Source organism: Rhipicephalus microplus, chromosome 6, assembly GCF_043290135.1.
Source record: "Rhipicephalus microplus isolate Deutch F79 chromosome 6, USDA_Rmic, whole genome shotgun sequence".
Classification (NCBI taxonomy): Eukaryota; Metazoa; Arthropoda; class Arachnida; order Ixodida; family Ixodidae; genus Rhipicephalus; species Rhipicephalus microplus.
The window spans coordinates 122,558,283-122,630,371 of record NC_134705.1 but is presented as its reverse complement, the minus strand read 5'-3'; the positions used below and the strand labels follow the sequence as shown (position 1 = coordinate 122,630,371).

Below are 72,089 nucleotides of genomic sequence, written 5' to 3'. Positions count from 1 at the left end.
GATGGTATCAATTCCAAAATTCTAAAAAATGTTAAAGAGAGTGCTTCGCTCTTTCTTGCTCTAATATTTTCCCAGTCCCTTTCCTCAGGAATCATCCCATGTGACTGGAAGATAGGGAAGGTCGTTCCGGTCTTCAAATCAGGCGATAGAAACTCTCCACTTAACTATCGCCCCATCTCCCTAACAAGCGTCCCCTGCAAGATCATGGAGCATGTCATCTACTCCCACATAATGAATTTTCTCGACAGCAATAATTTTTTTCACCCTTCACAACACGGCTTCCGCAAGGGGTTGTCGTGTGAAACACAGCTGGCAGCCTTCTTGCATGACATTCATACTAACCTCGACGTTAACGTACAAACTGATGCCGTTTTTCTTGATTATGCTAAAGCATTCGATAAGGTGCCTCATCAACGATTGTTCGCTAAACTTTCCCAACTAAATTTACATCCCACCGTCATAAAATGGATAATAGAGTTCCTTACTAATCGATCACAACGCGTCGCTGTAAATAACCACCTGTCTACTGCCATCCCAGTAACATCAGGTGTCCCTCAAGGCTCCGTCCTTGGCCCGCTACTATTTTTAATCTATATTAACGACTTACCTTTGCATGTAACCAGTAATATACGTATGTTCGCAGATGACTGCGTTGTCTACCGCACAATACTAAACACCTCTGACCAGTTAACCTTAGAGAACGATCTTACTAACGTTTCGAAATGGTGTACCACTTGGTTAATGACACTAAACGTAAATAAATGCAAAACTATGTCATTTACGCGTAGCAATAATCCGCTCATGTTTCCGTACACAATCAACAGCTTACCCCTAGAACTGACTAACTCTTATAAATACCTAGGTGTCACCGTGACTAGCGATCTGATCTGGCGTACGCATGTCCAAAACATCATTTCATCGTCTAACAAAACCTTAGGCTTTTTAAAACGTCACCTCAAAAGTGCTCCAATGCAAGTAAGATTACTTGCCTACACATCACTAGTGCGACCGAAATTGGAATACGCATCCGCCATCTGGGACCCGCACCAAGCATACCTCATCTGCGCTCTAGAATCAGTTCAAAACCGTGCAGCTCGCTTCATTCATTCTTCGTATTCATACGACATCAGCGTCACATCACTAAAATTACTATCCAATCTTCCATCGCTCGCTCTTCGTCGGCGCATTTCTTCTCTCTGTCTTTACCATAAATTTTTTCACAGTTCAATCCTGCATCAACCATCTTACATCAAACCCGCAACACGCATATCAGCCAGGACAAGCCACACGCAGCAGGTTTCATTAATGCGCGCTCGAACATCAACATTTCTCGCGTCATTTTTTTCCCGCACAGCAAAAGACTGGAACGACCTCCCTTTTTCCATTGTCGACATAATATGTCCATCTTCTTTTGCACAACATGTCACTGACCATCTTCTAACAAATAACCTTTAAGTGCTTTTTTGAATTACATGTTGGTTACGTGTGTTATTTATTGTACATGCATATTTCCTTGTAATATGAAGAAATGTATATAGTTGAAACCCATGTATTGATTACGTTTGTTAAATATTATTCCCACCCCTTATGTAATACCCCCATTGGGGGTCTTTAAGGAAAATAAACTGACTGACTGACTGACTGACTGAAAGTTTCTGCTTTTCTTTTCACACCTTAAACGGCTTCATCACTTCTTAGCTCCGAGGCTTTGCCTCCGAGCAACATTTTATCAAACAGTAAACCTGCATCACAGTGCTCAAGGTCACGAGGCGCAGTAGCTTTTTTTTTGTCCTGCCACCACTCCCTGCTTAGCTTCCAGCGCTTTCGTCGGGACGAGACGTGAGATAATGCAACTGCTGCATGCGACAAATTTTTGTAACTCGACTCGCACGGGGCGGATTCTTGAAATTTTCGCGGCGTTGAATTCGTGAGGCAATAAGCCCTTCCAGTGATTTCATTTCATGGTTACTTGAAAAAGTGTTCCAGGCCCCTTTAACGCATTTTGTTCTCCAGGTGTCACGACGAAAACGAGCCCATTTAGCTATAATTGCGTGCGCTGGTCCAATCTACTGTATGCGTGTTTGTGTGCGTGCGTGTGTATGTGAAATAACATATGAATAAGTATGCACTTAGCGATTGAAGGGTGCACTAGGGGCCGGATTTCGCTATCGCGTTCAACTCTGAAAGAAGAAGGTTAAGGGCCAAACCTCATAAGCGCGAAAATGCACGCGACAGCGATGAGCGATGCGATGTAGATCATCTGCGCGCGATCAGTCGCTAGCGCAGGCAAACCTCATTCACGCGACGGCTTCGGCGAGTAAACTTCCCTATTGCTGGCATGAGGCCATCTACTTGCACCCAAACAAACCACGTGGTGAGCGGTACGCAATTTAAAAATAAGATATATTGTTGTGTAATGGAACGGAAAGTGTTTGAGTGCCTTGCAGCACTTTTTTTATATGCACATAGCGTTATTTCTTGTTGCGCATACGTGACTCGGGCGGGGTCACGTGCACCTTTGTAGTCTTTGTCTTTTTCGGTTTTTCGCTATTGGCTGCTTGAACCCAGCACTTCTGGGCGATGAGCGACGGTTTCCCAATCTGGAGAACTGAGCGATCACGCGAAAACAAGCACGCAACACGTCGCGCGAATGCCTTGTTTCGTCGCTCATAGCATCGCTCGTCGCTGTCGCGTGCATTTTCGCGCTTATGAGGTTTGCTCTTAACGGCCCCCAAATTTTTTTCCTTGATTTGTCAAGAGAAGAGACAGCTATTTTTAGCTGACTTTGATAATCGATTGTGAATTGCAGTCCGCGTGCTGCGCTATAATATTTGGCTCGCGTGCTGTCAGACGCCTCTACTACCGTTGGGATGCGTTTTCTCACCTTGCTCAAAAAGTGTTGCAAGGTTCCATTAATGCTTTCGGGGCTCACTTTATTACTTGAACTCTTCATGTTTGAGGCATGATATCTCCAGACTGCTTTCCGTCGGCTCCGTTGTTCAAATGTTTAGGCCAGCATGTAGTTATTGAGCCTCAAACTAAAGCTGATTGCTAGAGCCTGTATTTATACAAGTTAAAAAACCACAATTTAGGCGCAAAAAAAACGCGGGCCAAACACTGTTTTATGTCCATAAAATATTAGTTATAGGCACAATATACTCTTACAAAATTGAACTTTTAAAATACATAATTGTGAAATACGTGTTCACGAAAGGAAAGCAAACAGATATCTTTTAATTTACGGAGGTACAAAGGCGCCCATTGTTTAGCAAGCCATGACATTTTTTTCCTGCAGGGTTTCCACAATAAGGACTCTTCTTTCCTACTCCAGCAAGGTTATTCAAATGTACACTGTCGAATAAACAGGCTCCTGGGCATCTTTTTTTAGGCATGACTAGGAATGGCAACACAGGAGTAAATAGCCAGAGCGCTATTGTGCGTGAAGGGTGTTTTGCCTACCATGTTCGAGAATTCGGAGGAGGCAAACGGAATGCATGAACAGGGCCCTCATGAACTCATCTGACGAGATTTGCGATGCTCTGAGCCTCGAAAGAAGGTAAATGTTAGATTGAACGCCGCTTGACCTTCCTCACAAGCGCGCGCCTCTACATGGCGGAGGTGACGTCTAGAACAAGCTATAGTTCGGCGTACGTCAAAGTAGTACGTAGTCGAGATTTATTCCAGGCAATAAGTGTATTTTGTGCAATCTCTAGCCTCAATATAATATGAAGGTCGAGAGAAAGATTGAAAAAATGTCAATGGAATCTATGCATTTTATTTTTTAATGACGTATCGAGCGGTGTGCGAGCCTTTATTTTGTTGCGTTGGCGCTCTCGCCGTTCTCTCATCGTGCCGCTGGAAGCATTCAGAACGCTTCGCGTGGTTTCGGTGCATTGTCCTTAAGAGAGTACCAGCGTTGCGACGTTTTCTGTCGTAGTAACAATACATGATGCATGTCAGCCTCTTCAAGTATTCGCGCATTGTGGGATCCATCCAACAGAAACTGTAAAATACAGAGCACGTCGAAACTACACAATACTGCTTGCGTGTGTGCCCTAGTAAGGGCATGTCATGCGAATTTAACCTTGTTTGCGTGTGACGTATTCATGCGCGTGCACCGTGGGGTCTTCGAGGTCCGAGTTGCTCTGATACAGGACAGGGCAAATAAGGAATTAGGCTTGCGAATTCTGAAATGGAGGAATGCAAAAGTTCCATGCTCACCTCCTCGCATCATGTTTTCGGGGCTTGTGATGAACCAATCGAAGAATTCTAGCAATACAACTTTCCATTGGGCACGCAACAAGTTCCAGTGTCTAATTAAAATGTATTATGCAACCTAGTGAAGCAGTAAGTTACAAACAAAGCGAAACCACATGGCTATTTTTTACTTGCGTTCAACTTTCGCCTTGTGATAATCCACGGTTTCGCATCTATTCTTCATCATCCTGCGGCTGCACAGACGCACTTCCTGTTATGCGAGCTGGTGCCGGGAAGATGACGAGCACACTACACGACGCAGATACATGTGTAGAGGCTAATTGGAGTTCATATTGGCTAAGAGGCATTGTAGCCTTGACAGTGCTAAAAAGAACTGATGAGATGAAGTATATACGTTGCACCCCTTAGAGTTCCAATACTGAATCTTGCCTGATGACATGAATATCGGTCTTTAACTGTACTCGAAAGCAAATATTGAGGTTAAAACATTTCATATAGCACTGACTTTGAAAAGAAGCATTATTAGGCACTTATCAAAACTTGGGAACAAACTTCAAAACTAGGCAAACATTGGCACTATAAAACACTATTAACGCTCTTCTTAACTTCTAATGCATGCTCATATATCAAAGTCGCACAACAGGAACGCAAGCAACAAAGTACTACTGATCACAATCACAGAGAAAGCCATGCTCTTGTCGTACGCTTCTAGTTCGTGTTCTAGTTCACCTATTGTACGTGGCGCATACCCACTATAGGGATTTGGCCAAGAATTGAGTGGTTTTAAAATTTTTTGTTCAGATTTAGAATACTGGAGATATATTATTACGATTACCGATGACCTAGGCAAGAATGGTGCTTGATCTAGTGCTTAAAATTATCATAATAAAGAAACAAGTTTATTCCTAATATATAACAATATTTCGATTTTTACACGCACATATTTTTGTAGACAATTAGGATAATAAAACAGATTAGGTAGTGAACCTGTTAGCTATATCAATGTAGTCCCAGAGAGCCACGCATACTGTTGCATTAGGGAACCAATAAATGGAAGCTCAAAAGAAAAAATGACAGACACAGATAAATCCTCCGTAAAATTCGCCTTCTTGTTCGTCTTTGTCTCTGTCTTCTTCGTCGTATTGCCACGCTGTTTTTATTCGATAAATTTTATTACAGTGATCTCTGTCATCAATCTTACATCATTCACACTACGCGCATACCTCATCGCCATGGACATGATCTGCAAGTGTCACGCCCACGTGTTGGCACCTCACATTTTCCTGTTCATTTTCCCCCGAGCTTCAACTGAATGAAATGGCCTTTCCCACACCATTGCAGCCATTAGTAATCTATCAAACTTCTTGGACAATGTAAGAAACTGTCTTACCGAGTGCATTCATCTGGCTATACTGTATACTCACCCCTTATGTAATACTCCCTTGAGGAGTCTTTAAAGAAATAAAGTGAAGTCTTCCTCCGTTTCACTGCCTTAGCACGAGCACCAACTTCCCCGGTGCCTAATCGACTTCCCCGGCACTCGTGCCGGCAATGTTATTGGCGGCACGAGTACAGAGAGATATAAAAAAGAGAGAAAGTTATAACGTAGAACTAAAAATAATGATAACCCACTTAAAGCGGATTGATGATTGATTTATGGGGTTTAACGTCCCAAAACCACCATATGATTATGAGAGACGCCGTAGTGGAGGGCTCCGGAAATTTTGACCACCTGGGGTTCTTTAACGTGCACCCAAATCTGAGCACACGAGCCTACAACATTTCCGCCTCCATCGGAAATGCAGCCGCCACAGCCGGGATTTGATCCCGCAACCTGCGGTACCTTAGCCACTAGACCACCGCGGCGGGGCCACTTAAAGCGGAGGGAGAGTTTTTTTTTTTTTAATTGTGGATACGAGGGTTGGAATATAGCCTCACAAAAAAAAAACTTAAAGCGGAGGGAGAGCAATTTTTGTGAGGCTATATTCCAACCCTCGTACCCACAATTTAAAAACGGTTGTACTAACCACCCGGCTAGCCAGAAATTTCTTAATTACAGATTTTTTGCCACAGCACAAGCATCATGAGCGAACGATTTCTGCAAGAATAGAGACAACTGCAGCATTGTGAAGACACTAGAGAAAACAGTGCCTAGTTACGTTCCCCTAGGACAGCCAATAAAATTCAGTCTGAAACAATATTTTGTCTTTCAAGAAAACCTGTGTACTGAGGAAGAGTCTCCCAAAAAAGCTCGCGAGCAGGTTGTCTATCTGGATCACTGTAAAAAAACCTTGTTCCAGACCTGATTAGACAATGCAGGGGGAGCAACATTTTTCTATTGCTACAACGATGATTCCAAATGAAAGCGAAGGTTGTGCTTTTTTCGTGTCTCTTTGAAAACTTTCAAGGAACGAAGCCTCCCCAAATAGTGCAAAAATACAGTCTATTGTTTCAGGCTTTTTTCTTCGTAAAGAAAGTAAAGCAAACGGAATATAGTACCTTTGCTTCTCTAAAAATTCAAAACAGGCGAAATTGGGTGGTTTGGCTGAATGATCATTGGTGGGACATGTTTGGTTGTCATTAACAATTTCTGTAATGTGGACTAGAATCTCCCTCCGAACACATTTATGAACGTTTTATATTGGGTTGTATGTAATATCGTATTACCAAGTCTTTCCAGAGGTTCACGCATGGGTTACAGAACGTTGAGCAACAGGGCTCACCAAGCACGTCAGTTGGGCTTGATGATGATGATGATTATGAACCTGCAGCTTTGCTGGCACTCGCCCAAAAAGGGGGATCGGCCAAGAACCCGGCGCCAGGATCATCAAGCGTGCTAAGTCAGGCATTCAGGTAGTCTCGTAGCCGTTAATAATAACAATAGGCTAACAGGGTAATCTCTTTCTTGCCCTTATGTACTCGCACACAGCAGAGAAAACCTCCCTGTAGCTATAACCTAGTGTAATCCCTCCGAGGGATAAAATTAGTTCCACGTTTATTTTTAAACCTAGCTTCTCAATTGTTTCGATCAGGTGTCTTTCCCTTTGATAAGCATAACGTTGACAAGATAAAAAGCAATGATCTATTGATTCCGATTCCTTGCAAAAGAGACACAACGGAGATGCTGTTAGTCAAGCTTTATGTAGGTAGTAATTCAGATCGTAATCTGGTGATTGTAATTTCTAACTTCCCAGATACACACCACTGTTTGTTCCAGCAATACCTTAGATGTACGAAGTCTCTGACTTTATTCAATGGCAATTTTTCTGTTTCTTTGTGCAAACAAGCCTTTCTATATCTAAGTGCTGTTACGTAGGTGAAATCAAGTAAAGTAGGTAAGAGTGGTCCGCTTAAAGATGCTTTGCCTAATGAGTCTGCCATCTCATTTTAATAAATCCCGCACTGGCCAGGTATCCAAAGCAAGTGAAATTTTTTCAGGTGTTCTGGTAATAAACTGCTAATCATACTCAATAATGTCAAATTTTTCGCGGTAGATAGTGCAGTGCATACTGAGAGAGAATCGGTAAGTATGACCGCTTCTGATTCGCTTGCAGGAAGTTTACGAACGCTAGAATTATAGCAAATAATTCAGCGATTAATATAGGCGTGTAATTTGGTAATTGAACTGAGAAAGACCAGTCGAGACAAGTACAAAAGACGCCAATTTCAGCCTTTTTGTTCAATACGGATCCATCCGTCGCAAAAATGTTTATGGACAGATGAGTCAAGTAATCTTTTAACCGAATATTTAAATATTGAAGGGGCAGTTGTTTCGCATTAGAGGGAAAAATATCATCAAATTTATTTTCAAGTTTTGAATTAGGCGCCTTCGTTATGCCAATCTGATAAATATTTACATTGAGAGGCTCTAGCAACGCTCGGACAAACCTAATCTGTGGGGAGTGTAGTCTAGACCACTGTGTTCCGAAGAATGCGGTTGGTTCTTGAATAAAAACGTATGAAGCTTGTCGCAGAGGCGAATTGTATATTTTAAGAAAGTTTGAACTGTAAGTATTCTAAACCGAGTTAACAAAGGTGGAAGGCGCGCTTCCACATACAAAACATCATTTGCCACAAATTTGGGCAGTCCAAGACACAAGCGCAATGCTTCTCTTTCTAATTATAATAATAGTCTCATCTTGTGAGCCGCGCTACATGAAAATAATACACACCTGAATTCCATATTAGGCCGCACATACATCTTGTAAATCATTATCAATGTACTCCTACGCAAACTTATTTTTTTGTTTCCCAATTTGCGTAACCACCCCAAGGCACGTGACGCTTTAAAGCCAACCTCCTCTATATGGCTTTTCCAATTTAGCGTCCTATTATATACGATGCCTAGGTATTTCAAGAAATCGACCTGGGGAATGAGCTTGGTACGATACATCAGGGAAATGTTGACACGATTCTTAAAAGAGAATGGCAGAAGCGCACGTTTTTGACGTTCATTGATATATGCATATTGTCAAGCCATCCTTCTAGCATGTTCATGTAATTCTGTAATGCCTGATACAATGAGTGCAGAATACTGTTTGTTGCGAAGAAAGCAATATCATCTTCATATACGTAAATTTCGATATCCTGATGAGTTGGAATGGAACTTAGTAATATGTTGAATAACACCGGGGATAATATTGAGCCCTGAGGTACACCTCGTGTTTGCTTATATTTTTTTGAAGAGCATCCATCCAAGAAGCAATCAAATTCTCTGTCTTCCACAAACTTTGTAATCTATGCTGTTATATATTTTGGAAAGCGATAGTCTTGCATCTTCTGGATTAGGATAGGATATTCCACTAGTCTAGAGTGACTAGTGCACAGTATTCGCGGCGATGCCGAGCCAGCTGTTTGCGACTTTCCAAATCCACATGTGCACACCAAATGGAGTATCCCGATCTAAAGCCAATTTGTCTGGGGTTTAGTATTGTTATGTTCATTGATGTAGTTTATTATACGGGCATTTAAGACTCTCTCTACAAGCTTGACCAGGTCAGATGTCAATGAAATAGGCCTTGTGTTATCCAGAGTAAACTCCATTCCCTGTTTCTTAAGTATCGGAATTATTTTGGAAAGCTTCCAATCTGCCGGAATCCAAGAATTTTTCAGGGAATAATTAATTATAATACGGATTTCGTGTGGGGATATTTCGTATAGCACTTTAATCATTGTAGAGGTCATCCCATCAGGTCCGGGAGCCGCGGGCGGTAAGCTCTTCATCACATCCGCCAGTTCAGCTAAAGATACCTCCTGGCAATCATAATCCACCGTTAGTTTCACCATGGACTTTGGCCTAATTGTCGTAAACCAGGTTTGCAAGCATTTAGCAATATTTTCCAAGAAATCAAAGAGTTCGCGAGGAGACATATTGGTGGAATGACTGCTTTCTGTCTGTGGAATCATTTTTCTCGCACGTAAAAACCTGAAAAGCAATTTCTTATTTTTAAACTTAGACAGATAATTAAATTTATTCATATCTTAGTCTTCTTTTGCTTTGCGCACAAGACGCCTAAAATTGGCGGCCATGAATTTATAATCACTCCAATTTTCGAAGCATTGGTTAGTTAACAGCTTTTTCCAAGCCGCTGTTCGCTTTCTATACCTCCTGACACATTCTAGATTCCACCACGGGCTAAAAGATCCCGCTGTTTTCGAGTTTACAGTAAACGTTGAATTTTTTGATGATCTTTTCAACACCGCACATAGACTCATAGCCCTAAGGTCTCCCTGCATTTCCTCGCAAAAAGTTAACGTAGATTTTAAGTCTTTTTGTAATTTAGCATAATTTACGAATGAGCCAACTTTCCCTGCCAAACTAAGCCTCGGGAACTTAATTTCAAACGTAATGGGAAGGTGGTCGATGTTTGTAGCACAATCTAATATATTCCACGAGGATATGCTTAAACTGGAGCTGGAAAATGTTAAATCAATAGTCAATTTAGAGTTACCTCTTACAAATGTAGCAACGTGTGAGTTCAAGCAGGAAAAGTTATTATCAAGCGTTCATTCCCACTACCATCTGCCGCATACATCAGATTTGAAGCCCCAAGACACATGAATTGAATTGAAATCACCACACAGTACTATTGCTTTTCTGCATGAAGCTACCATATTATTGAGGCATCTCGTGTCTTGAACTACTGCAGGAAAGTATACATTTGCAAAAGAGAAAGGCGAGCAGTCTGGTAGTGTTATGTCTAACACCAGAATTTCGTAGTTCGTATCCATACACTGATACGATATCTTGGCCCTGTGACTAAATTTAGTTGATATTAAGAAAGCCAGACCGCCACCTCTACTCGGCCGATCCAGCCGGTTGGGCTTGCTCGCCAGAGCGCGCACCCCCGCACACTTCTTTCTTTAGCCACATGCGCGTTTGCCTATGCATATGACATGCTACTAAAGGCAGGTGTAAGATCTCTCCCTTCACAAAAAAAAATAAAAGCATTGTCTCGATGCCGCAAGGTTGTTGGTAGCAAAAAAAGAAAGCAGCTCAGGCAATGCGAGAGGACGTGAATAGTGAAATGGTACACGAGCACGCAAAGTTCCATAGCACTGAGGCAATGGTAACGCACAAACAAGAAGAAAAAATTAATATAAATTATATATATATATATATATATATATATATATATATATATATATATATATATATATATATATATATATATATATATATATATATATATATATATATATATATATATATATAGCGTCTGCTCCGTCTGCGAGAATACTCATTCATGGTCCACTACAAGTCGGGACGCCTCCACACAGACGCAGACCGTTTGTCACGTTATCCGGTTGAAACGCCTGACTTGACAGACCTTGATTCAGACCCCTGCGTTCTCTCCATCCACGCTTTGGGTGATATCTCCACCGAACAACGACGTGACCCGTCGTTACTCTCCATCATCGAGCGTCTGACCTCTGCTCCAACAGGCCCTTCCGTTCGCCTGTTCGAACTGCACGACAACATTCTGTATCGTCGCAGCTTCAACGCTGATGGCCCGGAATTACTACTCGTGCTTCCCCATCACCTGCGTACCAGCGTTCTCGAACAACTACATGACGTACCTACAGTCGGTCACCTAGGCGTCTCTCGTACCTACGATTGTGTGCGACGTCGCTTTTTCTGGCCCGGACTGTATCGTTCTGTGGTTCGCTACGTCACTGCTTGCGACAGCTGCCAACGCCGCAAGCGCCCCTCTGTGCTACCATCTGGCCTCCTACAGCCCATCGGCATACCGACGGAACCATTCTTCCGTGTTGGCCTTGACCTGTTGGGCCCGTTTCCTACGTCCACCTCCGGAAATAAATGGGTTGCAGTCGCCACAGACTACACCACACGCTTTGCCATCACTAAAGCACTGCCGACAAGCTGTTCCACTGACGTCGCTGACTTTCTCTTGTATGAAGTCATTCTTCATCACGGCGCTCCGTGGCAGCTGCTTACTGATCGAGGAAGGTACTTTCTTTCAGGTGTTGTGGATGACATTCTCCGCGCCTGCTTCACTGAGCACAAGCTTACCACCGCTTATCATCCACAGACAAATGGATTGACCGAGCGTCTGAACCGAACGCTGACGCTGATGCTGTCAATGTACGTTTCGCCAGATCACCGTGACTGGGACAAAGCACTCCCCTTTGTCACGTTCGCTACAATTCTTCAACGCACGACACAGCTAGTTATTCGCCGTTTTATTTGCTATTTGGCCGACATCCAGCATTACCATTTGATACGCTCCTTCCTTCGGCTGCCCCCTTGTCTACTGAGTACGCCAGCGATGTCGTTTCTCGAGCCCATGCAGCCCGTCAGCTTGCCCGTGATCGGCTGCACTTGTCACAAGCGCAGCAAAAAGATCGCTATGACAGTCGTCACCAAAGCGTGCACTTCTGGCCGGGGTCTCTGGTACAAGCGCAGCAAAAAGATCGCTATGACAGTCGTCACCAAAGCGTGCACTTCTGGCCGGGGTCTCTGGTACAAGCGCAGCAAAAAGATCGCTATGACAGTCGTCACCAAAGCGTGCACTTCTGGCCGGGGTCTCTGGTACTTCTCTGGACACCGAACCGCCAAGTCGGCTTATCAGAGAAGCTACTACCACACTGCCATGGCCCCTACAAAGTGTTACGACAACTTAGTGACGTGAGCTACGAGATCGCACCCCTAAACAATGCCTTTTCGACCACCTCACTCCAGACAGACGTTGTACACGTTTCCAGACTGAAACCGTATCACCCTTCTCGTTCGTCGCCGCCGTACTAAGCGCCGTGACGGCGCTTCCGCCGCAGGGGAGTGATGTTACGGTGCATCATCGACAGGAGCAAGCGTGGCACTTAGCGAAGATGAAGAAGACGCCTTTGCGTTAGGCGCTTGCGCGAGAGGCAACTCAGACATCTTGTTCGGCTGCCGATTCTCGGTGGACGCTGTCCTGTAAGCCAAGACCTCGCCCCGTCACATTATATATATATATATATATATATATATATACGATCAGGATAGAAGAAAAAGGTACATATTTCGTACCCGTCTAACTCAACACAAGAGCTTAAAGAAAACATTGGGAAGTTTTTTAACAGTACGCTATATAAAGCACCGAATGTAGTAACAGCAATCATTAACATGGAATAGAAATTCAGTGCTTTTATCAGGCTTACGCCATCAACTTTTTTTACCAGTTCAAGACAATATTCGCAGTACTGAATAATCCAACTAACCAAACTTTTTTATCCAGTTTCAGACAGTGAAACATATGCGGCATTTTCACACTCAGTAAGGACGTTGCCGCAGATATGAAAATATTCAAATGACATCTGTTTAATATTGTCGCGGTACAACACGAAGAAAACACAGGTACTCTTTGAGACAGTGAAAGCGAGGTGTTCTCAACAGCTGAGCGGCAACACCCTCTTCTTTATTCTCCAGTAAAGCCAGGGGCCCCCCACCATTGTGTCTGATAAATCCGCCCAATATAGTTTTCGTCCACATGTACACACGCGTCATTTGCCTTATTCTCAAAGTGTTATCACCCCGATGCGAAATCAATAATGCAGTTTTTTTTCAAGAAACGTCTCACGCAATCACTCGCTGACGTAAGGCTTCATGTGCACTACTTGAGAGTTGAGGATTGTGCTGGCGACGCCTCGTACTTTAGGAACCGTCGGGGATGACTTCGTAAGTGACATCTCTCAGTTGTCTGAGCACTCGGTACGCTTCATAATAACTTCTTGAGAGTTTTTAGGAAAGTCCTCGTTTTTGTACGGTCGTCTAAACGTATACTTTGTCGCCACTTTGATAGACGACTGTTTTGTGGTGAGCATTGTAGCTGCCCGCAGTGTACTCTTGCTGCTGGTGAATCAGTAAACGTGCAAGTTGCCTAGCTTCTTCCGCGCATTCCGTAAACGTGTCGGCGTCGAGGTCGATGTCATCTTCGTGCTGTAACATCGCATCTAACATGGTTCGTACTTTCCATCTATGAACGAGACTGAACGGAGTCATGCGGGTCGTTTCTTGCTTGGTCGTTTTATACGCAAACGTTATGTAAGGCAAGGCTTCATCCAAAGTTCTGTGTTCAACGTCTACGGGCATCGAAAGCATGTCTTTAATGATTTTAACGTGATAGCGTTAAAGTGCTCAGGTCGCAGAAAACCCACTGCCGGCATCAGCCCCGTTGGTTGTGAGCGAAAATCGGTTGTGCGTCTCTGACCGAAAAATCAAGTTACCGAGATAGCAGCAGAAGGCCGCTACAAGTCCATGCATGCACGCGCGATCACACTGGAAAAGCCACGCGTTCGAAGAAAAAAAAGTGCTCAAGGTCACAAGAAGTGGTAGTTTTTTCGCCCTGCCACCCCTTCCTGCTTAGCTTCCAGCGCTTTCGTCGGGACGAGAGACGATAGATTCATTTGTGGGGTTTAACGTCCCAAAACCACCATATTGATATGAGAGACACCTTAGTGTAGGTCTCCGGAAATTTTGACCACCTGGGGTTCTCTAACGTGCACCCAAATCTGAGCAAACGGGCCTACAGCATTTCAGCTTCCATCGAAAATGCAATCGCCGCAGCCGGGACTCCATTCCGTGACCTGCAGGTCCGCAGCCAAGTACCTTAGCCAATACACCACCGAGGCGGGGTGGGACGAGAGAAGAGATGATGCAATTGCAGCATGCGACAAACCTTACTAACTCCACTCGCAGAGGACGGATCCTTAAAATTTTCGCTGAATTGAAGTTGTGAGGGAGTAAGCTCTTCATGTAAATTCATTCCATGGTTACCTAAAGAAGTGTTTTAGGGCCCCTTTAACGTGTTTTGATCGACAGGTGTCACAACAAAACGAGCCCATTCGGCGATAAAAGTGCGCGCTGGTCCAATTTACTGTGTCGGTGTTTGTGTGCGTGCGTGTGTATGTAACAAAACATTTGAATACGTATGCACTTAGCGGTTGAAAGATGCACTAGGGGCCGAATTTCACTATCGCGTTCAACTCTTAAAGGCGAAGCTTCAGGGTCCCCCAATTTTTGATTAGACGCTCTGTCAGCTCTTTCGTTTGTGACTGGTAGGCGGTGGTCTTACGATGCATTGTTCCACTCAGCATCAAGATGCGATCCAAAACAGCTGCCGTAAATGCGGTTCCTGCGTTTTTGATCACGACGGTTGATGGACCATGCCTGTGTACAATATTCTCGATGAAAAATATTGCCACCTCCGCTGCTGTACCTGCCGAGCCTTTGTCTTGGCATAACTGGTCAGATAATCCGTCGCGACGGTAACCCAGTGGTTTCCTGTGGTAGAAGTAGGTAGTGGGCACAACGTGTCTATGCTCATCTGGTCGAGTAGAGTCATTGGGACCTGCACGGGTTGCAGGAGGTCAGCTGGTTTAGTCGGTGGTGACTTGCATCGCTAGCAGTCGAGCCAGGTACAAACGTGGTGCTTCGCGGCTGTGGTTTGTCTTGGACGGTAAACCATTTTCTGTCTCTGGCCAACGTTCTCGTGTAACCAAAGTGGCCAGAGGTCACCATGTCGTGGCATGCTTTGAGTACTTTGGTACGAAGGGCAGCTGGGATGACGAGCAGGTAAGCAGACCCGTTGACGAAAAGTTTCTTTTGTAGAGTACTCCGCCCCACAAAAAACAATGACAAGACCCTTGCGAAAACTCTTCGCGCCTTCTGAGAACTGCTATGTAAAGCGCTAACTAGCCCAAGCAACTGAGCGTCCTCACGTTGTGGCTGCGCAATGGCCATCGTGTCGAGGGCACCAAGAAATGCTGTTTCCTCCTCCTCGGAAAGGATTGCCGACTAAATGGGTGAACGGGACAGACAATCAGCGTCTATTTGTCACTTCCTTGACTTACGTGTGACTGCCATATCAAACGCCTCTGACATACGGTAGAGTTCTACACGCTCCAGTGAAATTACTGTCAGTCTCTCCCCCACCTTTTTTTTCTTTTCCCTCTCTTCCCTCTTTCTCGTCTTGTCCCTTTCCCTAATCTCCCAGTGTAGGGTAGCCAACCAGATGTCTTTCTGTTTAACCTCCCTGCCTTCTCTCTTTTGTTACTTTCTCCCCCCTGCCATATCAAACTCTTGTGGTGGTTTCATTCACATGACATGTGGCAAAACTGGTGTGGTATGACATGACCACATGGTGAACACAAGCGACAGACTCTAACATGAAAATCTTGACATGCGTGTCATGTAACAACATGACTACATGCCACACTCATTATGTGCTCGCGGCCGTTTCGCTAGCTTTGCATATACAAAATTTGGTATGACGGGACATGAAAGGATAACGAAGGTATGTGACTGGTGCGAACAAGATAATAATGAGATGCGTGTCATGTAATAACATGACTACATGCCACGCTCTTGATGCGCTCGCGGCCATTTCGCCAGCATAAATTGTACCAAACTTGGTATCACGGGACGTGAATGAATGACGAAGGCTTGTGACTGGTGCAAACATGGTAATAATGAGATGCCTGTCAAGTAAAAACTTGACTACGTCCCCCAATGATGATGCGTTCGTGGCCTATTCGCTAGCTTCACACATGCCAAGTTTCGTATTGCATCACATGAATGGATGACGAAGGTATGTGACTGGTGCAAACAGGATAATAATGAGATGTGTGTCATGTAAGAACATGACTATGCGCCCCACTCATAGCGCCTATACACTTCGGCGTGACCCGGTGTGCGTGCGCGCCAGCGTTTGTTTCATTACTTCACGCCGGCAATGTGATATCTCCCTGTGTGTATGATTTTGTGTGTGTGAAAATGTGTGTATGATTTTGTGGAGGAAAGAGACGAAAGAGTAGCGGATGAGACCAGGCCATGGTCACAGTTTCAATGATCTGCGGGAGAAGAGAGACCAAAGCAGTTGCGTCTGACGCATCCCGCAAGGGTCATTAGTCCGACCGTTCGAATCTCCATGAGGTTCGTGCATCACGACTCATTTACCACCGCCTCATCTCCTTCCACAATTACATAGCTTCCACAATTACACGCTCTTCAGATTCTTTAGTTTATTGACGACCCTATCAACAGGTAAATATCGAGTACCAGTGTTTATTATGTGCAAGTTGATGCTCTTTTTGCATTGAACTTAAGATACCTTGTGTATAGGTGTTCATTAACGACTTTAGCTACCATATCGATTAATAATCATCATAGACGTCTTTCGCGGTTATATAAGTGTGCCAGTAGGCGTTAATGAAGGTGCATAGAGCTCAGGTGTTGCTATAGATGTCAAACAACAACTAAGGCTGTAGAAGCTCTCGCGTATCATTTCACAGTAAGCATTGCCCATGAAGACACGTTTCTCTTACGTTTTATACCAATTTAACTGACAGAGAGGTCACGTATGTTGTTTATTGTTGTCCCACAAGACTGTCGTTTTTCTATTTCAAGGCCAGTTCGCCACAATGCGACGTTCATTGAAAGAAATTTCTAATGCTCAGGTTCTGCAGTATGTTTCTGCCTCTAAATTTCACCTAGGGCATACTATCACAACCTTCAAGGCTTTCTAAGACTTCAGGATCGCAGTATAATGATGTATTTGTCTACACCTATAGATAAAATTAAGCATGTTAAATTTACTCCTGTTAATTGTGCTTTACAGCCTGTTGTTCATGCAAGAACACCTACTAATACCAATTGCGAATGCCTGTTATTTTTTCTACTAAAGTAATAAAAAGATATTTTTTTACTAGGTCACTGGCAAGAAAACATCAATATCAGAGTTACAATTAAGTCACCAGAGACAAGATTTATTCAGAAAGACAACGAAGACAGCAAATGATATAGCACTCGTGTTGGTACCCTCCACTACGACCAAATACGGTGGAGGCAAAATGCAAGAAAAAGCAATATATTAACAAAATATGCACACTGTGATGGAATCAGTTGCTGCTAAGATGGCGAAACAGCAATAATGCGAGCGTCATACTATTCGTCGTCTTCATTGTCTTTCTGAAGCATTCTTGATCCTGAATGTCTTCAACATACTTTACTCTCACCCCGTGATTGGAGATATTGAATGTCTAGAACAACAATTACTTATTTCCAGGTAATATTCATGTCATCGCCATTCGGTGCACTTTTTTACTGACGTCTTTACCCTATTTCATTAGACAAAATTTTTTCTTCTAATAAAAAAACTTTGTGATACGTCAAGGAGTTTGTTTCTGAGCGTTGACAAACGAGCCATTACTCGTAATTGTTCCAAGCGTCTGAATTTGAGATGGCCCTACTTTACTGCCAATATATCTGATAGTGAAACGTATTATTTTAAATATTGCATTTATTTAGCAAAACTGTGATGCACGGTGAATGCCACTATGATGACTTCATGTAAACAGCATGCCGTTTTCAGTAGGAACACCCTTGAAACTCAGTTAGCTGTTTTCTTTTCCTTTTGAAGAGTGTAACAGACGACATGGTATGTGCATTTATCCTGCTGGTATGTGCCTCATTTTTATTATTAATTCTTCACGTCGAACGTCCCTATATGATAGTCGCTTACAATTATTCAAAATACCTTCATGACCGCTTAATCGAGCTTCTTTTTCAGTTCTAAAAAGTATCTAGAATAAAGATTTCTCATTTACATAAACCATTTTATGTTAAGAATCTACGTGTGCTGCTCCCCTCTAGGCAGCCTCTTTACACTATGTACACGTGACTGCTACATTGATGCAAGATACCTCCTTGGAGTAAAAATAAAAGAAAAACGTTGAAGAGGACCCAAAATTGAAGCAAGTAGTTTTCGTCAATGAAATAGACTTGACAACTTCAAGAACACCAACAATTGTTGTGGACATGCGCACTTGACAAATATTCCATTTGGACGAGAATACCCCAAATTTGTGGCGAGAACGGCCTCAAGTCTCTCAAAAATATACCCCACACCGTCGCGATAATACAATAACAACCAAATCTGGCGGTTCTATTATTCTCTCAATAAATCGCGTGCAATGTGCTCCTTAAGTCACTCCGCAATACTTTGGTGTTATACAAAAACCCCTTAAAACATTAGGAATGAGCTCTCATCTGTCAAGGGTCTCAGACAAAAAACCATTCCTGACATTACCAGTACAATTTAGATTGCTGACGCCTAAACAATTTACTGACATTCATTGAAACCTGTTTATAATGTCTCTAGGTTGTGCTCCATTAGAAGAGGAAGATAGCAGTACGTGGAAGCTTTGTTGGCCAAGTCAAGTTTCGTGTGCAAGTTTCATTTGACCACGTTTATTTTGTCACGAGCAAATTTTAATGTATACTGAAGATACCAATTTAGGACAGAACCAATAATTCTGGTGACCCCGTAAAATTTGTATCAATGGCGTTTACCTTTTATGGAATAGCTTGCATACCAGTAAGGTACGCTGGAGTTAGTACGAAAGCACGGTTTATTATTTAGGCGCGAGATTTACGGCGCACAGTATTCTAAAAAAATTTTTTACCGTGAAAAAATGTATTGCTGTAAAAGTGTACGTGCATACTCCCAGTTAATATTCGTGCCACTGCCGTTTAGCATGACAACAAAAAGGCATTGCGCTAAGCTTATATAAAATGCGGATGTTTTACCTGTAGATGGCTGGAATAACGTTGTGTGTCGTGGTGTCGGTGGTAACTGTGAGGTCTCGGTAAAACTTGCGTTGGCATAAATGGTGAAGAAGGATAGCTAAAAATAATGCTGTCGTGCTCTTTGAATATAATGGTGCAGTCATGGTGCAGTGAACCACCAGGCAGCTTCAATGATCACCCATCCCAGCAGTGTGCAGTCGATCTCCTCTTTGCCACTCGACCTTGTCGCCACGCGCAGTTTCAGTCAGAACATAGCTACTGCAGTTGTCGCAGAGAAATTTGTTCTTATTTATAACAAAAATTTTTACGCCTGCTTACTTGGAAATGGCTAAGCATGTATTTTGCTATTTTCGTTTCTATTTACACGTGTATGAGACGTGGGTATGTATTAAGGAGTTTTTTATTCTCTCCTTATTTTTTAGCGTGATACTGTGCCCCTCATCTAGTATTTGGACGATAGTCCCGAAACACCTATAACTACAACTCACGGTTGAATCGCTGTGTTATGGGCGGCTTTGACGGGAACTGCAACAGATTTCTTTCAAGGGCAATGTGCAAACTGAACTGCCTACACCTCTTGGGTTAGTTGCGCACTTCATATTGATTCGAATTAGCATGCGCGGCAACAAAACATATAATAAAATATGAGAAGTTGGTGTCTTTCTTTCCAGCGCCTTGGGGGTTCAATATCGCGTTAGATATTGTAACGATTCAATGGCGCATCTGGGCTACATAGCATTAAAATGGATGCACACTCTCGAGCGACGATAACATCAAGTCACGCTGTTATAGCAGTGGTGTAGACGACACCCTTGAATATATATTTTTCTTCTCCCAATGTTTATGTAAAAGCAGCTAGTGCCGTCTAGGGAACAGAGGGGGACCTTAGCTGTAGCAATAAACTACTGGGAGCCTTGATGCTCAATACAGAATAGTGGGATAACTAATCAGTTGATTGAACATGATAAATTTGTATAAGCATCCGTAGCGAGTATAAGGCTATACGCATTACCAGAACGAACATGGTGGACCACGCCTATAAAGAAACACTGCAGAGCAGGAGCGCAACTGGGCGGTGCAGCTCCTTTCATCGTCCATCTTAACAGAGCGAAATGTTGCTGGTTTGGATATCAGCCGACAGCCTATACTAGAGTGCACGCTGTTCGCATACTGCTTAGTATGACGTGATGGGTAACACTAAGGTTTGTTTTCTCGCTGCAAAAGCGTATTCTCTTAGGCCAGCTTCTTTAGCGATGCTAAATTGGTTTGTAATGAATTGAACAACGAGCCTTGCTTCCTACAACAATATTATATCTATGTATCTTGGACACGATGTCCGGACCTGCCAGGTGTGGTGCTAATAGAGGCAATCTTTGGTTATCAGACAGAAGATCTTCTGACACAGTGGAACTTACCTCCTTATACGCGTCTTGCGAGTAGATGCAACCGAAAAGAAATCTATCCATTTTTCGAAGCATCACTATATGATCATCACTTATTCCAACCAATTTCCTTCAGATAAACTTTTACAGCACACGCATGCAACTAAGCAATGTTGCGGCCGGCACTGAGTACCACTACTATGAACAGACGACCGCAATCATAGAGGTGACGACATCACAGATACGTGATAAACACCTTTTCTGTTCGCATCGACAAAAAGTAGTTTCATCAGGGTTACGATCATTTGAACAGAGCGAGCACAGAAGTTTGAACACTCGCCCGAACATCAAAGCAAAGTTTTTCTGTTAACGACATGCGGTGAGGAGTGGACCCTTTTTGCGGACTACAAGCGCGTAACACAAGGTTAATGGTCAGCAACTCCAGAATCAATGTAGAGAAATGAAAGATCAGCCCTCCGACCATATCCAGCTTCTATCTACTATGCCTTACGCTCCCATTTGTCGGGTATGCAATCCCTTTTCATCCGGATGCCAGCTCATATGGCAGATGAACTGTGCCGCATACAACAGAAATGATTCTCTCGAGAAGCTACGGTGCCATTACATGCTACCATGTTGTGATTGATACAAATGTAAAAGTTAGTGTTAAAGTATTTGGACATCCCTACTAGTATACCATTAAAATTTAAACAAAAGTAGAATGGTAGACTACGTCGTAGTAGTACAATACGACAGGAGAAACGGATGTTTTAGGCCACAGTCTCAAATAACGCTGGCACACTCTAGTCGTGGCGCACTACTGTAATGTTTCTTCCCAAAACACAAGCCTGCACTGTACTCAATAGGCCAGTCCAAGCTTCATGGACCACACCTGCTTTATCCTTCTGCGAGGGCGGGGCAGGATGTTGAAAACATAATAAACGCCACAAGCCAGTGGAGAACAAAAAAGAAGTAAAACACGTTTGATCATGGGATACGCTGCCATCACCACGGAGTGCGTGCGTGTTCGCGTCGGCTCCAGTTGTCTCGAATGTTTTCATGGTTTTGTCTGTGACCAGCTACTCAAACTTTTCACAAAAGAACTTTTGATGTTCTCCGGACTCACGGGACATCTTGTTTGCTGGTGAGACGTTTTATATACCAAAAGCCACCCTGTACTGCACACCCACCACGCCCCTGTCGTGTTGAGCCTAGGCATGCTCGCCGGTCGTCTCACCTAAGACTGCGCCGGCCGCGCCTCGGCGCGAGGCATCTGCATCTCTCACCAGCGTGAGCCCGCACCTTCGTCTTCACTATGGAGATACAGTTTGCTGGCCAGGATATTTCACCGGAAGACGTGACCACCGAGTCTGGCTGGCTCACTGCTTGATCGCGCCGCTCACCACGCGACGCTGACAACTTGACCCCAACCGACGAATCATCTCCAGCTCCAAGTAACAAGCCGCGGTCTCAAGCGAGACAGCGTGTGAAAGCTCAAGTTTTAAAGGCGGGCCGCATGCCATCGCTTCCAATGGACGACATCAAGATTGTTATTCGCCCCAATGGTGCCCTTGATATAGCCAAGGTAGGCAGTCCCGTGGTGACTGCAGCCATTCTCCAAGCAGCCGAACTCACCGATAAAGAAAAGATAAAAGATACCGTCTGCTCAAATATACAACAAAACATTGTTGTCGTCAGCACACATGACCTGGACCATGCAGACCGGTACGTCCACATTGGTTCCATCCAAGTGAATGGTGTCACCCACGACGTGAATGCCTACGAAACCGCATCTGAACACACGACCAAGGGGGCAACCGTGGGATCCCACTCACGGAGATCTCCGGGAAGATCCACAACAATGTCTTCACTGGTCGAAACCCGACGGCCCTAGCAGCCAGGCATATCGCCTCCACTACAAAGGAGGTTATCGCCTTTGACAGCCAGGACGTGCCTTATCAGGTCCGCTACGGGCCCACGTTACTCCCAAGTTCACTCTATCGGAAGCAGATTGACATTTTCTACCAGTGTGGGCGTCTAGGACAACGCATGGGCGTTCATCCCTACCCCAAAAACAAGATTTGCCGAGGCTGTGGTGCACGCAACCCTTCCATCGATCATGACTGTGATCCTAAATGCTCTCTCTGTGGCGGCCCTCATCTTACTGCTGAAAAAAAGTTGTCCTGCTCGTTATAAGACTGCATGTGTTATTCGTAAGCGCATTGGGGAGCGGCGGGCCAACAGCCAAGCTATCGATCAAGACGCCGGCCTTTCTACCCTCGACACCAGAGCCAGATCTCGTTGCCGCAACCTGGACAAAGAAAGGCGACCCCCTCCAGAACTCCAGCTCGGTCCATGCAACAACGCTCAAGATCCCGGTCCGCATCAGGATCAGGCAGGAAATCTACCAACAATACCAAGGTGAGCTTCGCAAAAATCCTCAAGGGCACCTCGCGAAAGGGTCGTAACGCAAACGACACACAAGCTACCGCCCATCCCCATTTGCCAGACAACCCAGAAATAGCTCAACTCAAGCGCGAGAACGCGTACCTACGCGACCTCTTAAGAAAACTGACGCAGGAGGTTAAAGCCATCAAACAAACTCAGACACCAACTCCCACACCTACCGCTATGGACACCCCTACCCACAGTCAGGAGGTCTCTTTGACCCCTGCCCCCAAAAGGAGAGCTCTGCTGAATGGAGCCATGGGCAAAGCCCGCTCTAAGGTTAAGTACATGGTCATCGTGCTGCAAACGACTATGAGTACTTTCCAACAGGCACTCGACAGCATCCAGCACGCTCTCACGGGCATTGTTCAACGAGTGACGAACTTAGAAAATCATATTCTTACGCCTTCTAGCCAAGCTGCGCCTGTCTGCGACCCTTCTGGGACGCCGATGGCGACATCCCCTGTTTCCTACATTGGCCAACACTAAACATGGCACCCTCGTTTGGCACTGGAACTGCCGAGGATTTAACCAGAAACGATTGGTCCTTAATCAATACCTACGTGAACGTAGCCGCCACCCGGAAGCTATTTTACTTCAAGAAACGAACAATGCCCCTATTACACTCCCCTATTATCAAACATTCCAAACAGCTCACCCACGTCGCCGAGTTTCCATCATAGTATGGCGTCGCATCCCCGTTAGTGAACATGATCTCCATAGCCCTCTGCACTGAACTCTTGTTCCTCGAAATAATTTCCGAACTGTAAAAGGAAAGAATGCATCTTTTTGTAAACGTTTACAATAGCCCCAAGAACAAAGCGAAGTGTCGATTCCTCACTCTTTTTAAGAAGGTCCTCCATGTTGTTCGAACGCACCCTCTCTTTATCGGCGGTGACTTTAACCTTGCCCATACTGGTTGGGGCTACGTTCGCACGGAAGCTGCAGCTCGCAACCTCTGGCAAGAATACCATGACTTAGGCCTCACCCTTATCACAGACCCATATTTTCCCACAAGCGTTGGTACCTCCACTACCCGGTACTCTACTCCAAACCTCACATTTACCTACCACATCAGCAATGCACACTGGACTAACACCCAACAGGACCTAGGGAGCGACCATTACCTCATCGCAATCTCTCTACCTCATCGCGTTGCTGCGCTTGCCCCCACCAAAGAGTTCACTATTGCCGACTGGAATGCATTTCGTAAGCTACGCAGGGGTGTCACATCAACGGAGCGCATCACTGATATTGACACTTGGACGCAAGCGCTACGCACTGACGTTCAGACAGCCACTTGGGTGATAACCACAGATTCCCCGGTTGAGCGCATGAGTAGCCACCTATCCCACCTTTTGGAGGCTAAGGCCTCTATCATAGCTCGGTGGAAGGGGCAGCGCCTAAACCGTCACCTTAGATACAAGATCTCTAAACTCAAGACAGCCATAAAGGAGCACTTTCAAACGTTCAGCCGGAAACAGTGGACTCAGCTGTGTAACACGATGAACAGGCACCTTCACTACCCATCCTCGTGGAAACTCTTGAAACAGCTACTCGATGCTACCAACACCCTAACTTCCCAACAGGATAGGCTGCAGAAACTCCTGTATACGGAGACCCTTAAGCAAGGCCAGCAAAATCTGCTTGATTATCTCTGCACTAGGTACATCTCTAGGGGACAAGCCAGTCTACACAGCAATTACGTTCATAACCGCAACCCCACACTAGACGCAGAATATAGCACATCCAAAATACATGCTGCCCTTTGTAAGCTCAATGAACGCTATGCTCCCGGCCCGGACGGGGTCACAAACAGAACACTTCGCAATCTAGATGACGAATCCGTGTTCCATCTGACTAACTACAGCAACGATTGCTGGCGCAATGGCACCCTTCCGCCTTCCTCGAAAACTGCGAAAGTCAATTTAATGCCGAATCCCGGCAAACCATCTAGCCCAACAACCTACGACCCATTTCCCTCACTTTATGTTTGGGCAAGGTTATGGAACATGCCTTCCTGGCACACGTAATCACTTACCTCAAAAACAGCTCTATCGATCCCAACACCAGCATTGGATTTCGACCTCACCTGTCGTCACAAGACGCTATGCTGCGACTTAAGCACCAAGATCTGAACGATCTCTCCCTTAACACCAAAGCTATTCTCGGACTTGATCTTAGTCAAGTTTTTGACAACATTTCCCATGCTGCTATTCTCGAACAAGTTTGTCTCCTCCACCTGAGAGTGCGAGCCTACAATTACATTCGTGACTTCCTCTCCAACAAAACAGCCACCCTTTCGCTCGGAGATTTACGATCAGCCCAGATTCCCCTTGGCAGTGTAGGCACCCCGCAAGGGACAATCATCGCTACCATGCTCTTTAACTTAGTCATGCTTGGCTTTGCACAGCAATGACAACAGGTCGACAACATCCACTATACTATCTAAGCCGACGATATCACCATCTGGGCGTGCCAAGGTAGTAGTGATGGTCAAGTGGAGACAGCCCTGCAGACGGCGATTGACACAGTTGAGGCCTATCTCCGAAGAACCAGACTGCTCTGTTCACCGAATAAATCGGATCTGCTTCTTTACAAGCCCATTCAGAGGGGACGTCCCTCCAAACACCTAATTGAGGAAAGACCCTGTGACACCATCAACCTTCACCTTCAAAATGGCAGCCTCATCCCGCACGTCCCTAGTATCCGGGTCCGCAGTCTCACTATAACAGCCAATGGCTCTAACGGCTTGGCTCTCAGCAAGATCTCCGCTCAATCTCACAACACCTTACGTCTTCTCAAACGTATATCCAACCGAAGAAGTGTTCTCAAATAAGAGAGCCTTCTCCATTTCGTGCAGTTTTTGTCCTGTGTCATATCATCTAAGTTGCTGCTTATCTGAACAGGTATCATAGAGAACAAAACAAGCTCAATACCCTCATACTAAAGGTCTACAAGCTAGCACTTGGACTCCCGCACTACACCAGCACTGAGCTTTTCAATCAACTGGGAGTTCACAACACCCTCTCAGAACTTATCGAAGCCGAACAACGCAGTCAACTAGAACGACTCACACGCACTGAAACGGGACGTTCTATTCTCTCCACGCTTGGTTTCACGTATCATCAGCAACATGGCCCGAAACAATCAATTCCGCATAACATTCGCAGCTGGATCCACGCGGATCCCATCCCTAGAAACATGCATCCTAAGTACAACAGAGCCCGGAGCCAAGCTCGCGCTAGAGCCATTACAAAACTCCTTTCCCATGAACCTGGCGCCACATTTGTGGACACACCTCAGTATCTTCAAGGCACACGTTTTGTAGCTTTCGCTACACGCAACGTAGTCCTACGCCATGAGACCAGCGTCACTACTTCCTCTGCCGAGACAGCTGAAGAGGTGGGCATCGCCCTGGCAACTCTAGATCCCACCTGTGACACCATCGAATGCGACTCTCGGTAAGCCGTCACTAACTACAGCAAAGGCCGCATTTCTCTTCAAGCGCTTCCAATCCTCTGCCAGGCACCACACTCCAAAGAAAACATGATCACCCTGACATGGATCCCCGCTAACGCGGGCCCAGTCCACCCACGCCTCCCCAACCTCAACGAGGTCACCCACTCCTTTGCGCGAGGCCTTGTCAACCGCGCGGGAGCTACTAGAGACGAGATGGACACCAGGGACAACCTCACTACCTACAATGATCTATTTAGGAACTTTTACCTCAGACGCCGAACCTTTCCCCCAGCTCACTCCAAGCTCAACCGGTACAGGCCACCACTTTCCGTCTTCTTCAAACAAACACGTATGCCTCACCTGCCCGCTTTCGCCTTATATTCCCGGACGTGTACACAACCTCCCACTGCCGGTGCGGCGGCACTCACCTGGCTACGCTTCCGCACAGGCTGTGTGATTGCCCGGCACAGTACAGACACATTAACGCCACGACCCTTTCGTCGAAGCTCCTTGAGGCTCTGCGGAGCCCCGCTCTTAACGACCAAACCTGGACGACCCAGCACGCCCGTGAGGCAGCGTCGAGGCAAATCCTTGACGTCGCCTTATGAGAGGCTTAGGCCCCGCCACCTACACCTGCTGGTTTCTTATAATAAAGTTTATTCCTTCTCCTCCTCCTCCCACGTCGATCATGACGTTACGATGTCTTCTGGCCGAGTTCTTTCACACCAGTTGTCTTCTTAGCGTCCAGAGCAATCTTCGACAAACAGCGAAAAAACGGACAAAGGACAAGAAATTAAGCAAGGACAAGCGCTGTCTTCGTAATAATCAGTGATGTAAAAAAATGCGCATACATATATTTCAACACAGTCCCTGACCTTAGCTCGTAGGAAAAATTGCGCAACAGTCCTTAATACATTAAACAGAAAGCGCTTTATGTCAGACATGACGAAGAACGTGGTAAAGTGATGTTCAAAATGCCCAAAAATTGCACAAGAAATGGTAAAAAGTAACGGAACCTTAGTCCGCCCCAGTGGTATAATTTTCTTTGTGGGAGGCCCGCTGAACTGCTCACTCAACCACCTTCTTCAATTCTTCACTGATAATTGAAGGCGGATCCCAAACAAGCCCAATCTCAAATTTTTGCTTACGGCAGCAATCGATGCACAGCGGCACCCTTTGTCGATGCGTTTGCAACTGATGTGTGAGACCTTTTATTGCGACAGCAATTATATGGACACTCTTGGCTACATCTCACCGCGGGCGTCGGCGCCAGCGTCGCTGTCATACACTGTGTGTATAAATATATATATATATATATATATATATATATATATATATTTATATATATATATATATATATATATATCATCAGCAACAACCGAGTCGTCATAATATATATATATATATATATATATATATATATTACCTCGTTACACCCGAGTCGTCATAATATATATATATATATATATATATATATATATATATATATATATATATATATATATATATATTATGACGACTCGGTTGTAACGAGGTTTATTGGTCGTGAACTCGGGAACGAACAAGCGCAACGGACCCGAAAAAGAAATGCACGTTCCAATAAGATGATGATTATCAGCCAGAACATATGATGATGATTGACTGCTGTTCACATGAGGATGAAGCGCATAATAGATGCCTACACTGATCCCCCCCGCCCCCGTGTGAGCGGCCAGCCTGGCCGCTGTGGGTGGGTAGTCAGGGTTATGAGGAACGTCGTGTGAAAAACTTCATGCGGTAAACGTGTACAATTTCGGTGCTGCGGTAACGGCGGTCAGTTGGCACGACAAGAGGCGTCACACGATAGTTGACAGGTGAAGTCTGCTCTAAAACAACATATGGTCCGATGAATCGAGGCTGGAACTTGTCGCAGAGACCAGGTGTGCGAATTGGTGTCAATAGCAGCACCTCGTCACCCGGTCGGAATGATACCACACGATGACAGGTGTCGTAAACGGCCTTCCTTGCTTGTTGCGTAGCTTCCGTGTTCATACGAGCGCGCTGGCGGCACTGGGCGAGGCGAGAAATATATTCTTCGCAAGAAGATGGTGATGGAGGGCCATTGCTGGTGAAGAAGGAAACATTGATAAAGAAAGTAGGTGAACGTCCGTAAACGAGATAAAACGGTGAGTGGCCGGTTGTGCGCTGAACAGCGGTGTTGTAGGCGAAAGTGAGGAACGGTAGAAGTTTATCCCAGTTTCTGTGATCCGGTTGAATGTATACGGCGATCATGTCGGCAAGGGTTCGATGAAATATCTCGGTCAGACCGTTTGTTTGAGGATGGTAGCTAGACGCCATCTTGTGTGTGGTACCAGAAACGCGAAGAACTTCACCTAAAAGCTGTGATAAGAACACCTTTCCACGGTCACTTAGAAGTACACGAGGAGCACCATGACGTAGTATTATGGTCTTAAGGACGAAGTCAGAAACTTCCGACGCTGAACCAGTAGCTACTGAAGTTGTCTTGGCGTAGCGTGTCATGTGGTCTACGGCGGTGACTATCCATCTATTTCCAGCACCAATAACAGGAAGGGGCCCATAAAGATCAACACCGACGACCTCGAAAGGTGTCGTAGGGCACGTCATTGGCTGCAACTGACCAGCCGGGGGAGATGTCGGAAGTTTGCGAAGTTGGCACGGAGAGCAGGAATTCACGTACTTTGCTACGCTGGTAGAAATCCCAGGCCAATAAAAGCGGCTTCGAATGCGGTCGTAGGTTTTCTGAAAGCCTAGGGGGCCAGCAGTCAAATCGTCATGAAAGGCGTTAAGTACATGATGTTGAAGAGCGCGTGGCAGAACAGGTAACCAGCGTTGGCCGTCAGGATGATATATGTGACGATACAGCACACCGTCCTGAAATTTGAAGTGCTCGAGTTGTCGACGAAGGCGTGCATTGGGTGGACGCGTAGCTCCTGAGAGGTGGTCTATAATGCGCCGACAATACGGGTCAGCCTGCTGGCGAGAACTGAAGGGTTGTTCATCGTCGATTGGCGGTTGGTACAGCGAGGCGAGCAAGGCAACAGAAGTGGCAGTCACGTCCGCACTGGTGTCGTTGGAGGTGATAGCTGGAGTGTCGAACGACGCCGTAGGTAGTGGGCAACGAGAAAGAGCGTCGGCGTCTTGATGTTTTTTGCCCGAATTATAAATAATCTCAAACTGATACTCCTGTAGGCGTAAAATCGAACAACCCAAGCGTCCGGACAAGTTCTTCATTGTAGAAAGCCAGCATAAGGCGTGGTGGTCCGTTACGATGGTGAATTGGCGGCCGTACAGGTAAGGACGGAACTTTTGTATGGACCAAACCACAGCGAGGCACTCCTGCTCAGTGATGGTATAGTTTTTTTCGGTAAGCACTCGGCTAGCATATGCGATGGCCCTTTCCCGTCCAGAGTTAACGCGTTGGAGGAGAACAGCACCTATACCGCAACCGCTGGCGTCGGTATGCAGGAGTGTTGGGGCGGTGTCATCAAAATGGCAGAGTACAGGCTCTGACGTCAAAGCTTTCTTCAATAGGTGAAACGCCGACTGACATTCCTCGGACCACACAAAGGGTGCATTAGATGCAAGTAGTTTGTGAAGTGGCGCAGCTATTGAAGCAAAATTTTGTATGAAGCGACGAAAATATGATGCGAGGCCAAGAAAACTTCGCAAATCCTTAAGTCTTGTGGGGCATGGAAATCGAAGGACGGCAGCGATCTTTTCGGGGTCAGGGCGAATACCATCCTTGCTGACGACATGACCGAGAACCTTGATGGATTTGGTGGCGAAACGGCACTTCTTAGTGTTGAGCTGCAGACCCGCACCGGCGAGGCATGTTAGGACGTCATCCATGTGCCTCAGGTGCTGAGAAAACGTTGATGAAAAGATGATAATGTCATCAAGGTAGCATAGACATGTCTTCCATTTCAGACCACGCAGGACGGTGTCGATCATGCGTTCAAACGTCGCGGGCGCATTGCAGAGCCCGAAAGGCATCACGTTAAATTCGTATAGGCTATCGGGGGTTGCAAATGCCGTTTTTTCTTTGTCGTCATCGTGCATGGGAATTTACAATACCCCGAACGCAAATCAAGCCTTGAAAAGTATCCGGCGCCTTGCAGTGAATCAAGGGCGTCGTCGATGCGTGGCATCGGGTATACGTCCTTGCGCGTGATGTTGTTAAGTGCACGGTAATCAACGCAAAAGCGCAAGGAGCCATCTTTTTTCGTACCAAAACAACAGGGGATGACCAAGGGCTAGTTGATGGACGATTTAATTCTCGTTGGAGCATGTCAGCGACGTTTTCCTCGATGATTTTTCGCTCAGCGAGAGACACGCGGTACGGGCGGCGATGTACAATAGATGTTCCCTCCGTCTGAATGCGATGCGCTGCAGGGGTAGTTCGGCCCAACGTTGAGGAGCAGGTGTCGAAAGAATCGGCGTGTTTCGTTAATAACGCAAGCAACTGCTGCGCCTGGATAGCTGTTAAGTCGTCACTGATAAGAGCTGTGATGGGAGAGGATAAGGCAGGCTTACTCGTAGAACGGTCGTTGGTAGAGGCAGGTTTAAGTGGCGTGACGCTGACACGCTCAGCATCCACAGCACAGGCTACTGCAGTGCCCTCTGGCAGGAGAACTTTCTCTGGCGTTTCATTCGTAGAAATGACGAGCGCGGAGCCATGGTGAAAGCGTACGACACCTGATGCCTTTTGCGACGCAAGTCGACGAATGGGACACCAAGACGTCACCGTGGTCGATGTCCTCAGAGATCAGAGTCACAATTCGTTCTTGATGTGGCGGTAGTTCGAGATCTTCGCGAGCGAACAGGCGTAGTGGCTTGAACGGCGTGGGCTTGAACGGTAAGTGTTCCGCGTCTCAGTCGACGCGGGCGGAGATGGAGACCGCTGCTGTCCAGATGAATAACGCCGAGCGTAAGAATCCCCGCTGGAGAAGTCCCGTTCGTGCATGTCGTACTCGCGACGCTCGTCCTGCTGGCGCTTGCGGCAGAAGCGCGATATATGGCCACGATATCCACAGTAAAAGCATAGAGAGAGAGAGAGGAAACTTTATTAGAACTTGACCGGCAGCTTGATGTTGGTGGCCTCAGATGGCGGCGCTGAGTCCCTGAACTCGGGCGGCATCTTCGGCCTGCCGGACAGCCCAGAGCTGGTGGTTGAGCTCCGAGCTTCTGAGCGCCGCCTCCCAGCGGCGGCGTCGCCGACGGAGAAGGTCCCCCGGGGCTCCCGCAGACGGGACGGCGGCGGGAACGAGTGAGCTCGAGGCTTCCTGTTGCCTGGTATTGGCAGCCGCCATAGGGGCATCGCGAACGGCGGCCGTTTCTCGACCATTGTTATCGGCGCATTCCCAGAGCATGTGGCGCAGCGTTGCTCTGTGCCCGCATGCTTTACATAGATTGGTAATGTGTAAGTGCGGGTAGCAGTGGCCTAAGACGACAGGGCTGGGGTAAGAGTGGGTTTGTAGTAAGCGATAGCTTACGGCATCGTGTCTGTTTAATTTGTCATGCGGTGGCGGGAACTTTCGCCTTTCCAGTCTGTAGTGTTGCGTAATATCTCGGAACGTGATGAGACGATCACCCCACGACCATTGTGGTCTGTGTTGTCGCTGCGTGTCTGTCAAAGTGTCTCGATCCGGCACATCAGAAGCCCCGTTCTCGGGAGCGGAGGCGGCGGCCACGGAATGTGCCGCGGCTCGGCGAGTGAGACCTCGAGCCGCGGCGTGGGCCGCCTCGTTGCCTGGAAGCGGGACATCGGTGTGTGCCGGGGTCCAAAGGAGGAAGACTGTTAAATTTTGTTGTGGCGATCGCGACGCTGAGTCACCATCACCGCACATCTTAAGGATGCGGGCCGCTTCCCGCGAGACGCGGCCGCGCGCGAAGCCGCGGATTGCTGCCTGCGAGTCGCTGATTACGATCGTAGCGTTCGGCACCGTGGCGATTGCTAGGGCTATCGCGGCTTCTTCGGCCGCCTCCGTATGTCCCGTGGTCACCGTGGCACTCGCGAGGCATTTGCCCGCACGGTCAACGACCGCAGCGGCGTGTGCGTGTCTCCCGTCCCCATATCTCGCGGCATCTACGTACACAACTTCGTCGCTAGTGCCGTACTTCTTTTGAAGGTCACTAGCTCGCTGGTTACGGTGCCCGACGTGGTGCGTCGGGTGCATATTCTTAGGAAGCGGCGGAACAATTAGGCGGTCGAAAACCGAGGCAGGAACATCCGCTTTTTCTCCCTGCTGAGTGTGGTACCGGATGCCAAGTGACTCGAGGATGTGTCGACCCGTCTTAGACCCCGACAAGCGTTCGTTTTGCGAAACGACATGGGCCTCAATTAACTCGTCGAGTGAGTTGTGCAGTCCAAGTTCTAGTAACTTTTCAGTGCTCGCATTCAGTGGAACTCCAATTGCTCTCTTGAAAGCCTTTCGTATTATACATTCGATCTTGTTTTTTTCTGAGCCTAGCAATTTGAGGTAGGGGGCAACGTATGTTATACGGCTTATTGCGTACGCCTGCACTTGACGGATCGCGCAGTGTTCGCGCATACCAGTACGTCTGTTCGTGATACGACGTAGGAGTCGGATCGTGTCGTCTACCGAACGACGTAGTCTTCGCACCGTCTCACCATTATGGCCGTTTGCCTGCAGGTGTAACCCCAGAATTCTAATTTTGTCTACGTGTGGAATGGGAGTGCCATCTGCCAATAGAACGCTTATTTTGTAGCACTCCCTTTCCTCGTCGCGCGGGGTTTTGCGACCTCTACTTGTAGGTTTGTAGATTGGAAGTTCCGACTCGGTTGCCGAGCATTCGAGGCCCGTTCCTCGCAAGTACTCCTGAACTTCGTCTACACCTGCCTGGAGCGTACGCTCGACGTGACCATCACAACCTCCGCCGGGAACCCAGAGGGTGATGTCATCCGCGTAGATACTGTGATACAATCCTTGTATGCCTAATAATTTCTCGGGTAGCCCCAATAGAACTCAATTAAAGAGTAATGGCGAAATTACGGAGCCTTGTGGCGTGCCCCTCGAGCCCATCTCAAATTCTTGCAGTTCCACATCTCCAACGACGACGCGTACGCGTCTGCCGGCAAGGAAGTCACGTATGTAATTATATGTTTTTTGTCCTAGTCCTAATGTTTGAACACTGTTTAAAATTGCTTCGTGTTTAACGCTGTCGAAGGCCTTTTTAATATCTAGGCCAAGGATCGCCTTGGTTGAGCTGGTAATGTCATCAACAATGTGGTGCTTCAGCTGAAGCAACGCGTCTTGTGTGGAGAGATTGCGGCGGAATCCTAGCATGGTGTGCGGAAATACATCGCGGACTTCGAGAAAATCAGTCAGGCGTTTGAGGACTGCGTGCTCCAGAACTTTTCCTACACAAGACGTGAGCGAAATTGGCCTTAGATTATCAAGCGCAACCTGCTTGCCCGGTTTAGGAATCATGATAACTCGAGCTCTTTTCCACGCTTCAGGAAGGTAACCGCGTTGCCAGCACTTGTTGATATAAGTCACAAATCGGGAGATTGACTCGTCATCTAAGTTGCGGAGAGCCTTGTTCGAAACCCGGTCCAGGCCGGGCGCCGATCGGGTGTTTAGTTCAAAAAGGACTGCCCGAATTTCCGCTTCGCTAAATTCGGCGTCTAGTTGCTCATTAGCAACGCCGTCATAATCTGGGTGTTGGACGCTCTCTGCCGACTTAAAGTAACGGTCACGTATTGCACCGAGCAGGTCATCGCCTTTATGATCGTTCACAAGTCTCCGAGTTTTATAGCCTTGTGCGGCACGAGTATCTTCCGGATCCAATAGGTGCCGGAAAAGGCGCCAAGCACTCGCCCTGCGCATCTGTCGCTCGAGGCCGTTGCACAGGTCTTCCCATTGTGACCTACAGACTTGGAACGCATGTTCCTCCATTTCTCTGTCTAACCGTGCTATGCGTTTCCTCAACGCCCGGTTATGTCTTTGGCGTTTCCACCTCTTGAGTAGGGCTTGCTTTGTTTCCCACATGTGTAGGAGCCTGCTGTCGATTACTTCGAGCTTCGCTTCGGGCGGGATGTGGCACGTTACCGCGTCTACGTCCCGATTGAGCGTCGCGGTCCACTCGTCTATATCCGTGATCGGCTCGTCGCCCCGCCCGCCTTCTGCTCTCTTTTTGCGGAACGCGTCCCACTGCACTAATTTGAGTTTACGACCTGTGCTTTCAGAGTATGTTCTACGAACGCTCGGGCCCGTGTCTATCGTAATCTCTATCAGAGAGTGGTCACTCCCTAAGTCCTCCTGCGTGTTTTGCCAAGACGCCGCTGTGGCATTCGACACGAACGCGAGGTCCGGTAGCGTGTCTGCGCTCACGCTGTTACCCCGGCGCGTCGGATCGGCGGGGTTCGCGATCAGTTCAAGCCGTTGGTCTTGCGAGTCTTCCCAAAGGTGTTTGCCCTTGAGCGTTTCACGCGTGTATCCCCAGGCCCCATGGGGCGCTTAAAATCACCCGCAACTAGCAGAGGTGCGCCGTTGGCGGCCGTGCTTGCTCTCCGGAGCATCTCCCCAAATCGGTGCTGTAGCGTGGGTTTACTGTAGACGTTAAGTACAAACAGGCCTCGGCCGCGCTTAGGAATTAATTCTACAAAAACATGCGGTATCCTTACGCACTCAAGTTCGCGCTGAGCCACCGGGATGTTACGTCTAACTAGCACGGCGGCGACCGGCGCCGGACGCGGCGGGGGCGACGGCAGCGACCGCGGTCGCGCCGACGACGAGAGCGGATCGCCCCGCCCTCGGCGACCCGCGGCCGCCCCCGGCGCCCCACCACGCACCGAGCGCTGTGTAGCACGTTTTTCTTTCCGCCTGTTGTCCGCCGCGGCCGCATTTATGGCTTTGTAACCAGCTAGTTTTGCCGGATAATTTGTTTCCTGCAAAGGGATAATGTCCGGTTTCGTCTCACGGCTTCGAATAAATTGCTCGAGATTTCCCCGCTTCCTCCTATATCCCCGGCAGTTCCACTGCCAGATCGTGTACTGTTGTTTGTGAGTGTTAGTGTGAGTGTGCGCGTGTCTAGCCATGGTGATGCTTGTGTTTAATTCAGCCCATCGCCGTCGAGGCGACTGGGGTGCGGCTGAATCTGCAGCACGGCGTCTGGCAGCGCGTTCTGCTGCTGCTGACTCTGTTGCTGTCTAGCGTAGGGCTTACTCACCGTTCTAATCGGTCTGCCCACAGATGGCGGGAGTCGCGCTTCAATGTTTTCTATGCACGCCGTGTGCGCGGTGAGCATTTGTGTCATTTGTTCAGAGAGCTTAGCTATCGCACTATTGAACATGTCATTCATCTGTGCCACCTGTTTAGCAAAACGTTCATCGAGGCTGGTCTCGATAGTATCGATTTGTTTCTGTAGCTTATCATAACGGCCAAATCGCTGTGTGGATTCGTGCCTGGCAGGATCTAGTGCTATCCTTTTCGCGATACACGGGCGGTCTTCGCGTCCGCCTGCCCTCTCTCCCGAACTGCTCTCGTCATCCGTGTCCATCCCCGCCGCCTCGGGTCTCGACGGAGTCGAAGACCGAGGCGTCGGTGGTGGCGGCGCCGTCGACTGTTGCTGCGGTTGTTGCATTCGTGGAGCCTCTCCTTTCAATTTAGAATTTTCCGCTCTAAGGGCGGCGTTCTCGCGTTTCAGCTCTGAAATTATCGATTGTAATGGTCCTAGGCGTTGTTCTAGCGCTCGCTCTACCGCTAGCTTGAGCTCGTTCCCACCGCCGCCACCGACGGCGGGACCGCCAGGACGTCCCGCCGAAACAACGCCGCCGGCGCGAAAGGCGGCTACATCCGCTCATCTCACCTGCTGCCATGTGCCCATGGGTCCTTGTTGTTGCGGCTGCCGCCACGTCTGATGCTGCTGACTTTGTTGGGTGCTTTGGTTGACAGCTGCGGCGCCCGAAACGGCGCCAACGCGCGTCTTCGGCATGCTTCTCGGCCTTGGCGTCCGGCTGCGAGAGCGGGACCGGGATTTACCGCCGCCGCCTCTCGCGTCTCGGCTTGTCGAGCGTCCTCTTCGGGTGGCGTTGGATGAATGACTGTCAAACGCCGGATAATGAATGTAGTAACCTCCGTTGCCTTCGGTGCTAATGCCGCTGTTGTAGATGCTGTCGGACGCTGCGGCCGCTTGCTCTTCTTCACGCCGCTTTCGCTCTAGGCGGCGACGCTTGACTATGTAAGGAGTCTTGTATCTCGCCTTGCAGACGCGGTCACCCGTGAGATGATCCTTGCCACACAGTTGACACCGCGGCTCGCAGCGATGGTCAGACGGTGGGTTACTGCTTCTGCAGCCACGGCAAATCTTGTCGGCAGGGTTGGGACACACGTCGGAGCGATGGTTCAGCCTCCCGCACGCGTAGCACACGTCGATGTGCTTTCTGTAGAGGGAGCATCTCACAAGCATAGGTCCATAGTATACGTGTCTGGGAACATGGAAACCGTCGAACAATACGATGATGTTGTCCGTGGTGCCCATTCGCTTGGCATGCAGCACGCCGGGGTTGCGCTGCGTCACTAGGTTGTTAACGATGTCCTCCGGGCTCTTGTCTTTGGAAATGTTCCTAATCAGGCCCTTGGAAGTGTTCTCCAGGGCGGCCTGATAGGCGTTCGCCTCGAACTCTCGGTTCCCGATGCAAAGCTTGCTGATGGCTCCGTAGCGTTTGGCTCTGTCCGCGGACGGAGTGCTGAGCACCACGACGTTCTGTTTAACGTTGAGGCAGATGCTGTCCTCTCTAGCCGCTTCTCTGCCGATACCTGCCGCGTTACGAAGGCAGCAGTAAATGCGATCTATCTTGTATTCAGCCCCGTTGAATCCGCCGCGGGGGCGCACAATGATCCTGTAGTCATCGGGCGGTAGCTCTGGCATTCGGCTCGCCTTAGCGAGGTGCTGCAAGTAACGAGCACACTTCTTTTTATTCTGCGCCGCTGTGGCAGTATCCGGGGCAATCCCTGTAGTCTCCGCGGCAGCCGCCTGTTGCTGCGTCTCCGTCGTCTGGTCTTGCGCTGACTCGGACGCGCCGTCGGCCTGTTTCGTTCTCTTTACGCTGCACCATCCTGCTCCCTCGCCGAAATCTTCCGGCCGAATGTCCTCTCCTTCTACCTCTACGAAATCCATTTAGCCCTGGCAAAGGCCTTGTACGCTGCCGTCGGGGATCGGGAGCTCCGAGAAGGTCCGGCGACACGTTAGGCTAGCAGGCCCCACCGCCGAAGCGGCCGGCCTATGGCGTCGTGCGCAGAGACGCTGGACTTGGCGTTCTTGCTTTCGTGGTGGAATAAAAGGCGCCAATAAGTGGCTAAAAAGTGGTCCCACCTGGCAAAACTTGGTGTCAGGGAAGTCCTTGAAACTGCCGCCGATCGATGGTGAGAAGCGTTTTCCACGATAAATTCGACAATCCACCAAAACATAGGAAAGTTGCGGAGCCGACGCGCAACACGTCCGCACTCCGTGGCCCCCTAGCGGTGTCCTCAAAAGCATAGAGAAATACAAAAAAGGTTAAGAGTGGACACTCCCGTAGACCCCAGCGGCCCAATCGACCCTAGCACACCTGGTGTTTGGTGAGAGCAAGTGGCGTGCGCTTCCTGTTTCGGTTTCACTGGCGCAAATTTTGAATTACTTTGCGTAACCGACGTTTGGCTATGACAAAAGTTCATGATTTCAGACCACTTTTCATCGCCCAAATGGATAGTTTTTGTAGGTCGTTTTGATTTAGCGAATCCGTTTTGTTTTGTTCAGTGGTTCGTGCGAATTGGTCGTGACGTGATTTTTATTTCGATTAAGTTATAATAAAAAGAGATGCAGGTAATGATAATTCACTACGGTGTTATTCATCGTGCTTGTGTTTTTCTTTTGGAACAAGTGATCAATGTATATATCAGTCAAAGAGACAGAGTATCCGCAATGTTTTATTCAAAAGCAAGGTAGAGTCTGAGAATATAAAAAGCACAATATGACACAGGTAGACAACAAATGCATCTCGCCTTACAAATAAATTCTAACAAATACAGAGAGAACACAGACAACGCACACATCGCTAGAGTTGGCAGAAGCCGAGAAGCTGGTGAAGTATGACCCACCGGGCCAGTGGGTAAGTAAGGATCTATGGCAAAAACACAGCGCACAATGCTGATGAAGAAGGAAGAAGTTGCGAATCACGCCTGGGGTTAACCGAAATAATGCATAGAAAAAAAGAGCGCACAGAAACCACGCGACACAATATAGCAGAAAGGCAAAGGTGCAGTGTGCTGGCTGTGCTTAAGAACAGCTAGTCCAAAATGAAAAAAAGCAGCCTTGATGCCTGCTTGTCCTCAGAAAGGTAGGGCATTTCAGCTTGCTCAATACGTGAAAGACAAACTTTATGCTACAACACTGGCAGGTCTTGTGGCTCTTCTTATGGGTCGCCTTCATCAAAAACTTAAGATCCCAAGTGATTTGCGTCTGGTTGTTGCTGTGACGCTCGCGAGCTAAAATTGATTGTAGTCATCACTTATCAAGAATTGTGGACCTTAATTGGTGCTATGTGAGCGGTATTACAGGGCTAATAAATAGCAGAAGGAAACCATTTTGGCTCATTATTTTTACAAAGGCTCTACATCGTACGTTATCACTCAGAAGTTATATAAAAATAAAATGGCAGCGTCCGCAGCACCATCAAACGCTACAAGTTTGGATATTCTTTTGAAAATTTTGATGGGCGAGATGAGGAGGTTGATGAGAAGCTAAAATACGAAAAGCGTGATAACGTGAACTGTGCCCACTTCATACTGTGTTCCTTACCCGCTAGAAGACATTTCAACAAGCGGTTTTGTTATCGATATATTACTTGAGCTGGAGAGATAAAGCATACACAGTGACCAAGCAAACCACAATAAAGGGTAAGTTCGCCCGTATTTGCTACAAAAATATAGACAGGATACCCAACATTCTCTTTAAGGTTATGCAAATCACTTCGAGCGAATACACAGTGTCTCTACTCCTCATAGCGGGTAACCTAAACAATGTATGCAACGAAGGAGTGGTAAGTCCAGTTGAACTGAATATAAGCATATAAGACCATAATGAGGTCTGCTGTAACGAAGTAATAACATAACAAAGCTATCGCAAGATTCGGCTCAACTCTAATACTTTAGTGTAAGCCCGCCGCTAATTGCTAACCTTTGAACTTGTCAAGCTGTATGCCTGAGATTGAAGACTGGAACCTAACCATATCTAATTTTTGGTTCACAAAACGCACATGCCAACATAAACGAACCCGGCAAAACATTTTCAGAAACTTCGCGCGACACCCAGCAGAGCAGAAATGAAAATCGCCAACACATGACAGATGGTGATACAAAACATAGCATACTTTCAGGTGATGTGCAGTGGCCTCAATCATGGCAAGAAAGTGAGATTGAAGTTGTTGTACGTATGCAAAAGCTGCTTCTGATGGCACAGTGAGATTCCCAAAAAGTTTGCTTGGGACGTGGTATGCTTTGAGCATTGTGAAATACTGGTGGGTCCGCTGTGCTGCTACTTTGGCTTGCAGATGTTTAATGGTTTGCTTGTACTTCATTGGGGGAGACATTGTCGCTGGCACACAGGAACGCACTGCAATAAACAAAAAATAAATGTAAAAGCGAAGAACAACTAATCCCATACGAGCACTTTCCTCGCTCTTTGAGACCCAAGGTGCAAACGTTCTGTGGTGCAAAGTTTTCGATTCCACTACCTAAAAACAAACCATTCACAATGTTGACAATGCACAAAAAAATGAAAATCACTGAGAGCCCATCCTTACATTTTGTAAGTGCACACGTGGTGTCCTTTTGAGGATAGTTTCCCCAGAATGTCCTAAACATAATATAGCACATTAAAAACAGCTGCAATAAAAGCATAGTCACCATTTTCTCTAGGGCACTCAGGCGTGGAGCTGTTGGCGGAGACATCTTCTGGAGGGTCTTGTGAAGCTTGTTCAGTGCCTCGGACAGTGCTGTCGGAACAATCTTGCGAGCGGCCTGCGGAAGTCTCTATATCAATCCACTCTGGTGTTGAAGTGAACATACAACTTACCGGTCACACAAGTTCCTTTTGTGACAGCTGAACGACTTGTTAAGGTTTTATCCGGCAAGACGAAGTCAGCAGAAATTCTTTCACTAGCTACAAGGGAGCTGCCACCTTCAGAGGTTAAAAAAAGAAATCGCGACACTGAACGCACCCTTCTCATCGGGGCACCTCAATGTGTGGAAGCCGCTTTTTGAAGCCTCTAACGCAGGTCCTGAAGAAATGAAATTACGACAATGTGTCAGTAAGAGGCTTAAAATAACACAAACTGAAGCTCATCCGCACCTTGCAGTGCAGCTTCTGCAGTCATGTCACAGTCACTATTTGAAGCGACGCTCGGAGAACGTGCATATATGTGCAGTTGGTACAAGTTACAAAGCTTGTAGCATGGGGAAACTTAAACAGCTCTTTCAAACGCATAAATTGGTCGAACGTGGAAGAAAAGAGAAGGCACCAACTAGGAAACAAGTAATTTGTGATTTTTGGAATTATTAACAATGCCAGCTTTCACCGAATAAAGGTATATGTACATGTGCACTCAGGCTTGAAGATAACGTGAAATAGCCCTTTAAAGTCTTTCAAAACAAGTTGCGCAGGTCAAGAGCATCAAAAAATGGCAGAAATGTAAAGCTGCTGTTAGGAAGGTAATAGCCCACAATTTCCAAAATTTAAGACTTTCCAAGTGTTACTTCTATAGTGAGGTTTCTCCATCGGCTAGAAAGATCTTCGCGGTTAACTGTCGCCACTGATTCAATACAAGTGGCTGCTATTGCACATATTTCAGTTTCAGTCAATCACTTACATGGTGCAGCTGGTTGCACACTGGGAACAGTCATTCTTGTAAGCCTTGTGTTCCCAGGGTCCATGAAACTTTGAGCAGTAAAATGGTCGCTACAAACCCTGTACGTTGCGTACAATAGGCTGACCGGCTTACTCAGAAGATCATCGCATCCAGCATACTGCATCCATGCTTTCATCCTGCATTGGCCATGAACTATCAGCTGAAAGGGGAAGTGCTTGAATAGTGATTTTTTATTGTTACCCTCACTGAGCAAGTACGAACAGTGCGCCTAAAGACATCCAAACCATACAAAAGCTTTAACACACCTGCCGTACCGTGGTATGCGGAAGAAACTCGTCCCAGGCTTCTTGTGGATTCTGGCATTGTTGAAGCACCACGATACACAGCAGTAGCTGCCGTAGTTTGGACCGCCGGACGGCATGGCATCAGCGCGGTCTGAAAATGTTAGTAAGTGGATGCTTCGCTCTCAAATTACGAAAAAAATATGTGCACGTCATAAGTGTACCAACAAACCCCTTTGAATGATTAGCTAATCGATGCACAATACAAAACCAGTGATACATCTCTGACCCATAAAGTTCTGACTTACAAAGATATACGTCAAGACCACGTACAAAGATCTTCAGAAGTTTCCAGGCCGCTATCCCTTGTAATGCAATGGTATCGCGGCCTGGGAACTTTGGAACACCTTCGTGCGTACGCAATATCAGCAGTACATTGGGAAGAAAAATGTAGTTGAAATTTGTGTGGTAAAATTATATTGGAAACGTCAAAAAAATTTGTGAGCAGCTTGCACTAGTGGCACAAGGCTAGCGAAGAAACGAAGATGATGTCCACTTGGCTAGTCCAGATTTGCCTCCGGCACACCAAGAATTATTCGTGTTCCGAGCTTTCGGGAAACGCGTCGTGAAGCATGCGAGGCCCAGCAAACGCTTCTCAATATTTTGCACCGAGCCACCGAGCCTAAGACCTAGCTGCCCAGCTACGCTCAGCGCACAGACGCTCGCGTCCGTGGCAGACGCAGCACGCGTCGCCTCGGCTCGACGCCATGCCGCCTTTGCTATACTGCATACGCTGCACAATGTTCCCGTCTAGCCGCCGCATAGAGCCACAAACTTTCTTTTTAGCGAACCTCCCCGTCCTTACAAGCTTCATTCAGAAAAAGGTTACAACTGCATGAATGAGACGCCACGTAAGAAACAAACTCGCACACACGAAGCGCAACGTGTGTGTGTGCATCTTTTTATGATTGTTGCATGGTGTCTTATTCGCGCAGGTGTAACCGTTTTCTGAAAAAATTACCCAACAAGCCCAACAACATGTCATTCAACAAGCTCGCTTGAAAACGTGCCTCACCTGTTATCTCACGCACGAAAACGCCGACGCAGCCGACGTTGACGAAAGCGACGAAAGCTTCCCGCTGTCAGTCATGCATGGGCTTGTCCCTGGGTAGATGTTGTTTATGACAGTACGGCTGAAGAAAAATAATCGCGGAAGGTGTGTTGAATAAATCGTTTTTATGTGTAAAGAACATACCAAATTTGGGCGTATAATTATTATTTTGTGAAAACAATTCTGTTGGATTGATTATAACTGTTTTTTTGCGCTTGCGCCCTCTGACGTTTGGTGAGAGCACTAGTTCGTTACGTAGTCGTGATGCACTTCCTGAGGCCAGGTTTCGCGGAGTGTTGTTTTGTTTTGTTTTGTTTCCCTGGGAGGTTGGCTCATACCCACTTAGGGGGATTGGCCAAGAAAGTGTAGTGCAGTTTATCTATAATCATTTTAACTATGTGTAATGAATTGGTATTATAATAAGACTAATGTAAAAATAAAAACAACATAAAAAGAGCAAACGAAAAAAAATCAAGTTGAGCAATTTTGAGATTTGAGGTGTTATGTTTACCACTTAGCTGCGTTTACTTCACTCTGCCCTTGGGAGTAATAAATAATTTTTTTTTGTTTTTGATTGAAGATCACAAAGTTATACGCTTAGTTGCCTGAATATAATCGCAAACGGCATTGAAAGCATCCCTGTGGCAATGTCCCAAAGCTGAGGCGCCAAAGCTTAGCGCCGTTTCCGCCGTCAATGTAAGACCTATTTTCCGAAATGGCATAACTAGTAACCTTTTTCTAAGTATTTCGTAGCGGCGACAATACAAAAAATAATGATCTTGTGATTCCATTTCTCCGCAGAATGCGCAGAGGGGTGATGTTGTCTGACCAGCTCTGTGTAGATATAGGTTTAGGGGGGGGACACGACATCGAAATTTAGTGATTAAGACTTCGATCTTTCTGGACTGACTCCAGTGGGGTTGCCATGGAAACATGAGGTGGTTATAGTCTGTCCATGTAATTACTTTTTCTATCGTATCAGTGGAGATTGCCGATTTTCGATATCTTATGGCCGTGATATATTCTACATCTGGCAGTATGGACAAAACTGGCCCATCAAGTGCGGCTCGAGCTAAGGAATCGGCCAATTCATTTAATCTTAATCCACAGTGACCCGGAACCCATAGTAATCTCAGGAGTCTCAACTGCGGTGGTACTAATGTTTTGAATGTGCTTAGAATTCGAGAGTTCTCTGAAGCTGTCAGAGCTGCACAAACTGAAAGAGAATCCGTCATTATTACTGCATTGTTTTGATTTGATGGAAGTTTTCGAAGAGCTAAAATAATCGCCAAGAGCTCCGCTTCAAAAACTGGAGTAAAATCAGGCAGTCTCACTGAAAAGGACCAGTCAAGCAAATCAGAGGCAATGCCTACACCTGCCTTTTGATTATTTACGGAAGCATCTGTGGCTATTATATTTTTAGTTTTTGCATGCTCTAAGTAATCTAATAATATGCTATTTAAAAATTTGAGGGATTGTAATTTGGCGTTTTGCGGGAATATATCATCATACTCAATAATAACATGACAATTCGAGTCATTAGTCTCAATTACATTTCTAATGTTCACATTTATACTTTGTAGATTTTTTTGTACAAACATTATCTGAGGTGTGTGAAACCGTGGCCAATGAGCAAGGAAGAAGGCGTCTGGGTTTGCGATAAAAGCATATTGAGATCTTCTTGCCGGTAAGCTATAAAATTTTAAAAATGCTTGTACGGTCAAAATTCGAAATCGACAAAGCAGTGTAGGCAGGCGCGCTTCCTGGTACAGTACGTTGATAGCCACAAATCTAGGGAGTCCCAGACACATTCGCAGTGCTTCTCGCTCCAAGACAACTAGAGGTTTCGTTTTATAAGCAGGGCCACCCGAGAATAATATGCAGCCGAATTCCATGATGGGGCGCATGTACATCTTGTACAACGTTATCAAGGTGTGCCTCCGTAACCCATATTTCCGGTTACTTAGCTTGTGTAGTAAGCCTGAAGCCCGCTGTGCTTTGGTAGTTATATACTCTATGTGTGGCCTCCAGTTAAGTTTGTCATTATAAATGATTCCCAAATATTTTATAGAGTCTACTTGCTGGATGGGTTCCTGTTTATATAGAATTGAAATTGAAATTGGTTCTGCAAGCGGAAACGCCATGAGCGCGCTTTTGTTGACATTTAACGATAACGAAATCGACTGCAACCAAATTTCCAACATATTAATATATCTTTGTAATTTAAGTTGTAATGAGTAAATACCACAGTCAGCAGCAAAGAGTGCGATGTCATCAGCATAAATGTAGACAGTAACTTCTTGATCTGTTGGAATTGTGCTCATTAAAGCATTAAATAATACTGGAGATAAGACTGCTCCTTGGGGAACTCCGCGCGTTTGTTTAAATCTAGATGAGGAACATCCATCCTTGACGCAGTAGAATTCTCTTGATTTTAAGAATTCTGCCACCCACTCAATAAAATATTGTGGGAAGTTCAATCTCTCTAGCGTATTTAACAATATGAAGTGCTCCACACTGTCATACGCCTTGGCTATGTCAAGCGTTACTAAAGCAGCGTATTGCCTTCTTTTACGCGCGAGCTGTATTCGGCTCTCTAAATCAGCATGGGCACACCAAATTGAGAAATCACTACGAAAGCCGATTTGGTTCGGTTTTATTACTAAATTGTCTGCCATCCAGATACTTACTCGGCTATGTAGGACCCTCTCTACTAGTTTGACCATGTTAGATGTTAAAGAGATTGGCCTGATATTATCGACTGTTAATCCTCCACCCGGCTTTTTTAGTATAGGAATCACCTTTGCTATCCTCCAATCCTGCGGCACCCATGAGTTTTTTACGGAGTAGTTAATAACATTGGCGACGTCTCGAGGCGATAAATTGAACAGAATTTTAATCATGGGTACTGTGATTCCATCTGGGCCAGGAGATGCACCGGGTAAATGTTTAATCACGTTGGATACCTCAGTCTGTGTCACTTCTTCAAAGTCAGACTTTGTCGTAGACTTGTGCCAGTTGTTTGGCACTACTGAAGTGAATCTGCTTTCCAGACCTTTACCGATAGCCTCTAAGGTAGTGGTCATTTCTTGTGCCGACAGATTATCAAAAGCTACATTAACTGGTGATGGCAAGATTTTCCGAGCTCTCATATATCGGAACAGTGCTTTCATATGTTTAGGCTTCGACAGGTATTCATAATGTCTTCTGTCATAATCTTGTTTAGCCTGAGCTACCGTTCTTTTAAAGCCCGCAGCAATGAATTTATAATCGGCCCAGTTTTGTGGGGATTGATTATGTAAGAGCTGCTTCCAAGCTGCCTGACGTCTTCGGTGCTCTCTTGTACATTCATCATTCCACCAACGGCTATATACTCTCTGGTCCTCTCTGGTCTTCTTCTTTCTCTATGGTAAAAGCATGTTGGGCGAGACGGGCGCCAAGGCGGGTAGTAGAGGGCGTTCGGCGCACCGGGAGATAGCGCACTCAAGTGGACAGACGGAGGGTCGGGTGGAATTGGCCGGAAGTGGACCGGTGGTGCAGCAGCAACCGGGGTGAAATGGCAGCGGCGAAGTAGAGTTTACGTTGCGAGGAGGCGCGGCCGCAACTTGCGCGTACGTTAGAGGGCTAGACGGAGGTGGCTGTACGTAGGCTGGACTGGTGAATGATGTTAGTTCCTACCTTACGATGTCACGGAGGGCCATGCTTGAAGGCTGTGTGACAGATGGAGAAGGTTGTGAGATCCCCATTGATTGAAGTTCTTCTCGTATGATCTCCCGTATCATGTCACGCAGGTCCCGGTCTGCTGTACGGTGTTCACTATTGCCCGACTAAAGGCGAACAGAATCAAGTTCGTCGAGACGCTGCCACGTAGAGACGACGTCAGTGACAGTAGAAGGATTCTGGGCAACAAGGGCATTGTAGGCAATGCTTCCGATGCCCTTCAGGATGTGGCGCAGTTTGTCCGACTCGGACATCGAAGATTTGACGCGCCGGCAAAGCGCAAGGACATCCTCGATGTAAGATATGTATGACTCGCCGCGATGTTGTTGGCGAGTATCTAGGGCCCTCCTCGCTAGAGTGGATCGAACGGCTGGCGTGCCAAATACTTAGCGAAGCTGCTGCTTGAAGGCCGGCCAGTCGGTGAGGTCGATCTCATGGTTCAAGAACCATGTCTTGGCAACGCCCGTGAGATAAAGCGATACTCGGCGGAGCTTGTTAGAGTCGTCCCAGTGATTAGTTGCGCTTACTCGCTCGTAGTTATCAAGCCAGTCCTCCACATCTTCGCCGCGGAGACCAGCGAAGATCGGAGGGTCACGCTGGTGGTTTACGATGTAAAGAGGAGGGGCTTACGGCACAGTGACGGCTTGCGGCGCAGAGACGGGAGCAGAAAGGGCATCCACCCACTCACTCTGAGACATGTTGGCGGTCTGAGGGTCCAAGCGGCGGCCTGAACGGAGCTCCAGCGAGTAGGCATTGTAAGGAGAGGTACTGGGAACGTCAATCCACCTCCACTACGTATGACGACTCGGTTGTAACAAGGTTTATTGGTCGTGAACTCGGGAACGAACAAGCGCAACGGACCCGAAAAAGAAGCGCACGTTCCAAGAAGATGATGATTGTCAGCCAGAACATATGATGATGATTTACTGCTGTTCGGATGAGGCGCATAATAGATGCCTACAATATATATATATATATATATATATATATATATATATATATATATAGATATATATATATATATATATATATATATATATATATATATATGGGATATGGCACAACGGGAGCGTTGTCAACAAGGATAAATATATTTATTTCCCAACAGTTTCGGGAGGGGACCTCCCTTCATCAGGGGATATATATATATATATACATATATATATATATATATATATATATATATATATATATATATATATATATATATATATATATATATATATATATCGTCCGTGTGAACCCCAACCGAGGCTCACATGGACGCCAGTGGACACGGCATAGGAGCTGTGCTATTGCAGCAACAACGCGGACACGACCGTGTTATAGCCTACGCAAGTCGACTGCTATCTCCAGCCGAGCGCAAGTATTCCATCACGGAGCGCGAGTGCCTCGCCCTTGTATGGGCAGTCGCCAAGTTTCGCCCATACCTGTACGGGCGCTCATTCCGTGTTGTCACGGATCATCACGCGCTCTGCTGGCTAGCCTCCCTGAAGGACCCCACGGGACGTCTCGCACGCTGGGCTCTACGCCTTCAAGAGTTCACGTTCTCTGCAATGTACAAAACAGGGCGATTACATCAGGATGCGGATTGTTTATCCCGCTACCCTGTTGACGAAGCAACCGATATTGACGCTAACACGGACGTTTTTTTTCCGTGTCGCAGCTGTTAACATTGGCGAAGAGCAACGTCGGGATGCTTCTTTACGAGCCATCATTGACAAACTGGAGTCAACGCCTCACGACCCGTCCCTACGAATGTTTTTGGTGAAAGACGGGATCCTATATCGCCGTAACCTTGATTCGTTCGGATCAGACTTGCTTCCTGTAATCCCAGCGCACCTGCGTTCCACTGTCCTGCATCAACTTCATGACGCTCCCATGATGGGCCGTTTGGGCGTTTCTCGCACATACGATCGGGTACGACGTCGGTTTTTTTGGCCTGCACTTGCCCGCTCTGTTCGACGCTATGTCGCCGCTTGTGAGCCCTGTCAGCGTCGCAAAACGCCGTCTGCCCTCCCAGCCGGCTACCTTCAGCCGATTGACGTTCCCAACGAGCCTTTCTTTCGAGTTGGTCTCGACCTTTTGGGCCCTTTTCCACTCTCCACAGCCGGAAATAAATGGATTGCTGTTGACACGGACTACGCGACGCGGTACGCAATCACACGAGCACTCCCGACCAGCTGCGCTACCGACGTTGCGGACTTTCTGCTGTACGACATAATATTAGTGCACGGTGCTCCCCGTCAAGTTCTCACCGACCGTGGCCGCACGTTCTTATCAGCTGTCGTTCATGAAATCCTGAGGTCTTGCCATACCAAGCACAAATTTACTACTTCGTACCATCCCCAGTCAAATGGCCTCACGGAGCGCCTTAACAGGACCCTAACCGATATGCTTGCCAAATACGTTGCGCCAGACCACCATGATTGGGACATTCATTTGCCGTATGTGACGTTCGCCTACAATTCATCTCGTGACAACACTGCCGGCTATTCGCCCTTCTATCTACTATATGGCCGGGACCCAATTCTACCCTTAGACACTTTACTACCTGCGGCCACTGAATATGCTGGGGAAGCCATTGCCCGCGCCGACCACGCGCGCCAAGTCGCCCGTAACCGTCTACAGGCTTCACAGGCGCACCAACAACAGCTCTACAATTCTCACCATAGGGACGTGCACTTTTCTCCGGGTTCTCTTGTGCTCCTCTGGTCACCTACTCGACGTGTGGGACTGTCTGAAAAACTGTTGTCGCCCTACATTGGACCATTCGGTATTGTTCGCCAAGTGACAGACGTCAAGTACGAGATTGTTCTAACCGATCCAACAAAGTCATCGTCAGCGCCGAGCGACACCATTCACGTAGCTCGGCTAAAGCCCTATTACCCCCCTTCCACATCATCTGCGTAAATTTAGCACCGGGACGGTGCTTCTACCACCGGGGGTTATGATACAAAACAGCCGCTAAACACGGCTGCATGAAAGAGGAGGACGAAGTGAGTTTTCGTTGGATGCTGGTCTTCTGGCGCCCTTTTGCTCGTCGAGTTCTGTGCGCTGTATATAGATCATTAAACAAGTTACTCGTAACCATATATATATATATATATCTTGTAACATGGCGTCCAGTACCCTCGAGACTCTTCTTTATTGTCTTGAATATGTGCCCCACAACCTAAGCTTGACTAGTGATGATGAGCATGTACAGATGAAAAGATGGGACGCATAAACAATGCTCACAATTCTTTTCCCTTGCACTTGAGCGGCCGGCCCGGCCGAAACTTAAGCGGGAAATGTACGGCGAACAAAGGGTTTAAGACGTGAAACGTGGACTATCTCGGAGGCACGGTAACGACGATCCGAGGAACCCTCGATGGGAGTGAAAAGGTAATTGACAGGAGATGTCCGTTCAGAAATAACGTAAGGTCCGAGAAAGCGTGACTGAAACTTTTCACACAATCCTGGAGTGCGAATAGGCGTCCAAAGTAATACTTCATCTCCAGGACGGAAAGTGACGTCACGACGGAAGCTGTCATAGCGTTGCTTGCAGTCTTGTTGAATTGCCTCCGTGTTGAGTTGAGCACGTTGCCGTGCCTCAGTGAGCCTAGAAACGAAATGTTCTGGCGTAGTCGTGAACGTTTTTGTCGTTACATTGAAGAAAGAGCCGTCAATGGTGAATGTCGGCGCACGACCATAGACGAGGAAGAAAGGTAAATACCCGGTGATTTGTATGTTTATATGTTTTCTTTTGAAGGTTTTTTAAAGAAATTTAACACCTTTTTATTATTACCTATAATACCTAATCAATGCTTTCTCTCTTCCAAGAAGTGAATTAAAATAAAAGCAAGGCACCGTCCCATTCATGGCCTATCCCCCTAGGTGGTTTGCGCCAAGGTGTTGAGGAAGCAACCAACCAACCAACTTGGTGGTTCGTTGAACAGCGGTGTTGTGTGCAAATGTTACGAACGGAAAGATTTTGTCCCAGTTATTGTGGTTCGGTCCGATGTACATGGATATCATATCGATTAGAGTCCGGTGGAATTGCTCTGTCAGGCCATTTGTCTGCGGGTGGTAAGCGGATGTGGTCTTAAGAACTGTGCTACATGTTTTTAGGATTTCATCGAGAATTGTGGACAGGAAGGCCTTGCCTCGGTCACTCAACAACGCGTGAGGTGCACTATGACGCAACACAATGGCTTATAAAAAGAAGGCGGCAACGTCTAATGCAGAGCTAGTGCGTAGAGGAGCAGTCTCCGCGTATCGTGTGAGGTGGTCGACAGCTGTGACAATCCAGCGGTGGCCCGCTGGCGTTACGGGAAGTGGCCCGACAAGGTCTATTCCGACAACGACAAAAGCTGTATCGGGACATGGAATGGGTTGTAATAAGCCAGCAGGAGCTGAAGTTGGTCGTTTCCGGCGTTGACAAAGTGTGCAAGAAGCGACATAACTAGCCACTGTTAAGGGTGTCTTTTGACCGCCGCCGTCAGCAGGTTGTGCTCGTAACTTGCATCAGGACCGACGAGAAGGGAAGTACCGGCGAGACGGCGCAGAACAGCAAATCAAAAGAGTTTAATACTACATAGTTAGACCAAAGTGGACATTCAAGTTTACAAACAAAGGTAAGAAGCCGAGGAGCAGAGTTCCGGCAGAGTCTCAATCCAGACTGCTTTTCCCATTCTCTCCCTGCGCGTTTTTAAAGGGTTCCAGACGCTTGTGTGACGTCAGGCGCCTCAGACATGACCAAATATGGATCACCTTGTGTTCGCACCACCACCACGCCACTTGGTCACGCCACCGATCACGCGACTGATCGCGCCACGGATCACACCACCGGCGTTCCCACACTCAAGAGCCAGGTGCGAATGAGCCATGAGCTCACCGCGTTCTCGCGCACAGCACATGACGACCTTCGCGGCAGCAGCGTCTCAGATTCCTCGGCGTCTGGGCATACACTTCTGCGCCTCTACCCCCGATACGTTTACAGACCCGGGAGCGTTCGCACGCTGTCCGTGGTCTTGATTTGGGCCCAAAGGGGTTCGCGTAAAATGAAGCGTAATAGACTGCCCCCTCGCGGATGGAGATCCCAAATGGCAGGGGACAGCATCCACTGTCAACAGGGATCAGTCGTCGAAGCTCGTAGCCTTCTTAACCTGGAGCACGGTACGTGATACCTGGCTCTAGGCCCTGTTCCGTCTCGTAAAGTAGTTCCGCCAGATTTCCCTGATGTTGTGGAGGTTCGCCGGAGGCTGGAGGCGAACGATACAATGGAATCCAGCAAACGGCGAGAGTCAAAAGTGGCCAAAGACAATGGTATGAGCTCCTTTCCGGGGCGACCCCGCAGGGGCTCGTCGGTGGGGCTGGTTGCCAGGCAGCTCCGGGTGGTGAGATCATCACACCCCACCACTTCAGGTCTTTCATCAGCAAGAAGGGAAACCACAGGTTCTTCCGGCGTTCCTGCCAAGAGTTTGGAACCGACGTGGTGTCCGAAGAGATGCCAGATGACAACGAAGTCCTCTCTCTGGGAGGGCAAGATCCTCGCCATGGTAGAGCCGGTTGACTGAATAAACAATCCACGGGAAAACACAGGATAACAAAACACTGAAGAAGCAAGCGCGAGACACGTATCCACTGAGCCCCGCCAGGCTTACCTTAAACACAAAAGTCTCAATCTTATTACTCGTACAAAGTACTAAACACACCCCTAATTTCATTGCCCACCTAACGACGCACAGGTCTTCCAAAACTACGGAAGAAATAATAACACAAAAACCTATGTCAGGAAGAAAAACAATCGAGGCCAATTCATGACCTAGAGGCTTCGGCTTAAGCCATCGGCATTGCCATTGAGACTCTTCTTTTTGTACCGTATTTCGTATGAATACTGCTGCAAAACGAGGCTCCAGCGCAGGAGGCGACCATTTTTGGAAGAAGTGGACTGCAGCCATTTGAGAGGACAGTGGTCTGTCTCTATTATGAACCTCGAGCCTGCAAGGTAGCACGACAACTTTTGCACTGCCCATACGAGACACGCACATTCTTTCTCGGTTGCGCTATACGCTTGTTCTCGCACAGTCAGCTTACGACTGGCATAAAGAACGGGGTGTTCACCGTCCTCTCCTCGTTGGCACAACACTACTCCCATGCCTCGCTCACTAGCATCACACTGAACTTTGAACTCTTTCGAATAATCAGGTTATTTCAGCACAGGTTGACTTGTTAAGGCGGCTTTTAATGCTTTGAAAGCCTCCTCTTTACGGTCATCCCAGATGACAGTTTGTGGCTCAGTTTTCCGGAGCGCGTAAGTTAAAGCGCTAGCTAATTCCGAATATCTCGGGATGTAACGTTGATAGTAACCTGCAACCCCCAGAAATGAGCGGATATCTGTCTTTGAGCGTGGTTGCGGGAAATCGCGTATGGCAGCCACCTTGAGCTCAGAAGGTCGGAGGCGTCCTTGTCCGATTATGTGACCTAGGTAGATCACCTCAGCTTGAGCGAGTTGGCATTTAGGTGCCTTCACAGTTAGTCCCGCTTCACGCAAACGCGTAAGAACCACTCGCAGATGTTGCATGTGTTCCGACCAAGAGGACGAATATATCGCCACATCGTCTAAGTAGGGTAAAGCGAATTCCCCTAGTCCTCGTAACACCTTGTCCATAAGGCTTGAAAAACAGTATGGTGCATTTTTCAAACCGAAGCTTTAATACCTTAGGGCTGAACGTTCCCAACGGCGATATGAACGCTGCATATCTGCTAGCCCTTTCGGTGAGAGGAACCTGCCAGTAGCCTCGAACGAGATCCAGCGTGGAAATATATCGAGCTCCACTAACCCTCTCAATGCGCTCTTCAATGTTTGGTATAGGGTAACTCTGATCTTTGGTGATCGAGTTTAGCTTGCGATAATCCACGCAAGGGCGTGGATCTTTTCCCGGCACCTCAACTAAGATTAAGGGCACCGTCCCATTAAGGGCACCGTCCAGAATATACAGCATATTCTATCAAGCATGTCTTATCAATAATCAAGCATGTCTTATCAATACCCTAGAAGCCATTCAGAATCGCGCAGTAAGGTTTATTCAATCGTCATATTCCTATAACATCAGCATATCATTACTAAAAACACAGTCTGGTTTAAACACGCTATCATACCGGCGCCGCATTGATTCATTAATCCTTTTTCACAAGTTTTTCTACAGCTCGCTTCATCATGCCCCATATATTTTGGCCCCGCCACCGCGCACATCGCTGCGCACAGGGCACCACTTGCAAGTTTCTCGTCCACGCAGCCGCACTACAACATTTTCTGCATCTTTCTTTTGTCGATCATCAGTTGACTGGAACGGCCTGCCCCGCCATATCGTCGAAACCACCTGCTCATCATCATTTTCGGTAAAACTAAAATCTGCTGTTTTTCAATAAATGTATGTAGCCACTATTTTGTAAAAAAATGTGTGTTAACCCCACCCCTTATGTAATACCTCCAGTGCGGGGTCTTTAAGGAAAATAAAAGTGAAGTGAAGGGCGAAGTGTAATCGCTCTCACAAGGCTCGATCACGCCTAATTCCAACATCTTCTTCACCTCGCAATCCATAATCTCTCGTTGGCGCGGTGACACTCGGTAAGCTTTGCTACGCACGGGTTCTGAGGATGTCAGCTCAATGTCATGAGTAACAACTGAGGTTCTTCCAGGCCTATCTACAAATAAGCCCTGAAATTCTTTCAGAAGATCCTGGAGCTCGATCTTTTGCTCCGGCTCTAACTGCGCTTTCGATATTAATTCTTTGATTAGTGGTTCACCATCCTCACCGTTTATGACTGATGCAAGCCCTGGAAGTTCAACTGGAATCTCCTCGGGGATGTTCACCATCATGCATACCACTGCTTCCCGTTCTCGGTATGGCTGGAGCAGATTGCAATGATACACTTGCTGTATCTTTCGCTTTCCGGGCAGGCGTATCACGTAGTTTGTGTCAGAAAGCTTTTCAACTACGTTGGCGGGACCTTTCCACTGCACTTCTAACTTGTTTTTCTGCGACGGTCGCAGTATCATTACTTTGTCCCCGACATCGAATCGACGGGTTCTGGCTGTGCGGTCATAGTACACCTTTGACCTATGTTGCGCTTTAGCCATGGCTTGCTCTGATAGCCGTTGAGCGCTTCCTAAACGCTCCAGTAGCTTCAAAACGTACTCGACCACTACTGGGTCTTCGGCTCGGCCTTCCCTAGATTCTCGAAGCAAGCGAAGAGGAGATCGCAACGAGCAGCCGTACACGAGCTCGGCTGGCGAAAACCCCGTTGCTTCATGCGGGGCAGTCCTTAACGCAAACATGGTAGCCGGCAAACATAGCTCCCAGTCCGTCTTCCTTTCGTAGCATAACGCCCTCAACACTCGCTTCAGAACGGAGTGGAGCTTCTCCACGGAGTTAGACTGAGGGTGGTAGACTGAACTATGAATTAGTTTTACTCCGCACCTTTCCAAAAACGTAGTGGTAAGAGCACTAGTAAACACAGAGCCTTGATCCGACTGTATTTCGGCGGGAAAGCCAACTCGTGCGAATATGGAAAGGAGCGCGTTAACTATTTCCACAGAGCTAAGTTCTTTAAGTGGAACCGCTTCGGGGAACTTAGTCGCTGGGCATATCGCGGTCAGCACGTGGCGGTACCCCGACGATGTCGCCGGCAGTGGGCCTACAGTGTCCACTACGAGCCGCCGAAACGGCTCTGTGATGATAGGCACCAGCTTCATCGGCGCCCTCGACTTGTCACCCGGCTTACCTACACGCTGACAGGTGTCGCATGTCCTTACAAATCGCTCTGCGTCGCGGAAACAGCCTGGCCAATAATACTCCTGCAACAACCGTCCCTTCGTTTTCTTGACGCCTAAATGACCTGCCCAAGAACTTCCATGCGACAATCGCAGTAAATCCTCTCGATAAGCTTGAGGCACGACCAGCTGATCAAACATTACACCCCTTTTGTCAACATACTTCCTGTACAGTATGCCATCCTTCTCATATTAACTTATGTTTTTCTGGGCTATCTTTTCATTCACCCTGCTCTGGATGTTTCGCAAGCTCGGGTCTTTATCTTGTTGGTTCCTCAAGGCCATTCTGTCTACCATTAACAGTCGCTGTAAGCTTTCCGACGTAGGCGCTACAAGTAAATCTCTGGAATGCTCTTCCAACATTTCTGATGGTGCCCGTGCCGTAGCTTCATCCACCACGGTTGGGACCCCCTGCTGTTGTAACGCTGGCGCAAGTTCGACCTCTGCTGGGGAGTCCTGCGTCAGGCCGATTTCAGCTAAAGGGGACTCGGCAACTGCCTTCGCAGCGAGTTCCCGTGCTTTCGAACGCGTTAGCGCCATCACATTTGCCTCCCCAAACAGCTGCCCTCTCTCGCGCAGCATCTTGTCAGATCTATTCGGAAACAGGTAAGGGTATTGCGGAGGGAGTGCCGGCGACACGGCAGCTTCCGTCTCGAGCGTGCCGAAAGGACCTTTCGTAGTTACCTTTGCGACGGGAAGGCATGCACTACACGACTCTACAGCCTGCTTGATCCAAGCACACTCACCCGTGAACATTTGCGGTTCAACGTACGAGCTGTGAACTACGTCCATCGTAGCCGCAGAATCGCGCAGTACGCGGCATGGCTTCCCGTTCACTTCAAGGTCGCGCATGTAAGGTTCGAGAAGCTCGATATTCTCGTCCCTACCACTGATGGATAGAAACACAACTTTTGGTTTCTTACAGTGCGCCGCAATGTGACCGGGTTTATGGCAGTTATAGCAAAGGAACGGTTTCCTCGCTTCTAGCTTCCTTTGCTGTTCTAACGCAGGTTCGGTGTTCCGTTCCGACTCCGACGTATTTACGGTTCGGGCATTCCCAATTTCAGGCTCTTCCTTCGTTTTCACAGGCCCTCTCTTTGACTTGAACCTAAAAACGGGACCCCCTTTTCGACCACTGTCACTGCCTTCGCGAGCCCGACGTGTGACGAATTCCTCTGCTAGCTCTGCGGCTCTGGCTACAGAGCTAACATCTGGCCTGTCTTGCACCCAATACCTAATGTTCTCTAATAACCGGTTGTAGAATTGCTCTAGTAAAAAACACTCAATAACCTTTGCGTGGTCACCGTAGGCCTTCTCCTCCTTTAGCCATTCCACCATGTTTGACTTCAGTTTATAGGCAAATTCAGTGTATGACTCACTCCTTCCTTTCTCCAATTCACGGAATTTCCGCCGGAATGCCTCCGCGGACAGCCTGTACTTCCTAAGCAAACTGGATTTTACTTTATCGTAATCGTCGACCTCCTCAGTGGATAAACGAGCGATTACTTCTGCTGCCTCGCCAGGTAAGAGTGTGAGCAAGCGCTGTGGCCACGACTCACGGGAGAACCCCTGCTTCTCACACGTCCGCTCAAAGTTCACCAAGAACAACCCAATGTCCTCTCCGAGTTTATAAGGGCGAATTAGTTCTGTCATTTTGAGCGATATGTGCACCGCTGCACTGTTTGCCTCGCTTTTCTGCCCTGCCGTTCGCACGCGCTCTATTTCAACCTCGAGTCGCTTTAACTCGAGCGCGTGATCGCGTTCCTCACGCTCTCTCGAACGTTGAAACTCGAGTCGTTTTAATTCGAGCTCCCTTTCCTCACGCTCTTTCTCTTGCTGTTCTCTACGCTCCTCTGCCTGTCTTTTTGCGGCTTCCCTTTCTCGAATTATCTCAAGGCATTCCGTCAGCTCATCTTCCTCAGCCTCCAGAGCACTAATAGCCTCGATCAATTCTGGTTTCCGGAGTGCGTCAGAAACATCCAAACGCAACTCCTTTGCAAGCTGTAATAACTCCGCTTTACGCAGCAACTTCAAATTCATGGCTGTGTTCAGTGCGACCTTTCCTACTGTACACAACTATCTTGCCGCAGCCCACTTTGGCGACAACAATAGTTCGAATTACCAGTTACGCTTCCCCACTGAAAAAGCCTGGCAAAACTCAGCAGACAAAGCCCCGCACTCACCACTCAACAGCCAAGAATTCCGCGTAGACCCTCGCAAACACTGCATCTGGTTGCGGCCTGGCAGACGAGACGGCTCGTGGATCCGTGTCGCAGCTCAGCCCTCGAGTCGTCGAAATGACTGCAGCATCCCACCGCTGCCACCAGTTGTTAAAGGTGTCTCTTGACCGCCGCCGTCAGCAGGTTGTGCTCGTAACTTGCATCAGGACCGACGAGAAGGGAAGTACCGGCGAGACGGCGCAGAACAGCAAATCAAAAGAGTTTAGTACTACATAGTTAGACCAAAGTGGACATTCAAATTTACAAACAAAGGTAAGAAGCCGAGGAGCAGAGTTGCGGCAGAGTCTCAATCCAGACTGCTTTTCCCAGTCTCTCCCTGCGCGTTTTTAAAGGGTTCCAGACGCTTGTGTGACGTCAGGCGCCTCCAGACATGACCAAATATGGATCACCTTGTGTTCGCACCATCACCACGCCACTGGTCACGCCACCGGCGTTCCCACACTCAAGAGCCAGGTGCGAATGAGCCATGAGCTCACCGCGTTCTCGCGCACAGCACATGACGACCTTCGCGGCAGCAGCGTCTCAGGTTCCTCGGCGTCTGGGCATACACTTCTGCGCCTCTACCCCCGATACGTTTACAGGCCCGGGAGCGTTCGCACGCTGTCCGTGGTCTTGCATTTGGGCCCAAAGGGGTTCGCGTAAAATGAAGCGTAACACCACAAAGCCAGAAAGACCAGGCCTGAAGAAACGGCTCCTAACGCGGTTGTAGGTCTTTTGGAATCCTAAGTGTCCAGCTGATGGGTCGTCGTGCAATGCTTAGAGAATTTGTTTTCGCCACGAACGGGGAAGTACTGGCACCCACCCATGCCCATCCACATTGTAAGTATAGCGCTGCAGGATGTTGTTCTCTAGCTTGAACTGCCGTAACTGACAACGTAGTCTGGCATTAGGTGGAGAAGACGAGCCATTCAAGTATCCGATGATGCGGTTACAGTAGGGGTCGTCACGTTGGCACGCGGCAAACTGGGCGCTGCTGTTTAAAGATAGTGACCCAGCAACTGCCAGGGTTGATAACGTGGGTGAAGAGGAAGCCGCTTGATCACTTGAGGGGCATTGAGAATTCCTGGTTGGAGATGGAAGTGGCAGAGGGCAGCGAGAGAGAGCGTCAGCATCCTGACGCTCTTTGCCAGACCTGTACACAACGTCAAACGTGTACTCTTGCAAACGCAGTATCCAGCGACCGAGGCGCTCAGACAAATTCTTCAGCGAGGACAACCAGCATAGGGCATGGTGGTCGGTGATCAAAGTGAAGTGGCGTCCATACAGATAAGGGCGAAATTTCTGGATGGCCGAAACGACAGCGAGACATTCCTGCTCTGTTATCGAGTAGTTCTGCTCCGCAAGTGTTAGTGCGCGGCTGGCATACGCAACTACTCGCTCACGTGAAGTTTCGTCGCGCTGGAGAAGGACAGCACCGATTCCTTGGCCACTGGCATCTGTGTGCAGGAAAGTGGGTGCACTCTCATCGAAGTGACGGAGCATGGGGTCTGATGTCAGAGCACGCATAAGGGCTTGGAAAGCACACTCGCACTCGTCAGTCCACGTGAAAGCCGTTCCTGACGTCAGAAGCTTGTGTAACGGCCCCGCAATGGCAGCAAAGTGACGGATGAAGCGGCGGAAGTAAGGTGCCAGACCCACGAAACTTTGAAATTGTTTTTGATTGCCCGGACGTGGAAAAATAATTACGGCAGCAACCTTGTCGGGGTCGGGTCGAACGCCATCTTTGCTGACAAGGTGACCCAATACTTTGATCCTTGTGCTGGCGAAGTGGCACTTCTTTGTATTGAGCTGTAGACCAGCGTTCGAATTGCACGTTAGAACTTCGTCCAAGCGCTTAAGGTGCTGAGGAAAAGTAGAATAATAAATTACGATGTCGTCTAAGTAACATAAACAGGTTTTTTATTTGAGACCACGTAAGACGGTATCCATCATGCGCTCGAATGTTGCTGGAGCGCATGATATATATATATATATATATATATATATATATATATATATATATATATATATATATATATATATATATATATATATATATATATATATTTATATATATATATGAAAACGCAAGACATAAACGAAAATTCTTAAAAAGACCGTGGCGCACGGAACTGAACATGGAACCTCCTAGTCGTGAATGTGAGGCGTTAACCACTGAACTGACAGTGGTAGAAACATTTTATTACAGAAAAAGTACCGGAGAGCAGCGGCATATTGCATATGGAGTTGGCCCCTACTTGAGCGCGCTTCATCAAGAGCGTTGGGCATCCAAGGTCGAGCAGCCAAGCAGATACTTCTCCCAAGCCTCTCTAGTTGAGAAGAGGAAAGGGGATGAAAAAGGAAGGGGGTTTGTAGGGCACGAAGCAACGACGTGGTAGGTGTCGGCAAGGACCTGGCGGGTCGAGTCAAAAAAATACCTGGTGACTGCCGGACTGAGATAGGTGTTCGTCTGGAGGCGGCATATTATTCGCTTGTCCGCTTTCTTTAGACAACTTGCCGGTCCGGGTACGGGCGGCACGAATCTCGTTAATACACAAGAATTTCGCGAAAGCGCGTCAGATTCGTATTGCCATGTTTCGACTCGGGACTTGGAGGGGCAACGGCCCGGATGAGAGAAGCGCGGCCAGCGGCGTTTGCCGCCTGGTTGCCGGGCAGACTTAATTGGCCTGGGATCCATACTGTACGAATGGGGTGAGGGTTGAAGCGCCAAAGGGCTGCCCGAAGTAGGTTAGCTGCCAGCGCATTGAGCGCGAGCCCGTCAGGATGATGCGTGAGGTGGGATGTGAAACGGCCAAAGCAATGGCGACATCCGCAGCTTGCGTCACAGTGTTGGTCCTAAAGGAGAGGCCATCGACGTGTCTTCCCTCTGCTATCACAGCGGCCGTGAAGTGACCAGAGGGAGAGGGGCCCGAGACGTCAATGTAGAAATTGCCAGGTCGGTCGGAGGAGTGTCGCAACTGGAGTGCCGCGGAGCGTGCTAGTCTACGGACGGGATGTAGCTTGGGGTTCATGTTGCGGGGTAATGGTTCCACCCACAGTTTTTGCCGCCAAATTTCTGGTACGGGCGTCAGAGTGTCCTGATCAGAGATCGCATATAGGCCGAGCCTGTGTAGTAGACGTCGCCCCGAGGGCGTCTGCGACAGACAATTATTTTGGATAACACAATAAACTTCCCCCCGCTCTGCAAATGAGTTTGTACCTCCAGTGCCATGAATCTGCTGTTGGGGGGGGGGGGGCAATGGGAAGGTTGAGTGCATGTTTGTATACTCAACGAAGGAGGACATCCAGCTGGCGCTCGTGGTGACGATGCAGGCGAAGGTAAGGTGAGGCGTAAAGGACGCGACTAGTCACAAACGCAAGGGCAAACCGCATGGACTGAGTCCCATGAAGGCCACCGCGGTTTGTAGATGTCCACCGTATCATGCGGCTCACGTGTTCGCTGGTGCGTCGAAGGCTGGCTATTGTGTCCTTGGGATCCAAAGATGTAGTGATGTGGAGCCGAAGAACTCGAATTTTCTCGACTGATGAAACGGGACCAGACGGAAGCGAAACCTGGGGTTGAGGTAAGTGGGATACCTAGAGAATAGCCAATTTACCTGAGGAGCACTCTAGGCCACACGAAGCAGCGTAGGCGTTCACCAGAAAGGCAGCCTTTTGTAGGCGTTCTTCAATTTGTGCTTTGGAGCCGGTATTGGTCAAAATTGTAATATCGTCAACATATAGTGCGTGGTGTATTTATTTCCTCGACCTCGCGCAGAAAATAAGGGAGGTTCCTCATGGCCAGGTTAAAGAGTACGAGTGACAGAACTGCACCTTGGGGTGTACCCTGTGTGGCTGATAGGTAGGGGCCATGTTCGATGGAATCGAGGCGGATGAAAGCGGCGCGATGAGATAAAAAAAGTCGACGCGTACTTTCCCTCGCGGAGGAGAGTGGCTGGTCCTGAATCCACTGAACGTACACTCGTGCGCCCATATCTAGCGGTTGGGAGCATCTTGTGTCTTGGTGGTCCTGAAACTTTCACCGGGACGATTCTGTGTTTACGGGGCGCACAAAGGTCACTGCAATTGTGCACAGTCTCCATTTGCAAAGAGTGTGTGCTTTTCAGACACAGCAAAGTAACAACTGAGACACTTATTCACGTTAATCTGTACGTGTGAGTACGTTTCGTGCCTTATTTGCACGTGAGAAAAGCGGTGCACGTTTTGATCTGCTTGCCAATCTGTGTGTGACCTTCCAATGTGTTGCCACTGCGTTCGTTGTTTCGCCTTGCGCAAAGCTGTGTCTTTTCTTTTAAGGCGAAGCTGCTTATAGCGGCACCCATTCATCCCTAGTAACCGTTGTAGTATGTAACAAGTATACCATTCCTACCTCCAAGGTGTTGCCGGTGAAATATTTCTTCTGTGCATTGTTGCACAATGAAAAATAGCGCTTAATGTACATGCCCATGGCTGCTAATGGGGAATGACAGAGAGAAGCATTCGGCTTTTAGGTAATGCGCAGGCTGCGATCCTCATTAGCAGCCATTGGCATGTACAATGAGCACTATCTGGCAAGAAAGGGTTGCTACGTTCTACTCACTGGGTGTAACCTCCTTAGCTTCAGAAGGGTTTAGCGAGCGTTGAGCCGCAGTGCCATGAATACAATGAACTAGTATCTGCCATGAGCTCGAGGTGGTTAAAGGTGGGAAGTAGGTACGAAGCGCAAGCCGTAAGAAAGTAAAAGCCGAATTTTCCTGTCTCTCATTTCCCATTAGCAGCCATTGGGCTGTACATTGAGCACTATCTGACAGGAAAAGGTTGCTACGTTATACTCGCTGGGCGTAACCTCCTTGGATTTAGAAAGGTTTAGCGAGCGTTGGGCCGCAGTACCGCGAATACAGTGAACTAGTATATACCATGAACTTGAAGCGGTTAAAGGTGGGAGGTAGACCCTAAGCGCAAGCCGTGAGAAAGTGTGCGTGTGCCACCTCTCGTTTAGTCCTTGGAATGTCCGCTGGATGGCGGTGAATCTATATAGGGAATATATGATGAAAAGATGCGAGATGGTGGTACTTGGAGTGTTCAATAGATGGATAAACGAACACACAGACAGATGCATGATTGGACGCATGAACGGATGCAGGGGCGGCTGCATAAACGAACGCAGGGACGGACGCACGAACAGACGCACGCACGGTCGGGCGCGTGGACGCATGGACAGTCACGCGGACGGACGCATGGATGGACGGAAGCAAGAACGATTGTACGGGCGAATGCTTCACACCACTCTCGATCCTTCGCTTTGTTGATATGCTTCCAATTTTTAATAGGTTTGCCATTCAAATAGGCGATCGCTACTAAATATACATGTTCTGACTCCTTCCGGGATTCTGCATACCTGCTCACAATATCCGCTAAGATCCGTCCACTACATAGCATTCATGTAGTGCTCTTTTTTGACGAAGTTTTTTGTAAAGGCGTAGCTGTTCTAGGCAGCCGGCTTAGCATGGAAATAGCCTGGTTTTTTTTTTCTCGCTCAAATCACGTATATTTATTATGTGTTTACTTTAACTCTTTCTTGATGTTTTATTCACGACAAAATGATGATTTATTGCTCCCAGCGAACGACAATCGCACCGCAATTTGCGCAAATCAAATTCTTTAACGGTCTCGCGTTTACAATTTTGCAAGAAATGTTTTGCTCAAATCAGTTTTGTAAACATCACTATATACACCCGCGATAAACTGCTCACTCAACTAACAAATAACAAAACTAAAATCATACACCACAACAAAATTTCAAATACAACAAAAACTTTTTTTGAAACCGTATTTGAGATAAGTTAGCACTGGACTTTCTTTTCAGAGTGAAATCGGACCTTGCCTATCATACCAAATAAACTGCATGAGCAATAGATTCGAAGATATCTCTCTGAGTCACTATGTTACCTTTAATGTCATCAGCTAGATATTTAAGTTTCGCATATTTCCATCTTCTGTTGATAGATTGAATTACACATCGAAAAAGAAACGGGCTTTGATCAAGATGATACTTTTTTTCACAAGATCATCCGGGAATGCCGGCACTGCTGATGTGTGGAGCCTCATGCTGCAACAGCGTTTTTTTTAGAAGAACAATGTACTAAAGGTATGTGCTTCTACAATTGCCATGATGTTCCTGCCTGTTATTTTTTTCTTTTGTATGCGTCTAAATTTGTTGGTGAAAGAAGGGATCACATTGATAGGTTTTCTTTTTGTTCTCTCACGACTAAAGTTTTATTTGAATGGCCGAACCTATTCCTTGTAGATTGAATATTATTAAGAGAGAGATAAAGATGCAAGGAAAGGCAGGGAGGTTAACCAGACGCAAAATATTATTAAGAAAACCACCATAAGGGCAGCAGGCAGGACGTGAAGGGAGATTACGCAATAAGTTAGATGACCTGTGATTTCCGAAAGTGCATTTCGCTCCAACCAATTGTGACCACCTTGCCACACAGTCAGAACATCGCTTTTATTATTATACCCCTGTCACACGGGCAATTAAAAGTCTTTTAAGTAAGCGGTCTTTTTCCGAAAAGGAGTTCCTGACAGCAGACACACGGCACAGAGCGAACTCATTTTCAGAAGCGGTCTTTTTCGTAAACGGCGTTCGTCGATCTCTTTTACGGCTCCGAATGAGTAGCCTCGAAACCAGTGGGCGCCAGCAATTTTCGAGTGGTGGGAAAAAAAGAGCGAATACTTATTTTTCTGTCATCAAAAATCTTTGTAAAAACAAATTTCATATCCTGCAGAAGGTGTAATGAACTCTTTTAATTATTATTTCCTTTTCTACTCTCGTGAGCAGCTACAACGCGTCGGCAATATCACGTGGTGACGCTCGGTCTTGCGCTGCTTTATCCTCTCCTTGGCAGCTTTTGCAGCGTCTGCCTCGCTTTTCAGAGCGAGAAGGCAGGCCGTGAGGCTTGCGATCCTCGCTTTTTTCCCGTACGGTCGCCCATTACGTGTCGAGAGCAGTCGAGAGCAGCGGAAAACAAATACGGTAAATAAAAGCACAGTGGTTCCAGACGGACTTGTGCACGTCGCTAGTTATGGGAATGCTTCCTTATCTAGTGCGAAAAACATTCACATTGGTGTTTATTCATCTTTTATTCTTAAATTTATTTGATGAAACGAGCAGTGCAACAAGTCTTTAATTTGTACATCGTTTAATTTTCATTGCTTCTCTTTTAACTGCTAGCGCCACGCTTTCGCTAGCGTCTTCGAATGAAAACACTAAAAGGAGATCGTTGCTGCCGTGTGTCTGCGCCGCAAACACCTCTTTGTTAAAAGTCTTTCAACTTCGTAAAAGACCGATTACTTAAAAGACTTTTTGCGCGGCCGTGTGACACAGGTATTAGCTGAGATCTACTGCACAGTTTTCGCAGCAAGGAGACTTAACCTAAACCTTAAACCCCGTCATGGTATGCTTAGATCATGCACAGCGTTGCTCGAGTGCTAAAGAGTTCAAGCCCAATCGTCCCACAGCATGTGTATACACGAATAATATGTATTCTAGCAAATACTTAGTTTTGAGAAGAAAGCGGCTACCGAATGCACTAGGAAATTATCTTGAGTGTGCTAGGTGAGCTGAAAAATTCGCAATATTTCGTCGAACAGTCACATTCAGACATTGCATTTCAGGTTCCTTGGTAAGTAAATAAAAAAAGCTAAAGTGTTTGACAAATTGTTGTACTTACCAATAATTGATTGATTGATATGTGGGGTTTAAGGTCCTAACACCACCATATGACTATGAGAGACGCCGCAGTGGAGAGCTTCGGAAATTTCGATCTCCTGTGGTTCTTTAATGTGCACCCAAATCAGAAAAAACGGGCCTACAACCTTCCCGCCTCCATCGGAATGGCAGCCACTGCAGCCGGCCGGGATTCAATCCCACGACCTTCGGTTTACTTATAAATAATTGCGTTTTACTCAAAAAACTATTTGCAAAAGTTGACATAGGTACGTGCAAAGAGATGTTCAGCAAAATTAGTAAAATATAGTGTTAGATGGTATTTTACTTGCACGACTCAGGCAGTTAGTATAGGTAAAGAGTCAGTAATGGCCATAACACACGGGCGCACTCAAACATTCACCGCCACAGAGAGGCGAAGACAACGGCGTGAAGGAAGAATTGCACTCTTGCGTGGACAAAAAGAAGACATAGTTGAAAGCACCAAGTTCTAGTTCCATTCGTTCATTTTATGAAGTATATTATATAAGGTTTCTCCAAGAGGGCAGCCTTAAATGTGTACTTTCAACTCAAAACACTCAGCTTTTTATTCATTAAAATGCCACATTTAAATTGTTCCACAAAACCTGAACTGTCACTTTTGCGTTTTTATGCTACATAATAATAATATCTCTGCCACAAATATTGCGCAGTGATTCATAGGCGAATAGGAACGGAAGCAAATTGACGTAAGCCGCCCTTTGTCGTGAGATGATGCATGCGCATGTTTTGTCTGGTACACGTCGAGGCCTCTATGCTAGAATCTTCTTCATATCACTGAAAAAACGTGGTGACGAACCCTTGTTAAGTTACCACTCATTCGCAGAAATTTATGAGTTATTTTGTGACTTGTCCGCAAGCATGAGTAAACAGTGAGAATGTCTTCTTTCACAGTACAAAGGCAGAGTAAGCTTGCGGTTTCTAACAGTTGATCAGTGGTTCACAGTCCATACATTTTTTGAGGTAATAAACAAACACGTCGTGCTGAAGTAGACGCCACGATAAAGCGAGAGCAGCGATGTGGTCCTTGTTTGGAAGCTTTTGATGTCGTATATCACCATTTTCTTTTTCGGGGCTTCGACTTTCTGTACCCGTAGGCCGTGGTGTTATTAACTGTAACACTATTTTGCCTCCCCTCTTTCTACCCACAGGCTCGTCAGGCCCAGTGGCTGTATAATAGAGACCATTGTTTTCTTTAAATGTGGGTGGTTACTGAAGGAGACAATGGCAATCGTGACTCTACACCTGGTTTTGTACTTTAAAAGCGTGGTGCCCTTTCAGTGTTTTCACAATGCGTGGCCTACTCATACTTGCTTTTTACGAGCGCCCGAACATGTCTTCTCGTTGGCAAGGGAGATAAGGAGTGCCTAATAAGCAGAACCGTGAACTAACACAGCGAAATAGCAATTGTTGTGTTGTGATGCGCTTTAGCGGACGTCTACAAAGAAGGAGGCAAGGTTAAGCATAGCAGCATGTAAGTATTCTGAGTTTTTTTTTTTTGGAAACAGAAAAAAACGTTGACTGCAGGTTGGGACGATAAAGAATTAGTTGCGGTAGTGTCTGTTTACTCATAGCGAGCAGTGTTCTCGTGAAGTAAGCCAGCGCTGTCAAAACAGACAATGTCGCAGTGCAACGTCGTAGTTGGCAATTTATGGCATGATGTTTTTGTGACTACCCAAGGGTCTATAGTTGGAAGATCATCGTAGTTTTTCCGAACTCGTTTTTGACACTTCATGTGTGATTCTAATATTGCCAGTTCTAAACATAACTATGTTTGGCGTAGTCACGTGACGGACAATTGGGTTTAGAGTGCACGACGTTCTGAATATAGAGCTAGTTGTGGTTGGGTAGGTGCGCACGCGTTTTTCAGGTGAACATCTGTAGTTGCATATCAGAAGTTTTGAAAAAATCACGAGGGCTGTCCAGTCAATTGAAAGAGATGCAGCTTTTGTAATTATGGTGGCATGCACGACTAATGACAGGTACGGGAAATTTCTTGTAAGTCAACATTTTCACTTTTACTGTCATGTGTTACAGAATTCAAGCAACGAGTTACAATGCCGGAAACGCACATAGCGATGGTGGAGCATCAAGACCAGTAGTTCGGTACAATACGGACCTCAATGAAGACACTGGTTCCCACACATTAGGCGAGGAGTATGAGAGAGCGTCGATAACTTACCGCGAAGTGAAGTGGTTCGATTGCAATTTGATAACGGCGAGGTAAGCATTCCCGCAATTCACGGCATTTTCGAAGCGAATTGTAGACGCGCCGTTTTGTGCGTTGGTTTCCGTTTCGCTTGCTAAATAATTCACATATAGTAACTCCGCGATTACCGTCAGTTGGCGTCCTTTAAGTATTTCAATGTAGCTGTGAACTGTTCGCAAGACCAATTAAAATTTGTCCATTGGCCTCGGCTACTTACGTGAGCCAAAAGAGTAATTGTTTAATTCATATAACTACACCCGTAATCAATCATTTTGTGACCCTGAAGATGCCTTCTTTCACAGTGAAAGAAACGGCGCAAGTAGCATGCAGATGCCTCCTTTCTACAATGTTTGCAAAATGTTGCGTAAATTTTTTGAAAGACGCTGTATAGCAAACCAGGCAGAATTGGCATAGGACTTGTGATTCGATATCAAAAGTTGGAACAGTCCCACCAAATCCGGCAGGGCTGGTAACCCTAAGCTTGGCCCGCGCATCCCGTAAACGAAGCTATACGCCGTTTCGTGGACATTGTCAACAGAACTGAAGCCAATCAATGCGTTGAAGTCAATCAATTGCGTACTTTAACACCGTTTACATGATCATGTCATGGTACTGTCGTTGAGCCCATCCTACAGACCTACGTACGCTAAAATGAACATGAAAGACACTGTGCCGATTCCCCAGCAGCTTTGCCCTACGCAATGACACCATTTTATAAACACACACCCACGCAGTAAAAAACGCAAGAGCCGCTTTTTCATGGAGCTACGTATTCGCTGGGCCTTCCTTCGGGCTGCTATTCATGTTTAGGTGGAGGGGGGGGGGGGGGGTGCACTGTTAGACAAAAAATCAGTGATTGTTGATTTTTCGAGTTTTTCAGGTTACTTGATCTATGTAACGTTTCTGGTTAAAGAATTGATATATTCATTGTTATTACAATCATAACATTGTAACTGAGAACCGAATAAATATCAATGCTTAGCCAAACTAGCGAATGTCACAACTTCACTGATTCATGTGAAAATACAGGATAGACATATCCTCCCTTTCGTTTACGTTGATATCACTGTTTTTCAGATTGTTCTGTAATTTTTTCTCAACAAAAAAAATCTGCTGAGTCTTCTGGATGCGCGCGACACATCCTTCGCGGGTTTAGGACAATGACGAAATATATACACAGGATAACAAATGCCAAAACTTCTCGCTTTTGGACATGCTGTTGCCTTTTAAATTTTTCGAAAATATTTTTCAGCTGTCCTCGTTGAGTAGTCACACATATCATTTATGTTTAGTGCTTATATTCAAAGGATTCACGTTTAAAAGCAGGAATAACTGAATTTACAAAGCCAAAATTCACAACCCTATTTACAAAGCACCTGCTTGTACCAGTGTTCTTTTCTTAACCTAAACTAAGCTATATAACTAGGAACGCAAAGCTTGAGTATGTTGGACAGAAATGAAAGCTATTTCTATACATTAATGCTGTCTTGTCATTGGTGAACTGCAAAGGTATCTCAAAATTGCGAGTGAAATATTTGACAAAGTATGCATAAACTTGCAGCGATCAAATCTGCTACAACTTGACGTTAATCACAGGTTATAAATACATGTAACAATCCTCGAGCATTCCTTCAATATAGTATAATAAACTGCGTGATGTCTGTTTTGCTGACGCATTGAAAGAATCATAAAAAAACGAAGTCAATTATGACACTTGCAACTGTAGCATATCAGAATATAAGGTCAGCTCATTGGTTCGGGCCCGTGTTTAAAAGTGGAAGACTGAACGAAAAATCATGGCGCTCAGCACCACACTGCTTGTTATGTCCCTGTCTGTATTCGTCATTTTTCTGCAAGGAACGCGCGCATCGAAAGTTGTGGAAGAAAGGAGAGATACTTTAGGTAGGAAAATACATCCACAATCTTTCTGTACCGACGAAATGTTTGACTGTGTCAATGTACTTGTTCACGAGACTTACCTTGCACGTTATATCTTGTTGCCATCACTAATGGCTGTTGGTGATGCACATCCAGCAATATCAATTCTATTGTACCTTCAGGCTCTGCTTTTAAATCACAAAATAGAAAAAAATGAGCCATGAAGAATGTTTTACATGGCACAAACTAAATTCATTCGCCCTAGAAAAGGAAAACGTCTGACAAAAATGCTCGGCAAAAAAAACAGACTGTCCATATAGTGATGGTATTTCATGAAGTTGCGTGGTTTTAGAGTCGCCGTTTATTGCTTTTTGTTCCGGAGCTGGAGAGTCAGACGTTGTACGTCTGTAGTTATGTTTCACAGAGTTTGTCAACAAATTGTGTACGTATTATTTTTTCATGTGACCTAGTGTGAGAGTTGAAACTGGCAGCGGGTAAATGCTGAACGAGAGTCACACAACCCTTGAAGGCACGGGTGCTTTCTAACAATATACTGTGTAACAATGTGCATTTTTGTAATCACCTGAAATAAAACAATTTACAGATGGTTCGCCGATGCAAGCTTTCTAATGCATTTTTTTACTCGCAGTGTGCAACAGAAACGAGGGAAGCTGTCGGACCCCAGAACGTATGTATTCGTTATTTTTTTCGTTCGCACTATTTACACTGTATGCTTTATCTCTAGTTACACATAATTATCCATCAGATACCATAGCAATGCAGCACCTTTTCAAGACACAAGTTTTCACTGACCCAATAATGTTCAAAAAATTTATATCGCATGTAGTGGTGATGATGGGCACACCTCTGTAAGAAATATTTTTTAATAGAAAGAATATTCAGAAATTCACTTGAACAGTTTCTATGAAAGCGAAGTTATATGAGTCATTCTGAGTTTTGCCTTTGATAATATCAGGTTTTACTAGTAAAACAAAACACCACCGTATACTGTGTGCTGCCCAATGCACAGCTCGCGTGTATTATGTCTCTATAAACGAAGCACCCGAATGAGTACCAGCCACACGTAGGCTACAGTGCCTCACACTTTGCAACATTACCCATCAATATGCTAAACTGGCCTGCATCATATAGTTAATTGATTTATATGTGGGGTTTAACGTCCCAGACCCACCATATATTAGGAGAGACGCCGTGGTGAAGGGCTCTGAAAGTTCGATCACCTCGGGTTCTTCAACGTGCACCCAAATCTGAGCACATGGGTTTACAGCAATACCGCCTCCATTAAAAATCCATCTGCCGCAGCCGGGATCCATCATATAGCTAATGCTAGACTAGGTGAAGCAACTTAAATTACCCGCTACTCGCAACATAACAAAAACACTGCATCCTCGGATTTTAGAGAACCCAGCGTCCAGCTTCAACCAGTTGTGAGAAGCAGCCTTAGCGTTTGTGCTTCATGTGGTCATGCATAGGCGTTGCCTAAAGAAAGAATCCAAGCTGGACCTTTTCCACGGCGCCAAACCGGACGCTCAACTGCGTTTTTCTGCGTCCTGATAAGGCGGTAACACTAATACGTGTTAGGCAAGGCTAAAAAATCACGCGTACATGGGCTGCGAAGGTAAAGAAGGGAAACACATTGAACGTTACTATCAAATGATGTCGGAGGGGTCGCTCCTTCAAAGTGTCTGCAGGTGAAAGATTTCTTTTCAGACTCTCTTAGCGACAGTCGTTGTTGCCGTCTAGTTCACATTAGCCTACGGATAACTCATCCACTTCTAGCTCAGCCATTAGCTTATGGACTAGGCTCAGGAAAGCCATGCAATACGTAGGAAGAATTGCTGGTAGTCAGCTAGACCAGAAACTTTCATAATGTTTGGCAGTGACCATACTTGGTAGTTTTGAAGCTATAAATAGAATCAGCTCATACAGGGCCGCGAATTTGTCAGGGTGCCTGACGGCTAACCATTACATCGCAAGATTAGATATCGGACGTGGTGGCTTCGCTCAACGAAATCTTGCTTGCTGCTACCAATTTATATCCGCAAGCTTCTAATCTCATCTGCCCACCTAACCTTCTGTCTCCCTCTGACTCGCTTGCCTTCGAAGGGAATCCAGTTAGTTACCCTTAATTACCAGTGGTTATCCTGTCTACGCGCTACATGCCCGGCCCATGTCCATTTTCTCTTCTTGATTTCGACCATAATATCATTAACCCCCGTTTGTTTCCTAATCAACTGTGCTCTGTTCTTGTCTTTTAAGGTTACACCTACATATTTTCTTTCCATTGCTCACTGCGTCGTCCTTAATTTAGGCTGAACCCTCTTTGTAAGTCTCCAGGTTTCTGCTCCGTATCTAAGTACCGCCAAGATACAGCTGTTATACTCCTTCTTCTTGAGAGATAGTGCTAATCTACCTGACATAATATGAGAGTGCTTGCCAAATGAGCTCCACCCCAATCTTATTCTTCTAGTTACTTCAATCTCGTGGTTCAGCTCCGCAGTTATTACCTGCCCTAACTAGACATAGTACTTTACAACTTGAAGTGCACTATTACCTATCTCGAAGCG

The 72,089-nt window shown here is 46.8% G+C and overlaps 1 long non-coding RNA gene across 1 annotated transcript; it reads right to left on the bottom strand.

Annotated features, from left to right (window-relative positions):
• Positions 1 to 39,684: 39,684 nt before the first annotated feature.
• LOC142764919 (uncharacterized) lies at positions 39,685 to 40,862 on the bottom strand. Its single transcript, XR_012883962.1, has 3 exons — positions 40,696 to 40,862; positions 40,527 to 40,640; positions 39,685 to 40,233 (listed from the first exon to the last, which is right to left on the bottom strand). It is a non-coding gene; the product is annotated as an uncharacterized LOC142764919 (long non-coding RNA).
• Positions 40,863 to 72,089: the final 31,227 nt, after the last annotated feature.